The sequence below is a fragment of the Cricetulus griseus genome, chromosome 7, assembly GCF_003668045.3.
Source record: "Cricetulus griseus strain 17A/GY chromosome 7, alternate assembly CriGri-PICRH-1.0, whole genome shotgun sequence".
NCBI lineage: Eukaryota > Metazoa > Chordata > Mammalia > Rodentia > Cricetidae > Cricetulus > Cricetulus griseus.
This window is the reverse complement of record NC_048600.1, coordinates 56,490,189-56,562,277: the sequence shown is the minus strand read 5'-3', so window position 1 is coordinate 56,562,277 and position 72,089 is coordinate 56,490,189.

Below are 72,089 nucleotides of genomic sequence, written 5' to 3'. Positions count from 1 at the left end.
CAGTTGAATTGTTTGTGAAGGGTTAGGAGTTATGGCCTTGTTGGAGGTGGTGCCTCACTGGGGTTAGAGTAGTCAGCTATCACGGTTGAAGATGTCAAGAACTCAAATTGACCCGTACAAATCATAATCCTTCAATACATTGAAATCTGCCACCTGTACAAAGGGAAGCCATCCAATACACAAACACTCCACTTAATCCTCCTTTAAATTGTCAGGATTGTAATGAAGGGCTGCAGAGGTGAGCTCACAGCTCCTGACTTCTTTGCCAATTGACTAGGCAAAAAGCCTAGCCTTCTGCAACAGTGCAGCACCATCTTGTTCATTTCCTTACATGCCAGGCAGCAGTCTCTTGGGCAGTAACATAATTACAAGGTGAAAATAAGGTATAATTGTACATATTGATACAAAGACTTCTCTAGAGTTTATCAAACACAAACTGCACAGTAATATTCATTTTGCCTATAGAACAAAACTATGTTCACAAAGAAATATAATTTTTCAAATTGCAGAATATTAAATATCCAGAAATTTGGTTTTGACTTCTGAGGTAAAATGCTTTATATTTTGGGAAATAAATGTGATATTTTATTCATTTATTCACTTAATGTATTGAGAGAGTTACTCACTCTGTAGCCCAGGCTAGCATTAACCCACAGTGACCCTCCTGCATCAGTTTTTCTGTGTTGGGAATTACATGTGTGAGCCATCAGGCCAGCAGTCTGCCTGTGATATTTCATTTTTAAATCCAAATAGACATATTGTTCACAACAGCAGCTTCAAAACAAGAAAAGATAAATCGGGTTCAATAAATTAATTTTCCATTTCAAATTTGATGCTCATTTCAATTCTTTGTTGTAAAGCACAGGTTATAAAATACATTTAAATGGAAATTGTACACTGGGTGAACAAATTCTTCAGTAGTTGTTCTAACTCCAATCTCACAATTTGCATTCCACAAAAAATCAATCCAACCCCAATTTGCTATGGTTCATCTAGTGACATATAGCCCGTGAACCCTGCACTGCATACAAGATTTTCCTGGCATGATGTTATACATTTCTCCTTAGGGGAAAAAAAAACTCCTATTTCTGTTCAGGTTTTCAGCATCCCTTGGAAGCCAATCAGATGGTAATAACTGTAATTTTATAAGAACTAGCCTGTAAATCAAATTGCAAGCAAAAGTAGGTATTTCACAATCTGGACACAATAGAAAATAAAAATAAGAAGCCCACATTAACTACAGAACAGTTATTTGACCCCAAAGTAAACAAATCAGTAAAGTAAGAATTTTAGAACTGAGAAAATTCAATTCTACTTTAATGGGCTTAAAATAATAATCATAATATATTATAAAGATAAATTGGAAAATTCTGTATGGTTAGAGAATCATATCTGTCAGCTAAGCATGTGTTGCATTCTACTATGCATTGTGGGAGAAAAGCTGTTCACAGCATTGTAGTTAGTAAACAGCATTCCTGGAGCTTTTTCTGCAAAATAACAAGGACATCCTTTTCCTCTACTCCTGTATCTCAATTGTGTTAGAAAGGATGCTTGTAGTCTTGGCCAAATAGCCCACAAAGTAGCAAACCACACCCAGTTGCAACCTGTGTAGGTAGATTACCACATGGGGTGGTTGTGTAGGTTTTAAATATACACATGTGTGTGATGGATAATAATAATAAAATAATAATAATAATAATAATAAATATGTTTTGAATCTCATGTTATTCAAATATACATATAGGAACTGGAGAGATGAACCCATAGTTAAGAGTGTTTCCTTGTCTTCCAGATGACATGAGTTCTCTTCTTGGTAATCACTTTGGATGACTCAAAATAACATGCAGCTCTAGCTCCAGTTTAATCAGAAGTTCCTGCCCCCCAGTGCCTGCTTTCACACACATGCACATGTGTGTAGGTAAATACAAGTGCACACATGCTCACACACACATGCATACACAAATGCACCTTCTGGAGAGGGAGGAGGGATGAGCAAAGAAGCCAAGGCAGTGCTGCAGAAACTCACAGAAACAGTTGACCTGACCTAGTGAGAGCATGGAGACTCTAGTCATAAAGCTTCGGAAACAGCATTGGGCTGAACCACACCCTCTGAATGTGGGTGCCAGCTAGGAGTCCAAGACAGTCTATGGGACCTCGAACAGTGGAGCCAGTCTTTATCCATAGAGCACAAATGGACTTTGGGAGCCCATTCCCTATGGAGGGATAGTATTGCAGCCCAGATACAGCAAAGAGGGCCTAGGCCCTCCCCCAAATGATATGATAGACTTTGAATGTCCCTGGTGGAGGGCCTTACTATCTCTGGGGAGAAGTTTGGGGATGGGTTGGGGGGGTTGTTGGCGAACATGGAAGGATGGATGGGAGGGCAAGGGAATGGTAGGATGGATATGTAAATATGAACAGTAATTAAAGAATTAAAAAAATAATAAAAACAAAGTCTTTAAAAAAGAGGAAGTATGCATTGTAACAATGCAGAAAAGAAAGTGGAAAATACTTCCATCTCTAGACTACTGCCATTTGGAAAGTTCCTTATATATATAGACTATGTCACTTGGGTTCTATATGTGTCCATTATCCTCATGCAGACAAATAGACTAAGTTTTTTTTTCAAGATTTATCTTTATTTTTTTTTTTTTTTTTTTTTTTCAAATTTTTTTATTAAATTATTAATATTTTCACATGTACTCCCTCTCCCTCTCCCTCCCCACCCCCATTCCTTCTCCCCCACCTCCAACCTACCCCCCACCCCATCCACCCGCCACTCCCCAGGCAGGGTAGGGACCCCAACCAGGGCTCCACCAAGTCCACCAAATCTTCCTGTGCTGGGCCTAGGCCCCTCCCCATGTGTTCAGAGACAGAGCGAATCCCTTCAAGTGGGATGGGCTCTCGAAGTCCCTCCCACCCACCAGGGCAGAATGCCAGTCCATCTCCAGAGGCTCCAAGGAGTGCAGGGGCCTCCCCATTGGCATCCATGATCAGGGGGCTGGATTAGTCCTGTACTGTCCTCCCAAAGAGCATCTGGGGTCGATATGCTTTCCCTTTTTCAGGCCAACTGTTTCTGTGGGTTTCTCCAACCAGGTACAGACCCCTTCGTTCTTCATTCCTCCCTCTCTTCAACTGAGTTCCAGATTTCAGCTCAGTGTATTTCTGTGGATGTCTGTCTCTGCTCTCATCAGCCACTGGATGAGGACTCTAGAATAGCATAGAGAGTATTCATCAATCTCATTCTAGGGGAAGGGTTTCTAGGCCAACTTCTCCTCCACTGCCCAGACTGTCAGATCGTGTCATCCTTATAGGTCTCTGGAGATCTTCCTAGTTCCAGATCTCTTCTCGGACCTATAGTGACTCCCTCTGATATGGTATCTCTCATCCTGCTCTCTCTCCTCTATTCTTCCCCCAACTCAATATATCTGCTCCTCCATTTCTTCTCCTCTACTCTTCATCTTGTGCTCTTATTGTGGCAGCACCCACTTCCCTACCCTCATGCTCTCAATTAGCTCGGGAGTTCATGCCATTTCCCATTCCTGGGGTCCATTTATCCCTTAGAGTCATTCATGATTTCTAGTTTCCTTGGGGTAGAGGATTATAGGCTGGTAAACCTTTGCTCTATGTCTAAAAATCATATATGAGTGAGTACATACCATGTTTGTCTTTTTGTGATTGGGTTACCTCACTCAGGATGGTTTCTTCTAGTTCCATCCATTTGCCTGCGAATTTCAAGATTCCATTGCTTTTTTCTGCTGAGTAGTACTCCATTGTATAAATGTACCACATTTTCTCTTTCCATTCTTCAGTTGAGGGGCATCTAGGTTGTTTCCAGGTTCTGGCTATTACAAACAATGCTGCTATGAACATGGTTGAACATATGTCCTTGTTGTATGGACAAGCAGTATTTGGGTATATACCCAAGAGAGGAATGGCTGGATCTTGAGGTAGATTGATTCCCATTTTTCTGAGCAACCGCCATACTGATTTCCAAAGTGGTCTTACAAGTTCACACTCCCACCAGCAATGGAGGAGTGTTCCTTCTTCTCCACAACCTCTCCAGCATAGGTTGTCATTGGTATTTTTGATTTTAGCCATTCTGACAGGTGTGAGGTGGTATCTCAGAGTTGTTTTGAGTTGCATTTCTCTGATGGCCAAGGATTTTGAGCACTTTCTTAAGTGTCTTTCAGCCATTTCAGATTCCTCTGTTGAAAAATCTCTGTTTAGTTCTGCACCCCACTTTTTAATTTCATTGTATGGTGTTTTGGTGGCTAGCTTCTTGAGCTCCTTGTATATTTTGGAAATCAGTCCTCTGTCAGATGTGGGGCTGGTGAAGATTTTTTCCCATTCTGTGGGTGGTCGTTTTGTCTTACTGACTGTGTCCTTTGCCTTACAGAAGCTTCTCAGTTTCAAGAGGTCCCATTTATTAATTGCAGACCTCAGTGTCTGTGCTTCTGGCGTGATGTTCAGGAATCGTTCTCCTGTGCCAATTTGTTCAAGGGTTGTTCCCACTTTCTCTTCTAAAAGATTCAGTGTGGCTGGGTTTATGGAGAGATCTTTGATCCATTTGCACTTAAGTTTCGTGCATGGTGACAAGTATGGATCTATCTGCAATTTTCTGCATGTTCGAATCCAATTGTGCCAGCACCATTTGTTGAAGATGCTATCTTTTTTCCATTGTATGGATTTAGCACCTTTGTCAAAAATAAGGTGTTCGTAGGTGCGTGGGTTAATATCTGGGTCTTCAATTCGATTCCATTGGTCTATCTGTCTATTCTTGTGCCAATACCAAGCTGTTTTCAGAACTATGGCTCTATAGTAGACCTTGAAGTCAGGGATGGTGATGCCTCCAGAGGATCTTTTATTGTAAAGAGTTGTTTTGGCTATCCTAGGTTTTTTATTTTTCCATATAAAGTTGAGTATTGTTCTTTCAATGTCTGTGAAAAACTGTGTTGGGATTTTGATGGGGATTGCATTAAATCTGTAGATTGCTTTTGGTAGAATTGCCATTTTTACTATGTTAATTCTGCCTATCCAAGAGCATGGGAGATCTTTCCACTTTCTGGTATCTTCTTTAATTTCTTTCTTTAAAGTCTCAAAGTTCTTATTGTACAGGTCTTTCACTTTTTTGGTTAGTGTTACCCCCAGATATTTAATGTTGCTTGTGGATATTGTGAAAGGTGATGTTTCCATGATTTCTTTCTCATTGAGTTTATCATCTGTATACAGTAGGGCTACAGATTTATTTAAGTTAATTTTGTATCCTGCTACCTTGCTGAAGGTGTTTATCAGCTGTAGGAGTTTCCTGGTAGAGTTTTTCGGGTCACTTAGTAGACTATCATGTCATCTGCAAATAGTGAAAGTTTGACTTCGTCCTTTCCAATTTGTATCCCTTTGATATCCTGATCTTGTCTTATTGCTCTAGCTAGAACTTCAAGAACAATATTGAAGAGATATGGAGAGAGTGGACATCCTTGTCTTGTTCCTGATTTTAGAGGAAATGCTTTGAGTTTCTCTCCATTTAGTTTGATGTTGGCTATTGGTTTGGTGTATATCGCATTTATCATGTTTAGATATGTTCCTGTTATTCCTGTTCTCTCCAAGATCTTTGTCATGAAGGGATGTTGGATTTTGTCAAAGGCCTTTTCAGCATCTAGTGAGATGATCATGTGGTTTTTCTTTTTCAGTTTGTTTATATGGTGGATTACATTGATGGTTTTTCGTATATTGAACCATCCTTGCATCCCTGGGATGAAGCCCACTTGATCGTGGTGGATGATTTTTCTGATATGTTCTTGGATTCGATTAGCCAATATTTTATTGAGTATTTTAGCATCAATGTTCATGAGAGATATTGGTCTGTAGTTCTCTTTCTTATTCTTATCTTTGTGTGGCTTGGGTATCAAAGTGATTGTAGCCTCATAGAAGGAGTTTGGCAATATCCCATCTGCTTCTATTGTGCGGAACAGTTTGAGGAGTATTGGTATCAGCTCTTGTTTGAATTTCTGGTAGAATTCTGCAGTGAAGCCATCTGGTCCTGGGCTTTTTTTGGTTGGGAGGCTTTTGATGACTGCTTCTATTTCATTAGGGGTTATGGGTCGATTTAAATTGTTTATCTGATCTTGATTTAATTTTGGTAAGTGATATTTATCCAGGAAACTGTCCATTTCCATTAGATTTTCGAATTTTGTGGAGTACAGATTTTCAAAGTATGACCTAAAGATTCTCTGGATTTCCACAGTGTCCGTTGTTATATCCCCCTTTTCGTTTCTGATTTTGTTAATTAGTGTGCTCTCTCTCTGCCTTTTGGTTAGTTTGGCTAGAGGTTTGTCTATCTTGTTGATCTTCTCAAAGAACCAACTCTTTGTTTCATTGATTCTTTGTAATGTTTTCCTAGTTTCTACTTTATTGATTTCAGCTCTCAGGTTGATTATTTCCTGGCGTCTACTCCTCCTTGGTGAGTTTGCTTCTTTTTGCTCTAGTGTTTTCAGTTGTTCTGTCAGTTCTCTAATGTGACTTTTTTCTAGTTTCTTCATGTGGGCACTTAGTGCTATGAACTTCCCTCTTAGGACTGCTTTCAGAGTGTCCCATAAGTTTGGGTATGTTGTGTCTGCATTTTCATTAGAATCTAGGAAGTCTTTAATTTGTTTTTTTATTTCTTCCTCAACCCAGGAATGGTGCAATTGGGTGTTATTCATTTTCCAAAAGTTTGCAGGTTTCCTGCCATTTGTATTGTTGCTGAATTCTAGCTTTAATGCATGGTGGTCTGATAAGATACAGGGGGTTATTTCAATTCTTTTGTAATTGTGGAGGTTTGCTTTGTTGCCTACTATGTGGTCAATTTTGGAGAAGGTGCCATGTGGTGCTGAGAAGAAGGTATATTCTTTTGAGTTTGGATGGAATGCTCTATAGATATCCGTTAACCCCAGTTGGGCCATGACTTCTTTCAGATCCTCTGTTTCTTTGTTAAGTTTTTGTCTGGTGGTCCTGTCTAGTGGTGTAAGGGGGGTGTTGAAGTCTCCTACTATAAGTGTGTGTGGTTTTATGTGTGGTTTGAGCTTTAGTAATGTTTCTTTCACAAATGTGGGTGCCTTCGTATTTGGAGCATAGATGTTCAGGATTGAGATTTCATCTTGATGGACTTTTCCTGTGATGAGTATGAAATGCCCTTCTTCATCTCTTTTGATTGATTTTAGTTTAAAGTCCATTTTGTTAGATATTAGGATTGCTACACCTGCTTGTTTCTTGAGGCCATTTGATTGGAAAATCTTTTCCCATCCTTTTACTCTGAGGTATCGCCTGTCTTTGAAGTTGAGGTGTGTTTCTTGTAAACAGCAGAAAGATGGATTCTGTCTTCGTATCCATTCTGTTAGCCTATATCTTTTTACGGGTAAGTTAAGGCCATTGACATTTAGGGATATTAATGTCCATTGTTCGTTGGTTCTTGTTTGGTTTGGATTTATTGTTGGTGGTGTCATTGTGTGTGGATTTTGCTCTCCTGCTTCTTTTTGTGTTTGGCAATATTAGATTATCTATTGCCTGTGTTTTTGTGCATGTAGTTATGTTCCTTGGGTTGGAGTTTTCCTTCCAGAACCTTCTGTAGTGCTGGATTTGTGGATATGTATTGTTTAAATCTGTTTTTGTCATGGAAAATCTTGTTTTCTCCATCTATAGTGATTGAAAGTTTTGCTGGGTACAGTAGTCTGGGTTGACATCCATGCTCCCTTAGTGCTTGTAGTGTATCTATCCAAGACCTTCTGGCTTTCATAGTTTCCATTGAGAAGTCGGGTGTGATTCTGATTGGTTTGCCTTTATATGTTACTTGGCCTTTTTCCTTTGCAGCTCTTAATATTTTTTCTTTATTCTGTAGATTTGGAGTTTTGATTATTATGTGTCGGGGGGACTTCTTTTTGTGGTCCAGTCTGTTTGGTGTCCTATAAGCTTCTTGTACTTTCATAGGCATATCTTTCTGTAGGTTGGGGAAGTTTTCTTCTATGATTTTGTTGAATATGTTTTCTGTACCTTTGAGCAGTGTTTCTTCACCTTCTTCTACACCTATTATTCTTAGGTTTGGTCTTTTCACGGTGTCCCATATTTCCTGTATATTTTGTGTTAGGGATTTGTTGGTCTTGAGGTTTTCTTTGGTTGATGAATGTATATCCTCTAGCGAGTCTTCAATAGCTGAGATTCTCTCTTCTGTCTCTTGAATTCTATTAGTTATACTCACATCTTTAGATCCTGCTCGTTTATCCAACCTTTCCATTTCCAGCATCGCTTCATTCTGTGTTTTCTTTAATGTGTCTAATTCAGCTTTCATGTTTTGAACTGTTTCAAGAGCTTCCTTCACTTGTTTGGTTGTTTTATCTTGGGTTTCTTTAGCTTCTTTAAGAGATTTGTTTATTTCTTGAATATTTTGGTTTGTCTTTTCCTCCATATCGTGTAATTTTTTGCTTACTTTTTCTTCTATTTCTTTAAGGGATTTTCTTGTTTCCTCTTTGAAGGTCTCTATCATCTTGCTCAGATAATTTTTGAGGTCCATCTCTTCTTCATGCACTGTGTTGGGCTTTTCAGATCTTGCTGGAGTGGAGTCCCTAGATTCTGGTGGTGTCATATTGGTCTTTCTGTTGTTGAGCGGGTTCTTATTCTGTCTTCTTCCCATATCTTTTTCCAGTGAGTGCAGGTAGGATCTCTCTATCTCCTCTTGTTACTCTGTAGTGTGTGTGGGCCAGGAATTCAATGTCAGAAGCTCTGGATGGTTTTGCCTCTCCTCATAGCCTCCTCACTCTGATGGCGTTAGGCCTCTTGGTGGATCGGTCGCCGGGAATGGAATGAAGAGTGGCCTGTACCCAGATTCGGGGAGCTCCACCCTACCTGGGCGTGTCTGTTTCAAGCAGGGACGAGCCTGGAGGGATCTGGGTGGATGGCGCTTAGGACAAGAATTGGGTAAAAGCAGGGGGTGGCTCACCTGGTCTGCGATGAGTTCACGGAAAGGGAAGGAAGAGTGTCCTGAATCAAGCCAGATTCAGGAAGCTCCACCCTGCCTGGGCTTGTCTGTTTCAAGCAGGGACGAGCCTGGAGGGATCTGGGTGGATGGCGCTTAGGACAAGAATTGGGTAAAAGCAGGGGGTGGCTCACCTGGTCTGCGATGAGTCCACGGAAAGGGAAGGAAGAGTGTCCTGAACCAAGCCAGATTCAGGAAGCTCCACCCTACCTGGGCGTGTCTGTTTCAAGCAGGGACGAGCCTGGAGGGATCTGGGTGGATGGCGCTTAGGACAAGAATTGGGTAAAAGCAGGGGGTGGCTCACCTGGTCTGCGATGAGTCCACGGAAAGGGAAGGAAGAGTGTCCTGAACCAAGCCAGATTCAGGAAGCTCCACCCTACCTGGGCGTGTCTGTTTCAAGCAGGGACGAGCCTGGAGGGATCTGGGTGGATGGCGCTTAGGACAAGAATTGGGTAAAAGCAGGGGGTGGCTCACCTGGTCTGCGATGAGTTCACGGAAAGGGAAGGAAGAGTGTCCTGAACCAAGCCAGATTCAGGAAGCTCCACCCTACCTGGGCGTGTCTGTTTCAAGCAGGGACGAGCCTGGAGGGATCTGGGTGGATGGCGCTTAGGACAAGAATTGGGTAAAAGCAGGGGGTGGCTCACCTGGTCTGCGATGAGTCCACGGAAAGGGAAGGAAGAGTGTCCTGAACCAAGCCAGATTCAGGAAGCTCCACCCTACCTGGGCGTGTCTGTTTCAAGCAGGGACGAGCCTGGAGGGATCTGGGTGGATGGCGCTTAGGACAAGAATTGGGTAAAAGCAGGGGGTGGCTCACCTGGTCTGCGATGAGTTCACGGAAAGGGAAGGAAGAGTGTCCTGAACCAAGCCAGATTCAGGAAGCTCCACCCTGCCTGGGCGTGTCTGTTTCAAGCAGGGACGAGCCTGGAGGGATCTGGGTGGATGGCGCTTAGGACAAGAATTGGGTAAAAGCAGGGGGTGGCTCACCTGGTCTGCGATGAGTCCACGGAAAGGGAAGGAAGAGTGTCCTGAACCAAGCCAGATTCAGGAAGCTCCACCCTACCTGGGCGTGTCTGTTTCAAGCAGGGACGAGCCTGGAGGGATCTGGGTGGATGGCGCTTAGGACAAGAATTGGGTAAAAGCAGGGGGTGGCTCACCTGGTCTGCGATGAGTCCACGGAAAGGGAAGGAAGAGTGTCCTGAACCAAGCCAGATTCAGGAAGCTCCACCCTGCCTGGGCGTGTCTGTTTCAAGCAGGGACGAGCCTGGAGGGATCTGGGTGGATGGCGCTTAGGACAAGAATTGGGTAAAAGCAGGGGGTGGCTCACCTGGTCTGCGATGAGTCCACGGAAAGGGAAGGAAGAGTGTCCTGAACCAAGCCAGATTCAGGAAGCTCCACCCTACCTGGGCGTGTCTGTTTCAAGCAGGGACGAGCCTGGAGGGATCTGGGTGGATGGCGCTTAGGACAAGAATTGGGTAAAAGCAGGGGGTGGCTCACCTGGTCTGCGATGAGTTCACGGAAAGGGAAGGAAGAGTGTCCTGAACCAAGCCAGATTCAGGAAGCTCCACCCTGCCTGGGCGTGTCTGTTTCAAGCAGGGACGAGCCTGGAGGGATCTGGGTGGATGGCGCTTAGGACAAGAATTGGGTAAAAGCAGGGGGTGGCTCACCTGGTCTGCGATAAGTCCACGGAAAGGGAAGGAAGAGTGTCTATTATTTTTAATTGTGTATAGGCTTATTTGTCTGTATATGTACATAGTGCATAGTGCATAGTGCAAGTGCAGATGCTTACAGAGCCTAGAGGTGGTAGAGCTCCCTGGACTTGAAGTTATGGGAATCTGTCAACTCCCCATTGTGGGTGCTTACAATAGAACTGAGTCTTCTGTTAGAGTGATACACACTTTTTAACTGTTGAACCAAATCTAAAGCCCCACCCAAGTCTGTTAATTTGCTTTAAATTTAAAACCATTAAAAGTGGATATGCCACAAACCATACTATAATGGAGGAAAGAAACAATCAGGAAAATATTTTTCAGTATGATTTTTCAACTAAAGGCATCTTTAAATGTCAGGAGAGAAAACTGGACTGCTATACTAATACAGACTTGAAGTTTTTTGCTTCTTAATTCACCTTTTCACTCCTTGAAGGAAATCGTAGAAATGTTCTGAAGAATTGATCCTTGTATATACATACATACATACATACATATATACATACATACATACACATGCGCACACACACACACACACACACACACACACACACACACACACACACACACACATATATATATATATATCTGCTACATGGCAATTCACATATCCTGTCTCCTTACTAAACCTCTAGATATAGAGGAATACTCCCTGAGTCAAGACACACGGGGGTGGGCCTAGGCCCTATCCCAAAAGATACAAAAGACTCTCATGACACCCTATTGAAGGTCTCACCATCCAGGGGGAGCAGAAAAGATATGTGACAGATAAGGTTTTAGTTGGGGGTGGGTAGGGGAAGACGGGTGGGAGAAGGGAAATGGGATTGTCATGTAAAACAGTCCTGTTTCTAATTCAAATAAAAAAGTTGTAAAAAAAAAAATACCAGTGTCCTGCAATTCCTTCAAATTTAATATCAGGGGATGCTCTCTTTGCTGGAAACTGTCAACACTTCTCCATGTCTTCAAGAAGAGCCACAGAGAAAGGAAGATGGTGAAATCAGACTCAAGAAACTTCCCCAAAAGAAGGGTGATATTTGTGCCTGGAAAATAACAGAATTGTGCCCTTACTTTCCTAACCACAAAAAATACCCCGTTGGTCTTTCACACTGTATCTGAGATTTGGTCTGTTTGGGAGGCAAGAATAAATATGCTTGATGAGATAAAATAAGATGTTTGAAATTCAAGTTGTAACAGGCTAGGATTTTGCTTGCAGCTTGTCCTGGTAAGTCTTCATTTCATTTAACAAGAACATAAAATATAATGTAAGAAAAGATCACAGGAAACAATGAATTCAATTTGACTATACATGAATAACAATAACAGAGACATCATTGCTATGTCTACTTAGAACCTCAGTTCAGAATTAAATTTCACAATTCTGAGAAAAAGAAAAAAATGAATATGTATTTTCTTTTTAGGAGGGGCACTTTTGTTTTATAAATCTCTTTTTCATTTACATTATTTAATTACTACTCATATTTACATATACATCCCCTCATTCCCTCGCCCTCCCATCCTCCCATGTTCCTCACCAATCCCCCCCAAATCACCCTGCAACTCCTTTCCAGGGATAGTGAAGCCCCCCACTAGGGAACTTCATAGTCTGTCATATCGTTTTGGGGGCGGCCAAGGGCCTTCTTGCTGTATCTGGGCTAGAATATTATCCCTCCATAGGGAATGGGCTGCCAAAGTCCATTGTGCTCTAGGGTTAAAGACTGGCTAGGGTTAACCACTGTTAGAGGTCCCATAGACTGTCTTGGCCTCCTAGCTGGCACCCACATTCAAAGAGTTTGGTTTGGTCCTATGCTGTTTCCCCAGCTTTATGACAAGTGTCTCCATGCTATCAGTAGGTCAGGTCCACTGTTTCTGCAGGTCTCTCCAGCCCGGTCTTGGCATCTTTGCTCATCCCTCTCCCTCTCCACAACTGAATTCCAGTCATATGGTTCAGTGCTTAGCTGTGGTTGTCTGTTTCTGCTTCAAACAGCAACTGGATGTAGGCTCTCCTTCCTCTCCTTGCCCCCAGGGCTCCCACTTTGGTCAGGGGTTCTAGTCCCCATCCCCTACTTTCAGGGATTATGCAATCTTCTCTTAGGATCCTCCTTGTTTCCTAGCTCCTCTGGCAGTGTGGATAGTAGACTAGTAATCAATTGTTCTACGTCTAAAAATAAAAAATGAGTGAGTACATACTATGTTTATCTTTTTGTGATTGTGTTACCTCACTCAGGATGGTTTCTTCTACTTCCATCCATTTGCCTGCAAATTTCAAGATTCCATTGTTTTTTTCTGCTGAGTAGTACTCCATTGTGTAAATGTATCACATTTTCTCTATCCATTCTTCAGTTGAAGGGCATCTAGGTTGTTTCCAGTTTCTGGCAACTACAAATAAGGCTGCTATGAACATAGTTGAACATATGTCCTTATTGTATGAGTATGCATTCTTTGGGTATATGCCCAAGAGAGAAATTGCTGGATCTTGAGGTAGACTGATTCTCATTTTCCTGAGAAACCACTATACTGATTTCCAAAGTGGTTGTTCAAGTTTGCACTCCCACCAGCAATGGAGGAGAGATTCATGTTCTCCACATCCTCTCCAGCATAGAGTGTCATTGGTGTTGTTGATTTTAGCTATTCTGATAGGAGTAAGATGGTATCTCAGAGTGGTTTTGAGTTGCATTTCCCTGATGGTTAAGGATGTTGAGCACATTCTCAAGTGTATTTCAGCCATTTCAGATTCCTCTGTTGAGAATTATCTATTTAGTTCTGCACCCCACTTTTTAATTTCATTGCTTGGTGTTTTGGTGGGTAGCTTCTTGAGTTCATTGTATATTTTGGTGATCAGCCCTGTCAGATGTGGGCTTGGTGAATATCTTTTCCCATTCTGTGGGCTGGCATTTTGTCTTGCTGACTGTGTCCTTTGCCTTACAGAAGCATCTCAGTTTCAGAAAGTCCTATTTATTGTTGATCTCAATGTTTGTGCTACTGGTGTTATGTTCAGAAAGCACTCTCCTGTGCCAATTTGTTCAAGGGTACCACCTACCTTCTCTTCTAGGAATTTCAGTGTGGCTGAATTTATGTTGAGGTCTTTGATCCATTTGTACTTAAGATTTGTACATGGCAATAGATAGGGATATACCTGCAATATTCTACATGTCCGAATCCAGTTATGCCAACACCATTTGTTGAAGATGCTTTGTCAAAAATCAGGTATTCATAGGTGTGTGGGTTAATATCAGGCTTTTCAATTCAATTCCATTGGTCAATAAAATACCAAGTTGCTTTCAGGACTATGGCTCTATAATAGAGCTTCAAGTCAGGAAAGGTGATGGTTCCTGAAGTTCCTTTATTTACAGAGATGGTTTGCCTATCCTGGGTTCTTTGTTTTCCCATATGAAGTTGAGTAGTATTCTTTCCATGTCTGTGAGGAACTGTGTTAAGAATTTGATGGGAATTGCATTGAATCTGTAGATTGCTTTAGGCAAGATTACTATTTTTACTATATTGACTCTACGTATCTAAGAGCATGGTAGATCTTTCCATTTTCTGGTATATTCTTTCATTTCTTTCTTAAAGACTCAAAGTTCTTACTTTACAGGTCTTTCTCATTTTTCATTAATGTTAGTTACCCCAAGATATTTTATATTGTAAGTTGCCATTGTAAAGGGTGATGTTTCTCTGAGTTCTTTCTCTGCACATTTCTCTTCTGTATATAGTACATCTATTGATTTTTTAAGTTAATCTTGTATCCTGCCACTTTGCTGAAGGTGTTTATCAACGGCAGGAGTTCCCTGGTGGAGTTTTTTGTGTCACTTATGTAAACTATCATATCATCTACAAATAGTAAAAGTTTGACTTCTTCCTTTCCTATTTGTATCCCCTTAACCTCCTTTTGTTGTCTTATTACTCTAGCTAGGACTTCAAGTACAATATTGAAGACATATGAAGAGTGACAGCCTTGTCTTGTTCCTGATTTTAGAGGAATCACCTTGTGTTCCTCTCCACTTATTTTCATGTTGGCCGTTAGTTTACTGTATATTGCTTTTGTCATGTTTAGATATGTCCCTGTTATTCTTGATCTCTCCAAGACCTTGACCATGATGGGATGTTGGATTTTGTCAAAGGCTTTTTCAGCATCTAGCTAGATGACCATGTGGTTTTTCTTTTTCAGTTTGTTTATATGGTGGATTACATTGATGGATTTTCATATGTTGAGCAATCCCTGCATTCCCAGGATAAAGCCAACTTGATCATGGTAGATGATTTATCTAATGTGCTTTTGGATTGTATTTGCCAGTATTTTGTTGAATATTTTTGAATAAATGTTCAGGAAGGATCTTGGTCTGTAATTCTCTGTTTTCATTGTATCTTTGTGTGGCTTGGGTATCAAAGTGATTGTAGCCTCGTAAAAAGAGTTTTGCAATATCCATTCTGCTTATATTGTGTGGAAAAATTTGAGGAGTACTGGTGTTATCTCTTGTTTGAAATTCTGGTAGAATTCTGCAGTGAAGTCATCAGGCTCTGGGCTTTTTTTGGTTGGGAGGCTTTTGATGACTGTTCTATTTCATTAGTGGTTATAGGTCAATTTAAACTGCTTATCTGTTCTTGCTTAATTTTGGTAAGTGATATCCATCTAGAAAATTGTCCATTTCCTTCAGATTTTTGAATTTTGTGGAGTACAGGTTTTCAAAGTATGACCTGATAATTCTCTGGATTTCCTCAGTGTCTGTTTTTATATCCCCCTTTTCGTTACCGATTTTGTTAATTAGCATGCTCTCTCTCTGCCTTTTGGATAAAGGTTTGTCTATCTTGTTGATCTTCTCAAAGAACCAACTCTTTGTTTCATTGATTCTTTTTAATGTTTTCCTAGTTTCTACTTTATTGATTTCAGCCCTCAGTTTGATTATTTCCTGGCGTCTACTCCTCCCTGGTGAGTTTGCTTCTTTTTGCTCTAAAGCTTTCTGTTGTTCTATCAATTCTTTAGTGTGACTATTCTCCAGTTTCTTCATGTGGGCATTTAGTGCCCTGAACTTTACTCGTAGCACTGCTTTCAGAGTGTCCCATAAGTTTGGGTATGTTGTGTCTACATACTCATTAAATTCTAGGAAGTCTTTAATTTCTTTTTTATTTCTTCCTCAACCCAGGAATGGTGCAATTGGGTGTTATTCAATTTCCATGAGTTTGTAGGTTTTCTACAGTTAGTATTGCTGTTGAATCCTAACTTTAAAGCATGATGATCTGATAAGATACAGGGGGTTATTTCAATTCTTTTGTGTCTGTGGAGGTTTGCTTTGTTGCCAAATATGTGGTCAATTTTAGAGAAGGTTCCATGGGGGGCTGAGAAGAGGGTATATTCTTTTGTGTTTGGATGGATTGTTCTGTAGACATCTGTTAAAACCAGTTGGGTCATAACTTCTCTTAGATCCTTTGTTTCTTTGTTAAGTTTCTGCCTGGGGGTCCTGTCTAGTGGTGAAAACAGGGTACTGAAGTCCAGTACTCTAAGTGTGTGTGGTTTTATGTGTGGTTTGAGCTTTAGTAATGTTTCTTTTACAAATGTGGGTGCCTTCGTATTTGGGGCATAGATGTTCAGGAATGAGACTTCATCTTGATGGACTTTTCCTGTGATGAGTTTGAAATGCACTTTTTCATATCTTTTGGTTGATTTTAATTTGAAGTCTAATTTGTTAGACATTAGTTTTGCTACACCAGCTTGTTTCTTGGGCCCATTTGATTGGAAAATCTTTTCCCAACCCTTTACTCTGAGGTACCTCCTGAAGTTGAGATGTGTTTCTTGTATACAACAGAAGGATGGATTCTGTCTTCATATCTATTCTGTTAGCCTGTATCTTTTTATAAGCTGGTTAAGACCATTGACATTGAGAGATATTAATGTCCATTGATTGTTAGTTCTTGTTTGTTTTGGATTTATTGTTGGTGGTGTCATTGTGTGTGGGTTCCCCCCTCCTGTTTCTTTTCATGTTTGGTAAAATTGGATTATATATTGCCTATGCTTTTGTGAGTGTAGTTATCTTTGTTGGATTGGAGTTTTCCTTCCAGAACTTTCTGTAGTGCTGGATTTGTGGATATGTATTGTTTAAGTCTGGTTTTGTTATGGAATATCTTGTTTTCTCCATCTATAGTGACTGAAAGTTTTTCTGGGTACAGTAGTTTGGGTTGGCATCCATGCTCCCTTAGTGTTTGTAGGATATCTATCCAGGACCTTCTGGCTTTCAAAGTTTCCATTGAGAAGTCGGGAGTGATTCTGAGAGGTCTGCCTTTATATGTTACTTGGCCTTTTCCTTTTGCTGCTCTTAATATTTTATCTTTATTCTGCAGATTTGGTGTTTTGATTATTATGTGTCGAGGGGACTTCTTTTTGATGTAAAACAAAAGCATTCAGATTTAAGAAGTTCCATGATCCATTCATAGTATAAGACCATATAACGTTCCATCTGTATGTATGCTATTACATCTGCTTGCACTCACCTTCCCTCATCCATGCTAAGATTCTGTCTGGCTTGAGCTTGCACAGGTCTTGTGAATGGCATCACAATTGTGCGTTCCTATGTGCTGCTGCCATCTTATGACTGAAGAACATTGTCATTGAAGTTATTCTTCACCCTCTTCTAGGATGATCCTTGAATCATTTATGGGACATATATGTACATAACTTGGAGAGTTGAACATTCCACAGTCTCTTATTCTCTGGATGTTGACCAGTTAACTGTCTATACGTAAACTGTCATCTATTTCAAGGAGGAACTTCTTTCCTGATTTGCTGGCTTGGGGATATAGTAGTAAGTCATTAGCAGTCATTTTAATGCTATGTGCCTTTAGTAGAATAATAGAATTAGGTGCTTCACTAGAGCAACAAGCTCTTAGACTCCCTAAAGAGAAAAAAAATAGAAAGAAAAGAACCACACCATACCAAGTCATATACAACATATTAACATCAAAAAGATAAAGCCTTGAAAAAACCTATGAAGGAATGAATTTAGACATTTCATCTAATTTCTCTTAAGACATGCAAACAAATGAAAAAATGTCAAACATGAAAAATTTGCAAACTATTATCCTGAGTACTAGAACTGCCCTGATTTCCTAATTGTGTATTTCCAGCCACTTCCCCTGAAGCCAGCATTTGTACTGTCTCTGTTTCACAATACAGGCATGATGAAAGATATGTATTTTAACTTGGCATTGTAGATTTAATTTGAATTCCATTACTTATTTGTGATGCTGCACAGGTATCACTGCCATGTGGACATCTTCTTTAGAAGTTGCTGTTGAAATCATTTGCTTATATTTTTAATTGGCATCTTTATATTCTTATTCTTTTTTATAAAACTTGGTCCTACACCTGGGTATCAAGTCCTTTGTTACATGTGTGAGTTGAAATATGTTTATAGAATCTTTGCATAACTCAAGGATGAAGACACTTCCTTTTGTTGCTTTGTAAGAATTTTATACATTAACATTTTTCTATTTGTTTCCTCTTGTTGCTCTCTAAGCATTTGGGAGTTTTATTTTGATGTATGACAGTGATTTCAGGGAAGTTATTATATTTGCTTCTAATGTCCTTTCGTTCTCATGTCCTTTATTTTGTGTATGTATATGATTATCTTTCCAGGCATCTTACGGATCAATTGTATTTTATCATGATTTTTCTAGTCCCCTTTCCCTTTGATTTTCTTTTTTTTTTTTTTTTGTTCACTGAGGTGATTATTGTAGCTGGCTAGCTAAGTTTGTAGAGCATGGGACTGTTAATCCAAGGGTCATGGATTCATGCCCCACATTGGGTATTAGATGTAGTTGGAAGTTTTTCTCTGTGTTGCCTGGTCCTGCTGGACCAGTTTCTTTCCAGCCAGATCCCCACAGCCACTTATGAAATAATCACTCAGAGGCTAATATATCAATTATAATTTTTTGACCAATAGCTGAGACATGTTACTGGATAACTCTCTTTACAAATTAGCCAGTTTCTATCATTCTATGTATTGCCACAAGGCCTGGCTTACTGGTGGTGCTTCAACATGTTACTCCTTTGGTGACTACATGGCATCTCCTCGATGCCTCCTTCTTTCTATCCATAACTCTCTTTGGATTTCCCTCCTAGCTATATTTTGCCTGGCCACTGGTCAAAATATATTTATTCATCATCCAATAAAAGCAATATGCATTCTCAGGTACAGAAGGACATCCAATATCAGATTATCTTAATTTGGGTTACTATTGTTGTGTTGAAACATCATGACCGCCAGCAACTTGGGGAGGAAATGGTTTATTTTGCTTACGATTCCATATCACAGTTCATCATCAAAAGAAGTCAGTTTAAGAATTCAAATAGAGCAGGAATCTTGAGGCAAGAATTGATACAGAGGCTATAAGGGAGTCTGCTTACTGGCGTGTTCCTTATGGTTTACTCTGCCAGCTCTCTTATAAAACCCAGGGCCACTTGTATGGGGATATATCCACCACAAAGTGTTGGGCCCTCCCACATAAACCATTAATTAAGAAAATTGCATACAGACTTGCTTAGAGCCCAATCTTGTTGAGGCATATTCTCAGTTGGAGTTTCCTCCTTTCAAATGACTCTAACTTGTGTCAAACACATAAAATTAGCCAACACAATGATATGTCTTGTGTGTCCAATATACTAGTGAGTACACCAAAGGCATTTTCTTTTTCAAGGCGTTATTTTTATCTCTATTATTCCCTTTGATTCTTTCAGTATTTCATCTTTTATCCTACATTCCATTTGTTATTGGATACTGTTTGCTTTTTCACTGCAGTTCATGGGATGTAAATCAGGTTATTTTAAAATTCTAGATGGATACTTCCAACACACTTTCCATTTGCACAGATAACTCTGATGACTTGTTAAATTTCTTCAAAGTATGTTTCTTTGCTTCTTGGTAGGCCTGTAAATTCTTTGCTGAAAGGTGAACATGTTCTAAATAGTGAGAGGAACAGGACAAAAGTTCAGGATGTGAGAAAGAACTAAAGTTGTAGGATGGAGAAAGAACTGTTTTTAATGTCCCTGGATTATAAATGTCTCCACTGTCTGTCAATGTTCACATCCCCATTCATGACATGTGGCAGCTACAGAGGAATGGAGCTATCTTCCCTGAGGGCAGTTATCCTCTACTTCTATTTTAACAGGTACAGCTTTGGCTAATTGGCTTCTCCCTGAGAATAAATCAAGTTAAGTGTGGACTTCCCTACCATACTTCTAACTCATTCTTTGCCAGGACATGAGGGGGTTTTCTGATAATCACTGTGAGAACATGGCAGTGAGTAAAATTCACTAAGTGTGTGGTGTCCCTGTGACTGTCTTTACTGAGCTTCTAGCAGCTTAGGGACAATTAATGTTTCCTGTTGCCAGCTACCTCAGAAAAGTCTATTCCAGGATTTATCTTTGATTCATTTGTGATGTCTTATATTTGTCTATATTTCCAATTTGAGGCAGTTGTGTCTAGACCTCACTTTCCTGACAGATCTAAGAAGAGCTATTGTTTTTCTCCTTCAGGTTTTTGCTTGTTAAGATAGTGTGCATTTCCAAAATCCTAATGTATTAAAATGAAATTATAAGTTCAGTCATTCTTGTAAGGTTAGGCTTGTATGAAACGTATGACCCATTATCACTCCTAATACAAAAATACAGTTCTCCTTTCAAAGGCTGTAAAGGAAAATTAATTCTAGAGTCAAACTTGGGATAATATAACCTGAGCACACAGGTACAGAACACTCTAAGAAACATGTTTCAACATGGTAACAGTCTAATAAAGTTTTTGTAGGAATAGAAAAAAAGGATGTTGCATCTCAAAGCCTTTTCAAAAATTTGGAGAAGCATTGGATATGCAGCTAACAGCAAAACAGGGAAGTCTCTGCCTGTGTCTCATTTGTTTTCTGATATTTGTAGCTTTAGGGTCTGTTTGCATATTCCCAAGAGGATTTACCTAATAGTTTAAAAGCATGTAGGATTAAAAATAGAAAGAGCAATGAATAATAATTAAGAAGCTACAGAAGCTATCTGAATACTCTCTCTCTCTCTCTCTCTCTCTCTCTCTCTCAAATATACTAGAATATATATCAGCAATAAAAGAGAAAGTAATGAACTGATGCAGTATGATGCCCAAGTACCAAAGAATCAATACCTAAGTGGAAGAAGATAGTACTAAAATCTACATGATAGATAAATTTAGAGATAGATATAGAGATATATTACTCAGCAGTAAAAAAAAAATTGATGATGACCTCATGAAATTTTCAGGCAAATAGAACTAGAAAAAAAAAAAACTACTGACTGAGGTAACCCTCAGAAAGACAAACATGGTATGTCCATGGTATATCCATCACTCATAAATGGATTAGATGTAAAGCAAAGGATAAATAGACTAAAATCCACAACTCCAGAGAAGCAGGCTAAGTAACAAGGAAGACCCTAAGAGGGACACATAAATCACCCTGGGAGGGGAAAATAGATGAGATCTGCAGGGTAAACTAGAGGGGGCATTGTAAGGGGAGGGAATGAGATGGCCTATGTGGCGAGGGATACAGTGGGAAGAGCAATGAAAGAAGTATGTTAATAGAGAGGGCCACTATGGGCATAGAGAGAAATGTGGTGCTAAGATAACTCCCAAGAATCAACAAGAGGACCCCAACTAAGATTCCTAGCAATAGTAGAGAGGATGCCTCAATTGGCCTACCCCTGTAATCAGATTGATGAATTGCCCAACTATCACCTTAGAGCCCTCATCCTGTAATTGATGGAACCAGACACAGAGATCCACAAACAAGAACCAGGCCGAGATCCAGTAATCCAGATGAAGACAGGGAAGAAGAATACATGAGCAAGGAGGGTCAAGATCATGATGGAGAAATCTACAGAGGCAGCCAGACCAAGCTCATGGAAACTCATGAACTCTAGACCTACAACTGTGGAGAATCCAGGGGAATGAACTTGGCCCTCCAAATGAAGGAAACAGTTGTGAAGCTTGTATTATCAGAGGGACCTCTGGCAGTAGGACCATGATACAATCCTGGCACATGAGCTAACTTGTTGGAGCCCATTCCCTATGGTGGAATGCCATGCTCAGTCTTAATGCATGGGAGAGGGGCTGGGCCCTCCCCCAACCTATGTTGACTCCTCATGGGAACCCTTACCTGTGAGAAGGAGTGGAATGGGGTTGGGTTAGGGGAGAGGTAAGGGAGGAGGTGACAGGGGGTGGGAGGGAGAGCTGTGTTTGGAATGTAAAATGAAATAAAAAAATGAAAAAAGAATAAAACTACTTCACAACAATCAATTCCTTTCATATATATATATATATATATATATATATATATATATATATTATGAAGAAATTTTATTAGGAAAAAATCACACCTGCAAGGTCACTCACTGCTTTTTTCTGCCTGAGTCAGAAATCAGTCACTTTACTTTTTTTCCCAGCTTAATAAAGGATCTCTCTGTGAAAACTGGTGTTTGGGTGTGGTTTTGCCTAAATCCAGGGTCTGGGAGGGAGCATCCTACTGTGTATGGGTCCCTTGGGAAAGAGAGTCTTGGAAGAAATAAAAACAATAAAGGACAAATTCCTTTTGCTTTTGAGTACTGTTTAATGAATCTAATTAGTAAGCCTCAATAGTCTTACAGAAGCTTTGGGGATTTTTGCATTCATATTGAAAAATAAAATGAATGTTCTGGTAGCTCCTGAAACAGAATGTTAAGATAAGAAATGTAACAAAAAAAAGCAGTCACCTTGAATCAGGCTGAAGAGCTGAAAGGGAGTGCTGTGGAGACTGTAAAGAAGTCTGCCTTTTCTCTGCAAGATCCTGTTCATTGCAAACCAGTTCTCTCTCTCTCTCTCTCTCTCTCTCTCTCTCTCTCTCTCTCTCTCTCTCTCTCCTCTCTCTCTCTCTCTCACACACACACTTGGAAGAAAAATAAGGTCAGCCAGTGCAAGAACTAGTGGGTCTTAAAACTGCAGGATTGGAGGATAAATCACACGATACAAAGCAATATGTAAAATTACATTTTACATTCAGTAAGTTGGCAATTAAGTTGGATGCCATTTAACCAGTAAAACTATAAAAAAAAAATGATCACCCAGCAAAGACTCCCAAGGTGTAGCCTTCCATCTCCTGCTACTGTTGCAGTGAGGTTTAGGGTTCATACTTCTCCAGGGCATCAATTCAGAATATGTCAAGACAGGTGCCACCATGCCCAGTGAATCATGAAGGTCACACTTCTGTTCTTTGCCAGAGCCTCTGGGCCCATGTCAGCATCGTTAAGAAGTGCTTTCTTTCAACCAAGGGCTGTTTCTTACTCTTTGACCCATTTCCCACTATCATTGTCCTCAGGCTTTAGTCAGTCACTGTTGCTTAGCTGTGCTGGTAGCTTCTTGTTCAGTGACAATACAGAAACACAGCCCCGAGATGACTCTTATGTGTGCACATAGGCAGTAATGTAGTAAGATGGTGTGCTGGGGCTAAAGCTTTAAATCCGGTGAACCTTCGAATAAGACAATCATACAGGGCATAGCAGAATAACAGCAGCATCTTTGGAGTACTGTATACATTTTGAAAGCTTCAACACCCAAGGTACAACTTGGACCAAAAGAATTCTTCATCAACGAATTTACTTGACTGCCCAACTCACTATATGTCACCTTCCAATGCAAATCTACAAAACTAGAGAGAGAAAACTTTCCCAAATCAAAAGTACTGGTGTATGATGGTAAAAGTATAGAGTCTGGCTAAAGTAGATAAACAGATTATCCACTGGCTTTTCTCTCATAGAATTCTGTCAAAATATAAACCTTATACAGGAAGCAACATGCAGGAGTACAGGTCAGAATGGCAGGGGAATGGATGATGTTGCTGAGAGATGATTATTTCAGCAACACTGAAAATAATTGAGGTGAAAAAGAAAATAATGTAATTGGAGTTAGAATGCACACACACACACACACACACACACACACACACACACACACACACATTCACTAACACTGAAACATTGTGACTGCATGCACTGCTTAAATGCCTAAAAGGTACAGTTTATTCCATGAAGAACCTTGGAGTGTTCTATCCTGATGTGAGAACTGTTGAAAGAATAAAAGTTGTCCTTGTAGAATTCATTTAAAACTATTGAATCTAGACTCCCACATCAGGCACATAATAAATGTTTTGTGAGGTTTGGATGGTTCATTTAGTCTCATTTAGTTCATTTAGTGATATTTTACAGGTTTGAAATGGTTTTGTGGCAGTCTGTTTCCATTCATGAGGGTTTATGTATGTATTCTCACCTTTCTAGCTTTCCTGGAATGTGCATAGCACCATTATCTATGGCCATGCTCATCTTAATGAAGCAAGCCAGGGGAAAAAAAGAGGGGGGAGGATAAAACCCACCTATCAACAAAATGGCATGTGAAAAATGATATGCAGAAATGTTTAAACATGTTTATTGGTATGTTTTTCTAAAAGGATACTTAGTCACATAAATAACTGTGTAGTTAGATAACTTCTTACAAACATTAATGAATGAAATAGAAAATTCTAGGATAGAATGTAAATTATAAACATCATAATGCTGGTTGACATTTGTAATTTTAAGAGACCTGGTTTCAACTAACAGTTAAATTAAGATAACCATTTCAAAAATTCACAGTTCTGATTTCTGAGCATATATTCACAGGAAACAAAACCAAACAACCAAACAAAAATGACCTTTGAGGTTATGGAATCATTTTTATATGATATTAGCCTGTAAGTGTTAACCATGCCATGCCCCTCAGAAACTTGTAGTGTTGGAGAAGAAATCAAAAACATCATTCCTTCCCTACAGGAAGAAAGAACCTGACATCAAGTCAGTTGGTCTATTTGCATGGCACCTAAGTTCTCAGGATATTTGTTATAAGCTCACATGCCTAAAGGCAAGACAGGAAACCTAAATGACTCAGTAATTCAGGTGGGAACTGTATTGATGCTAGGATTACATGGGTGTGAGGACAGCAGAGCCATGGGCTCATCTTTCTTCCCTAAATGCTGCAGCTTCTGGAGGCAAACATACTGCAGATGAGGGGAAGTTTAAAGCCTGATTTATAATTGCCTTTCCAACATTTGTGTTTTATAAATGCCAGTTAAGCTCTAGCAGAGCTTCTGATTTGAAAGGAAAGAAATTTAGCATAATGCATTATCTTCTCATTAAAAAAGTGCATATGATGTGCCTGGGTATCTTGAGACAGACATGGGTGAGAGCTCTGAAAGCCCTGGCAGGTATTAGCATCCTGAAGGAGAGCAAGTGCACCCCAAGCAGAACTGCCATGGCTGGAGTGCTGGTGTACAAAGTGAACAAGAGCCGGAGCAAGGAGCATGGACTTCGGGGGTTGTCTCATGAGTAAGCACTTTGGGGGCCCAGTTGCTAACTGTGGTTTCCCCATTGCTTCCATCAATGACATGAAGAAGTCTCCAGAGATTATCAGTGAGCAGATGTCTTTCACTCTCTGTTGCTATTCCTTGATGTTCATGAGATCTGCCTACAAGGTACTACCTCAGAATTGTCTTCTGTTTGCATGCCATAAAACAAATGAAGTAACCCAACTCATTCAAGGAAAATGGCTTATCAGCTGTGAGATGAAGAGCTAGCATCTATGTACCCATGTGAGAGCCAGTTCTGGAAAGGGCAATGCCTCAGCCACTATCCCAAGACATATACATCAACAAATAAATGACCTTACTGAGGAGAAATCATGGAATACTATGTTTACCAACCATGACAACTTTATAGAATAGCCTAAAGACTCTAAATCAACTATGAAGCCTATGAGTGCTAACATGAATTTATCTTCAACAGTAGTTCAAACTCTGCAACTAATTTCTAATTTAATATTTATTTATTTATTTATTTATTCTTCCTTCACATATTACATACCGACTATAGTTTTCCATTCCTTCTTCTCTCCTATTCTCTCTCCATCACGTCATCTCTTCCCCAGATCCATGCCTCTGTTTCACTTCAGAAAAAAAAAAAATCAGGCCTCCCTGGGATTTCAACCAGACATGACATAACAGGTTACAGTAAGATGAGGCACAACCCTTCTTATCAAACTTTTGCTGTATTAGGCAAACCCGTAGGAAAAATAGGGTTCCAAAAGCAGGCAAAAGAGTCTGAGAGTCAGCCTCTACTCCTACAGTTATGAATTCCACAAGAACACCAACCTATAAAACCATAACATATACGTAGAGGCCCTAAGTCAGGCCCATGCAGGCTTACTGATTGTCACTTCAACCTCTTTGAGCCACTGTGAGCACTGATTAGTTGAGTCTGTGTCCTATGTTCTTGTGTTGTTGCTCTCTCTGGCTCCTTAAATCCTTCCTCCTCCTCTTCCACAGGATTCCCTGAAGTCCATCTAATGGTTGGCTGTGGGTCTCAGCATCTGCTCCTATCAGTTGCTAGATGAAGCCTATCTGATGATGACTATGCTAGGCTCTATAGCAGAACACCATTAGGAATGATATTCCTAATCACAAGTATAGTAGAATACTTTTAAGAATCATTTAATTGACTTTTTTGTTCTATCACAGATCTTTGGGCCATACAGCTTCTGGTTCCTGGCCCTCCAGGAAGTATCAGGCACTGGGTCCCTCTGATGCCATGGGTCTCAAGTTGGACTAGTCATTGGCTGGCCACTCCTACAAGTTCTTCAATGTATTTTTCAGGCAGAACAAATTGTAGGTTGAAGGTTTTGGAGCTGGTTTGGTGTCCCAGTCCCTGAACAGAAGGCCTTTCCTGTTTACAGGAGATGGCCAGGTCAGACTCCATTTCCCCCATTACTAAGAGTCTAAGCTAGCATCATTCTCATAGATACCAGAGAGTTTCAGTCCTCTGATCATTTCTTACCCTTTCCTCTTTTTTGGGTGTCTAAGATTCTTTTTGTTCTATAACTTTTAGGTGTGCTGTTAAGTTCCTAGTATGAGATCTCTCTAATTATTTTATGAAGGCACTTAGTCCTATGAAATTTCTTCAGCACTATTTTCATTGTGTTCCATGAGTTTGGGTACATTGTGCATTCATTTTCATCGAATTCTATGAAGTCTTTTATTTGTCTCTATATTTATCCCTTGACTAAGAAGTCATTCAATAGTTTAGATTCCATGAGTTTAAGGCTTTCTCTTGGTATGTTGTTTTTGAAATGTGTTGGCCTGATATGATACATGGAGTTATTTCAATTTTCTTGTATTGGTTGAGACTTACTTTGTGATTCAGTATGTGGTCAACTTTGTAGAAAGTTCTATGAGGTGCTGAGAAGAAAGTATATTCTATTGTGTTTTGGTGAGGCATTCTATAGATGTCTGTTATGTCCATTTGATTCCTAATGTCTGTTAGTTCCATTATTTCTCTGTTTAGTGTTTGCTCTGAATGACCTGTCAATTTCTGAGAATAGAATATTGATGTCTCCCACTATTATTGTGTGGAGTTTGATTGTGATTTAAGCTTTATTAATGTTACTTTTACAAATGTAGGAGCCCTTGTGTTTGGGAAATGGATGTTCATAATTGAAATATCATCTTGGTGGCTTTTTAGTTTGATGTGTATGAAATGTCCTTCCCCTTCTCTTTTGGTCAATTTTGGTTTGAAATCTATTTTGTTAGATATTAGAATAGCTACACCAGCTTTCTTTTTGGTTCTATTTGATTGAAAAATCTTTTTCTAATCTTATCCTATGAGGTAATGTCTATTTTTAATATTTGGTTGTCTTTCTTTTATGTAGCAGATGATGGATTTTGTTCTTACATTGATTCTGACAGCCTGCATTTTTTTAACTGGATAATTTAGTCCATTGATGTTGAGAAATACTAATTACCAATGATTGTTGATTCCTGTTATTTTTGTTGTTGGTGGTGGTGGTAGTATTGGTGTGTGTGTGTCTGTCTGTCTGTATGTCTGTCTGTTTCTCTACTTTTGACTTTGCTGGTGTGAGATAATCTATTCTTGTGTTTTTGTGGGAGAAGTTAAATTCCTTGGGTTAGAATTTTTCATCTAGTACCTTCTGTTGGGCTGGATTTGTGGATAAATATTATTCAAATTTGACTTTGTTGTAGAATGACTTGATTTCTTTATCAATAGTGATTGAAAATCTTGCTGGCTCTAGTAGTCTGGGTTGGCACTCATAATCTCTTAGAGTATGTAGGATATCTATCCAGTCCCTACCCAGTCCAGGCCTTTGTAACTTTTAGAGTCTCCATTTGGAAGTTGGGTTTAATTCTAATAGGTCTGCCTTTTTATGTTACTTGGCCTTTTTTCCCTTGAAGCTTTTAATATCTTTCTTTGTTCTCTGTGTTTAGTGTTTTATTGTTATGATATTTGTCATGGAATCTTGCCTTGTCAGTGAACTTGTAGTAGTGGCCAGACTCTTTGGCAATGGTTTCAGGTGATGCTGGATTTGGACATTCCCTGCCACCTGGCTCTTGGGGGAGGCCATTATCATGTTGTTATGATTATTATTATAACTTTCATTTCTGGTCCAATATATTTGGTGTTCTATAAGCTTCTTGGACCTTTGTAGCCATGTCCTTCATAGGAAAATTTTCTCTATGATTTCATTAAATGTACTTTTACTGTTTTGAGCTGGGTTTCTTTTCCTTTTATTAATATTGTTCTTTTAATTTTTCTTTATTTGTTTTCATAGTATTCTAAATTTCCTGGATGTTTTGCATTAGAACTTTTTTAGATTTAATATTATCTTTGACAGATTTATCTCTCTATTTCTTCTGTTGTGTCTTCAATACTTGAGATTCTCTCTTTTGTCTCTTATATTCTGTTGGTGACGCTTGTATCTGTAGTTACTCTTCACTTACCTATATTTTCTATTTCCATAAGTCCCTCAGTTTGTGTTTTCTTTATTTTTTTCTACTCCCACTTTCAGGTCTTGAACAGTTTTAGTCATTTCTTTCAAATGTTAGTTTTTTTCTTGTCTTTCTTTAAGGGATTTATTCATTTCCTCTTAAGGCCCTGTATGATCTTTATAAAGTTGGTTCTAAGGTCATTTTCTGGTGCTTCAGCTGTGCTGGAATATTCAGGGGTTGCTGTAGTAAGATAATTTGCTCTGTTGGTGACATATTGCCCTGGCTATTGTTGATTACATTCTTATACTGGAGTCTAGGCATCTGGGTTTTGGGTGATTACAGGTCTAGGTACGTATTTCTAAGTTTGTCTTTGTTGAATGGCTGTTTTACTCCTTGGCTTCTGTTTCCTCTTTGGTTTTCTCATCTTTGTAGTCTGGATTACTGGCATCTGACATGACCTCTTGTTGAGGAGGCATTCTATCCCTGAGTTGGGGGGCTGAGAGTGGGTGATAAGGAGGAGAGTGGGGATTGAGAAGAATGTCAGGGGCTGGTCACTGGTGAGTGGAGGAGATCCCTAGGTGGGCTTCCTATTTGTAGCTCTGGACCAGCAGGAAATCTTGGCCAGAATTTCCTGCTAGAGTTCTGGCAGCTGGAGTGGCCTCTGGTCCAGCAGTGAGTCTCTGCCTGACTTCACCTATCAGTTCTTCTGGATGACATGGTCTGTTTTTCTGGCTGGTTTAGCCTACAACTGTTTCTCAGACTGAGGTGGTCTGCACACAAGCAGGAGATATCTGCCCAAAGTCAGGGTGTGAAGGGGTAGCAGTGGGTTGGGTCTTTGGGATCTGAACTGAGGGCATGGTCAGGTTCTGAGGGTGGGTTGGCCTTTTACCAGCTCTTCTTCAAATTATGCAACTAATTTAATAATTTTGAATGATGGTTTATTTCCAGGACTCTGTAGCAAGGTATATATTGCTTACTGATACTTGTGTAATAAAAATCAAAGGGAACAAAAGTTTATAATGAAAAGCACTATAATGACTTTTAAAAGTGACTATAGTTATCCAACATTTGAAAACTACACATGATTTTCATTAGTGAAAGGTATCTGTTTCCCATATTGTATAGATTCTGATCTGTAACTTAATGGTCGTAAATAATTAGAATACTTGCCAAAATGCCAGTATATATAAATTCATAAGATCTAATATTACTCCAATGGACTGAGTCATGCTTTACTTTCAGCATTCATGGGTTGGATCACTAATTCTCAGTGCCTTAGGATATGACTCTAGTTGGAGCTTAGATATGGAGAGAGGTACTTACTATAGAGTGAACCCATTTGAGTGGGATCAGCTCAGTATCAGTATTGTTCTTATAAAATAAAGATATATCTCCCAAAAGTAAGTACACACAGATACTTAGGGATGGAGATGTGCCTCACTCATTGGATTTTGCCTCCTAAAACCCAAGTCTGATGGCTCACAGTTGCCTTTAACTCCAGATCAAGGGGATCCAATATCCTCTTCTGGCTACTTCAAGCACATATATACATGTGACATACACAGGCACCTAAACACACAATGTGGGTGTCAGTGAGGAGGCCTCAGAAATATATGGGGCCTCTTGTAGTCAATCAATACTTATTCCTAGAGTAGGAATGGACTTTGGGATCCCATTTCATATAGAGGGATACTCCCTCAGCCTAGACACATGGGGGAGGCCCTATCCCAAAGGATATGACAGACTCTGAAGACACCGCCATGGACGGCCTCACTCTCCATGGGGAGCAGAAATGGTATTGGATAGGTGGGGAGTTATTGGGGGAGAGGAAAGGAGGGGGGAAGGGAACTGGGATTGACATGTAAAACAATCTTGTTTCTAATTAAATGAAAAAATCTAACATCCCTTCACAATAAAGGTCCTGGAGAGATTAGGAATAACAGGAACATACCTAAACATTATAAAAGAAATATACAGCAATAAAATCTTTAAAAATAAAATAAAATCATCAAAGGGTCACATAAATAGCACCAAGTGAAGACACATGGAGAAGCTGACTGTGGACACAGGAAGAAGAGCATGACATGGAGTCATCATTCTGCCAACACATGCAACCTTATAAAGTCTCCAAAATTATAGAAACAAATATCACCACAAAACACTGCACAAAACATTGTTTTTGAAGTAAATTGATGATAAAATATAACTAAGTACTAAGTCAAGAACTAATTACCCTACATCTTATTTTAATCATTAATATGGAGGTCTTCCCTCAGGCTCTCACATAATACAAAATTTGTTTGAAGGTATCTCTTATAATTTAGTAATGTTCCAGATGATAAATTTTGTTAGCAGTAAAAAAAGGACCTGTTTAAAAATGTTGTATTGAAACGTGAAAAGAAAATATAATAAATCATTGCATTGCTAGAATGCCAGTAACCATCCTTGTAGTTTATTATGCAGCCTTTATCAAAAGTTAAAAGGTTATTTGATAAGGCCAGAGAATTATCAATAAAGTCTATGGGTTTTCTACATTCTACTGTGCAATTTTCTAAGTTTATATTGAAGAAGATTTGTTCCCCAAACCCTCAGAGCTTTAGAAGCATTAGAAGCACATTTCTGACTGCAAAAAATGCTAGTTCTGACCTTGGGAAGACTTTGGCAGCAGGACCAGAATCCAACAAAATAATGAAAGAAGGAAATTGCTCTCAGCATAACTTACATAAGCTTTGCTGGAAAGAGCTTTCACACCAATTTCTCCTCCTATTCTCAGTTTGGGTCATTGTTCAAGTTGAGGTCCTACCCAGAAAGTGCTGTATGCTCTACTCTCCAATAGTCCTAAATACTTGATCATGGAGTCTTCTCAGGAGCAGCCTGACTATGACAAAGTTATTTAGCTTATTGAATACTCAGTGCCTTCATTTATAAAACTGCACTAACCTCATCAGTCTGTTGTCGGAGATAAAAAGATCACCTTTAAAAGTCACTTAGTACTTTCAAGGAGTTCAGGCTCAGGCTCTCTATGAGATGGAATTAACTACAATACTCTGCATTAATATAGCTGTGAATAGAATGCATAGAACGGCCATTTATTTGAGGGTTAGGGAAGAAACTGCAGCACCAATGAAATAGGAGGAGAGAGAGATCCAAGTAAAATCCTCCATTTCCAGTTCAATCAGTGTTAGAAAAGATTCTTGTATCACTCATGAGAATGTAGAAACATATTCTTTTACCTCTTTCTATTCCAGTTTCCCCACAATCCATACTTCAAGTGATTATATACTGTGGGTAATAACCACAGATCTCAGGAGAGCACACAAAGCCTGGACTTTGGGAAGGGTTCTGCTCTGAGTTTTGTGGCAGAGACTTTGTCTGTTTATGATTTTATTCTTTCTCCTCTGCTGTTTGGTCAGAGATGTGGCATCACTTGGCAAATTACTTCAAAAAATCAACATAAGAATCTTTGTTTTCTGTCTAGACAACGAAAGCCAGCATAGTGTGTTCAAGGAGAAAGAAATGGCCAAGGAAGCTAAAAAAATAGGAGTTTAGAAACACTCCCATTATATGCTTCTATAACATTCTATACTTATGCCGAACTGTATGTATATGGACTACTTCCTATTCGGAATATTATTGAATTATATATATATCCATGTCTCAAACTGGCAGTATAGCAATCCATGAGCAGAACATAGCGAGATAGAGTTGGAATGACTTTGAAACTGCAGTTTAGACATTGTGATGGGATATAAGTATCTTTCCTCCCCCAACAAAATATGTTGATTTTTCCTTTGTCTTGTGTATTAGTTTGAAAGAAAATGGCCCCCTAAGGGAGTAGTACTATTAGTAGATGTGACTTTGTTAGAGTAGGTGTGGCTCTGTTGGAGGAATTGTGTTACTGTGGTGGTGGGCTTTGAGGTCTCCTATGATCAGGCTGTGCTTGGAATGACTCAGTTGCCGGGTGTTGGTGGTGCATGCCTTTAATCCCAGCACTTGGGAGGGAGAGCAGGCAGATCTCTATGAGGAGTTTGAGGCCAGTCTGGTCTACAGAGTGAGTTCCAGGACAGCCTCCAAAGCAATACAGAGAAACCCTGTCTCAAAAACCAAAACAAACAAAAAAATGACTCAGTTCACTTGACTGTAGGTCAAGATGTAGAACTCTGAGCTCCTTCTCCAACACCACATCTGCCTGCATGTGGCCATGCCCCACCATGATGATAATGAACTAAAACTCTGAAATTGTAAATCACCCTCAATTAGAAGTTTTTCTTTATAAGTGCTGCTGTGATCATGTTGTCTCTTCATAGCAAAAGAAACCTTATGTAAGATATCTTGTAAGTAATGATTGAGAGTAGGATGGGTACATGCATTTCAAAACAGCAACTTTTTATACATCATTCACTTAGTCTCTGAGCAACAGAGAAAACACATCCATCATTGTCCCCCACTGCATCCCCAGATCCAGGAATCTATTCAGTAATAACAAGAGGCTAAATATTTGAATAATCAAAAATCTAGGCTAGTAGGAGAAAAAGCATCATGGCAAGCTAAACCTGAAATAAACAGTAAAGAAAAATTTCCTCCAAAAGTGGGAGATATAAACCTACCCATGAAAAGAAACGCAAAGATCTCAGTAAGGGATAAAACCCAATAAACCAATGCCCAGTGCCTTCATCATCACATTACATACAAATCAGGATAAAGCAATTATTGAAGAGATCTGGAGAACAGAACAGACCTCAAAGAGATGAAGAGAAGTTTGAGTCATGCATTTCTCATGAACACAGGGGTTGAGGGAGGGAGAGTGGCAGTGCAGGGTTAAATTATTAACAAAAAAGGTGAAGCTAGAATCCTAGTTAAAGGCATCTTCAACAACTGATAGTAAAGTAAAAACTTTTTAGGCCAAAGAAACCCAAGGTAATGTGTTTCCAATGAAAGTACTAACTACATCACCAGAAGAGAGTATTCATATATAAAGAAAATGGTACCCCAAAAGAAAAAGGAAACACCCCAGGAGATAAAAGGCAAAAAGACATAAAATAGAAAATCTTCCCTAAACATACATTATTATTATTATTCTGGTAATTATATAATGCATTCAATAGCAGAAACAAAATGAACAATATTGATATGTCATTTGTGTGGTCATTGTTCTTTTTTCTATCATTAGCTTCCTAAAACCCTACTATAATATCCTGAATATTAGAAGTATTTTAGGCATTCATTGCCATCAATTAGGGAACATATTATAGATCCCTAGATAGTGTCAGAATTACGGCTAGCAATATCAGAAAAAATCATTTTGTTATAAAAGATTAACCTTGAGCTGGCCTTACCACAGGTAAGGGAATACTGTTAAATGCTGAGTTTAGTCATATAATTAGTGATTTAATCAAGTATGCATACAGAATAAAATTTCAATAATATTGTATGCTGAAGCACAGTGGAGCTTTGGAACTGATGATGGTTTGTCTTGATTGCATGGGGGAAAACTGCCAAAATTCCCTTTTAGGACTTCCTAATGTGTCTTTTATTTATTTGCCCTGATTTATGACCTTTATAGCTAAGTTGTAAGTAGAAAACAATTTTGAATTTTGTGAGATACTCTTAGAGGTTGATGGCAACCTAAATATGTGGCCAGGTGGTGAGAAGTATGTGGGCCTGTATAATCCTGAAATAGAGTAGTTTCTGAAGTGGCACAGAGGTGGGGGCTATGCTTTCCCACCTGTGGAATTTGAGGCTAACCAATCTGCCTTTTTTTAAAAAAAAACTGTCTGTGGATGTTATAGATACAAATATTATGAAATTAGGAAGGAAAATATCTCCACTACTTCTAGTAGAACATCTGAAATATTTGATCCCCAGTATACTGTCAAGTTAACATGGGTATTTTAATCCCTACAGTAGACAAGTGGAATGTACGAAAAGAGACACATTGGAAAGAAAACAGGAATATCAAGTATAATACTAAAACAAATCTTAAATAACTAAAGAGAAGGAAAAGGAGGATGCCTGGTAGCTCCTTACCAAGCCAAACCTGAGTTGAGAAGTTAGATCCACACAGACAGCTGCACTTGGAAGTTTTATGAATGTCTCTATCATATAAGCACCCAAAATATTCTTTTATTTATTTGACCTATTTTATATCCCCTCCATCTCCTCTTCCCAGCCCCCCACCTGCTCTCTGTTTTTACTCTCCAATCCATACCCCCTCCACTTCTGTTTAGGAAAGGGCAGGTCTCCCATGAGGATCAACAAAACATGGCATGTCAAGTTGCAGCTAGACTAAGCACCTACCCATGTATTAAGGCTTGGCAAGGTAACCCAGTATGAGAAGTAGACCCCAAAAGCCTGTAAAAGAGTAAGAGACAACCCCTCTTCCCACTGTTAGAAGTCCCATAAGAAGACCAAACTACATAATTGTAGCATATATGCGGAGTGCATAGGTCAATCCCAAGCAGGTTCCCTGATTGTTGTTTCAGTCTCTGTGAGACCCTTTGATCCCATATTTGTTGATTCATTTTCTTGTGGTATCCTTGATGCCTCTGCTGTCTACAATCCCTTCTCTCCCCCTTATGCAGGATTCCCTGAATCCCACATAATATTTGGCTTTATGTCTGCATCTATTTCTATCAGTTGCTGGATGAAGCCCCTCTGATGTTCATTGTGCTAGAAACCAACCTGGTCACAGGAGATGGCCAGTTCAGGCTTAATATCCACCAAATGCTGAGTCTTTCTTAACTTGGGTTATCAGTGTAGACTCTTGGGAGATTCCCTTGTTCCAGGTTTTTACCCGACCTCAAAATGGCCCCCATTTCCAGTAGACTCTTCAGTATTCTCCCCTTTAGTGAAAGAATAAATACAATGTGTCGCACCCATAAAATTGAATCTACTTGGTGGTAAAAACAAGGAAGCTCTATAGAAACACCGAGTCAGAGAACAAAGTTACTGTGCATTTTAAAGCATGACCAGTTGTATGATATGTCCACCATATTAACATCATTCACATTAGTCATCCATCCCAAGGTTAGTTATCTTTATCCAGCCCCTTCTACCTCTCAATTCCTAGCTGAGTGATCCCTCCACTACCTCCAGTGAGTTGTACAGTATATTGCCTTTCAATTTGTCTTTCATCTAAAAATGCACAGTAACTTTGGAGTGAATCTATTTTTTTCATAGTTTACTTTAAATTCACTACAGATACCTGTTAAGGTTCATGAATAGTAACAAATTCACTGCTCTTGGGAGGGATCTCAATAACCTGAGAGTCTGTATACAAGTAGGAATAGAAAACATGAAAATTCTTTTAATTTTTGCTAATTTAGAGACTATTTCTGCTTATCTTTAGGTATGTAGATGCTATATTCTGTTGAAGCTAATGTGAAAAGCCAGGCTTCATAGCTCATGCACATAACCCCAGCACTCTACACTCTCTAGTCTAGTTGGTTGTGGCAGGGAGATTTCTGTAATGCTCAGTCTAGCTTAGGCTACATATGTAGTTTCAATGCAGCATGGGTTACCAAATAAGATCCTGTCTCTATGACGTAAGGCAAAAAGAAACAAATGAAACAATATGTTATGATTAGATGGTTAGTTCACCAGGAAGACCCTCCTGCCATGCATCTTTCACTGTGTAATCATATGACACCCAGAACATTGCAATGTATGAAAGACAACCTGACTAAAAAAGGAAACAGGTAAATAGATAAGCATAGAAGAAAAATTCAGCACTCTCAACTTGAACTATTAGGCATAAAATCTTGTTGAATATAGAGGGATGAAATAAGCAGCTGGGTAGAGCTGGAGACACTGTAACCAAAAAAGCAAACCTGATTTTTTCTTTTAAAGTGAGCATGAAACTTTCAACTTGGTCAGGTTTCAGTAAACTGTGACTTAGAGGCAGAATCCCACCTGGAGTTAGTTTTCTTTTTTTCCTAAGCAGACAACCAAGATAAACTGTTTTTACATCAGCCAAAAACCTGTTTGTATGTCTATCTGTCTGTCTATCTATCTATCTACCTATCTATCTACCTACCTATCTATCTATCTATCTATCTATCTATCTATCTATCTATCTATCTATCTATCATCTATCCGTCTGTCTACTATATAGATAGAATATGGCCCACATATCCTAAAATACTTCATATCTTTTACATGTAAAAATAATAGGTACTGATCTCTGATGAAAATAGACCTCAGATCTCTGCTTAAATCTTTTATATAACACAGCATTATGAGTGGCTGAGTTGGGGATGGAGAGATAGTTTTGTGGTTAAGAGTCATGCTGTTGTTGCAGAGGTCACACTTCATTTTCATTATGTATATTGGTCAGCTCAAAACCTCCTGTAACATCAGCTCCAGGAAATCCAGTACCCTCTTCCAGTCTTTATGGCTCATTACAATCATGTGTGTGCATGTGCATACATACACACGCGCACGCGTGCACACACACTCACACACACACAATGATTAAAAAGTAAAAATGTAAGTGTCTGGATTATAAAATGGATTTATCATCCTTAGCCATCAGGGAAATGTAAATCAAAACAACTCTAAGATACCATCTTACACCTGTCAGAATGGCTAAAATCAAAAACACCAATGCCAGTTTATGCTGGAGAGGATGTGGAGAAAGGGAAACACTCATTTACTGCTGGTAGGAATGCCAAATGATACAGCCGCTTTGGAAATCAGTATGGCAGTTCCTCAGGAAAATGGGAATCAGTCTACCACAAGATCCAGCAACTCCACTCTTAGGGATATATCCAAAAGATGCACATTCATACAACAAGGACATCTACAAAAAATAAAATAAAAAATAAAATGGATTTATTTATTAAATTAGATTACTTGAGTAAAGGTGGAATAATCCCACCATGGTCATCTGCAGACCCAAGAACAAGAGAGCATACTCCCAGTCCACATAGATAGACTGAAAGAAATAATGAAGCCCTGATCTGAAGCTGAAGCCTCAGAAGATCACAGAGAACTAAAGAAGTGATTCTACATTAACAGCAGAAGGAACAGGTTTCTATGGGCAATGACATCAGCAACAGATATGATATATTCCCCTGAAGACTGGAGCTTGTATGTCCTTGTTGGTTGCCTTCTTTCCCCATTTGCAGCCCAGGCATATTGAAAGGTGATATCCACATTCAAGACAGCAATCTTTAGCCCTCAGCTGCAGCAATTCTCATAGACACAGCCAAGACTGCTTCACCTATGTCCTAGTATCTCCCAGTGTAACCAGCATCATCCATCAGTGACACAGAATAGTGTATGAGAAACACAAAGCAACTCACAGTACATCGGGAGAGATCCCCCTCAGGGAGGTGAATATAGGATGGCACAATTATTGGTATCATTTTGGCAATGAGTTGTCAAACTTTCCTAATCTTGTTCTTCATAAACACTTTACTCTCAAATATTTTCTCATGGGAGAAAATAAACATTAACCTTACCCAAAAGATGAGTGAGCATTAGAAAATATTCTCAACATCAGAGACCCAATAGATTAGACACTACAATGACTAAAATGAACTATATTGACTACACAAAATCCTATGTACTGCACTGAGAAAAGGACATTCTCATGAAATTTAAGTGTAAATGTGAATTGATGAATTCAGGTTGGAGAATAATGGCAAGTTTGTTACAGAGTTTAAAATATGTTTATGATGTGCCCTGAGAGTCTCACTTCTTATTATATATGATAAACAAAACAATGTGCTACCCAATTCCCTGTGTTAAATTACAGTCTATTATATCGTTTCATTTACTCTCTATGAACACTAAATATTGTAATGATTTAAAATAAACTAGTCATTTTCATGGGGCAGGTTTTTAAGTAAAATGGATAATAATACAAATGCCATTTTGAAGGAAATGAGACAATTCTGCATTCTCACCTTGGTAATGTTTGCATTATTCGTACATATGTTTCAATGTGTAAAGTTGTATCCTAAAATACTTAGTTTCACTATAGCAATTTCTAAGAAAAGTAGTTTTTTATAAAATTATTTGTGATTTCTAAAATAAGAGCAGGCAAGTGAAATTGAGTAGTTGCTATAAACATTCATTTTGTTACAGTCACTGTAGAACATTTGATTGCTCAAAACCAGAAAATGAAAAGATCTCCCATGCTCTTGGATAGGTAGATTTAACATAGTAAAAATGGCAATCTTGCCAAAAGCAATCTACAGATTCAGGGCAATCCCCATCAAAATCCCAACACAGTTTTTCACAGACATTGAAAGAACAATACTCAAATTTATATGGAAAAATAAAAAACCCGGGATAGCCAAAACAACTCTTTACAATAAAGAATCTTCTGGAGGCATCACCATCCCTGAGTTCAAGCTCTACTATAGAGCCATAGTTCTGAAAACAGCTTGGTATTGGCACAAAAATAGACAGATAGACCAATGGAATCGAATTGAAATCCCTGATATTAACCCACGCACCGAAGAATACCTTATTTTTGACAAAGGTGCTAAATCTATGCAATGGAAAAAAGATAGTATCTTCAACAAATGATGCTGGTACAATTGGATTCAGACATGCAGAAAATTGCAGATAGATCCATACCTGTCACCATGCACAAAACTTAAGTGCAAATGGATCAAAGATCTCACCATAAATCCAGCCACACTGAATCTTCTAGAAGAGAAAGTTGGAATTACCCTTGAAGAAATTGGCACAGGAGACTGCTTCCTAAACATTGCGCCAGTAGCACAGATATTGATGTCTGCAATTAATAAATGGGACCTCCTGAAACTGAGAAGCTTCTGCAAGACAAAGGAAACATTCAGTAGGACAAAACGACCACCCACAGAATGGGAAAAGATCTTCACCAATCCCACATCTGATAGAGGACTGATTTCCAAAATATATAAGGAGCTCAAGAAGCTAGCCACCAAAACACCAAGCAATGAAATTAAAAAGTGGGGTGCAGAACTAAATAGAGAATTCTCAACAGAGGAATCTGAAATGGCTGAAAGACACTTAAGAAAGTGCTCAAAATCCTTGGCCATCAGAGAAATGCAACTCAAAACAACTCTGAGATACCACCTCACACCTGTCAGAATGGCTAAAATCAAAAATACCAATGACAATCTATGCTGGAGAGGATGTGGAGAAAAAGGAACACTCCTCCATTGCTGGTGGGAGTGCGAACTTGTAAGACCACTCTGGAAATCAGTATGGCGGTTGCTCAGAAAAATGGGAATCAGTCTACCTCAAGATCCAGCCATTCCTCTCTTGGGTATATACCCAAATAGTGCATGTTCATACAACAAGGACATATGTTCAACCATGTCCATAGCAGTATTGTTTGTAATAGCCAGAACCTGAAAACAACCTAGATGCCCCTCAACTGAAGAATGGAAAGAGAAAATGTGGTACATTTATACAATGGGGTACTACTCAGCAGAAAAAAGCAATGGAATCTTGAAATTCACAGGCAAATGGATGGAACTAGAATAAACCATCCTGAGTGAGGTAACCCAGTCACAAAAAGACAAACATGGTATGTACTCACTCATATATGAATTTTAGACGTAGAGTAAAGGACTACCAGCCTATAATCCTCTTCACCAAAGGAACTAGGAAGCATGAAGGACTCTAAGGGATAAATGGTCCCCAGGAATGGGAAGTGGCATGAACTCCTGAACTAACTGAGAGCATGAGGGTAGGGAAGAGGGAGCTGTTACAATAAGAGCAATAGATAAGAGGAGAGGAGAGGAAATGGAGGAGCAGAAATATTGAGTTGGGGGAAGAATAGAGGAGAGAGAGCAGGATGAGAGATACCATATCAGAGGGAGCCACTATAGGTCCGAGAAGAGATCTGGAACCAGGGAGATCTCCAGAGACCTACAAGGATGACACGATCTGACAATCCAGGCAATGGTGGAGAGGATAACCTAAAAGCCCTTCCCCTAAAATGAGATTGATGACTTCTCTTTATTCCATCCTAGAGCCCTCATCCAGTGGCTGATGGAAGCAGAGACAGACATCCACAGATATACACTGAGCTTAAATCTGGACATGAGGGAGCAGGAAGTTTGAGTTGGGGAAGAATAGAAGAAAGCAAGATAAGAGATGCCATAATGAGGGAGACATTATAGGTTTAAAGAGAAATCAGGCACTAGGGAATTGTCTGGAGAGGTACAAAGATGACACCAATTAACAATCTAAGCAACAGAGGAGAGGCCACCTTAAATGTCCTCCCCTGATAATGAGATTGATGACTAACTTATATGCCATCCTATAGCCTTCATCCAAAAGCTGGTGGAAATAGAAGAAGACACCCACAGCTAAACACAGAACTGAACTGGAAACCAGATGCAGAGAAGGAGGAATGATGAGCAAAGGGGTCCAGACCAGGCTGGTGAAACCCACAGAAACAGCTGACATGAACAAGGGAGAGCTCATGGTCCCCAAACTGATAGCTGGGAAACAAGCATGGGACTGATTCAGACCCCATGAATGTGGGTGTCAGTGAGGAGACCTCAGAAAAATATGGGGCCCCTTGTAGTAGAACAGTACTTATCCCTAGCATACTAATGGACTTTGGGATCCTATCCCACATAGAGGGATATTCTCTGAGCCTAGACACACAGGGGTGGGCCTAGGCCCTATCCCAAAGGATATGACAGACTCTGAAGACCCACTATGGAAGGCCTCACCCTCCCTGGGGAGCAGAAAGGGTATGGGATAGGCAGGATGTTAGTTGAGGGGGGGGGGGGCAGGAGAGGAGAGAAGGGAGAGGGAACTGGGATTGACGTGTAAAACAACTTTGTAATTTAAATAAAAAATTTAAAAAACTTCTCACCCAGAATTTCATACATGTACACAGTATGTTTTGATCCAATCCTCCCCATTTCTGTCCTATGTCTTGGCACTGTTTCTCCCCACCTGCATGTACTCCTTTTAAAAACATACTGAATCCACTTAGTACTGAGTGCTACCTATGTGTGATTGTGTAGGCTCGAAGAGGCAGAAGTCCTGAAGAAATCTGGTTCTCCTTTTTCCAGCAACCATCTATTGCCAATAGCTCTTGAGTTAGGGGGTGGAATTTCATGATTCTGATTGATCCTGGGATTATTGTCTGTCTGGATCATGTGTATGCTCTTGTGCATGCAGGTACATCTCCTGTAAATTAATGTGTGCTTACCCTGGTATGTCCACCAAATGTCTATGCTCATGATGCTATCAGCATATTTGTATCTGGGAAGTTGTGGTTTACCTTAAGAATCCACTTTATGTTTTAGGATTTTTATTGTTGTTTTTGTTTTTTCATTGCAGAATTCTAGCAAACTCCTAGCTCCTTGCAAAGCTGACTTGATGATTTGATAACACCTAGAGTTTTAGTTTATTTTAGGGTCAAAAAGCAGGGAGGGGGGTATCACATTAACATAGGTATGAAGCTCATTAAGTTCAACCTGTCTTGGTCGGAAACTGAAAATAGTATTCCTCACTTTTATTTGTCAGCTAAAAAGAGAAATCTCATGATTAAAAAGTTTGAAAATTAGTTAGATTTTTGCAGAAGGTGTTAAGTTCTTTTCCCAAAGGAAGTCATTTTCAGATTTCTGTTTTTAGAATTGCTTCTCCCCACATCTTCCTTGCAAGTATATGTTCAGTCCTCACTTCTACTTTTCTTTACCACATTACTTCTTATTTAATTATTTATTATTGTGAATTGTGTATCCAATATGTGGAGAGTGTGTGACTATACTGTATCACTGCTGTTGTGCAAATGATGAAAATTAATGCTGATTAAAGAGCCTTCTACATTTCTATAGCTATACATAGATACTCAAATGTCATATAAATTCTTTTGACTGTCCCCTTTCTTTTGCAGTATCAAGGGATTGCTTATATGCATTAGATAATCCAGAAATTACAGCTGTTAGTGGAACTGTGAAATGACTCTCTTTTCCAAATGGTATGCCGTACCTTACATTAGTCATTGTTTTGCCCAATTCTACCCCTAAAATGGTGCTGTGATTAATGGTATACCTTTCTGTTAAGTAAAAGCAGCATATAATGAACCAGGTTAAGGGATAAAAATTAGCAAATTTACCATACATTACTTATACAGCAAAATTCTTTCAATATGATGGTTGTATATGACAATCAAATACAATATTGGAAACTAAGAAGTAAAGGCCTCACAAGAGACTTTTTTTTTAAATTAAGTGGCCTATTTATGAAAAATACTGTTTTCTTTAATCAGAGTTTAGACAGTTGTTAACAAGAAGATCTATTGAAGCTCAGCTCCTGATTCCTATGGAAGATTTTTCTTTTCTTTGGGTATATGGACACTTTCTCTATTTTGACAACCAAGCACCATGTGTGTGTGTGTGTGTGTGTGGTTGTTATTGTTGTTGTTGTTGTGTGTTTGTTTTCTCTAATTAGTCTCCAATTACTTAGAGTTCCATGATATAATGAAACAGACCAAACATCAGGTTATAATGATGGACTGTTTTACTATGGCTGAAACATGACCACTCAGGAATATTATTATTTTTTATTTTATTTTATTTTATTAGTTCAAATTAAGAACAAGCTTGCCTCAGATATCAATCCATTCTCCCTCTCCCTCCCCTCCACCCCAATATCCTACCTGCCCTGAGCCATTCCCCCTCTACTAACCAGGCAGTGTAAGGCCCTCAAAAGGGGAGCCCAAAAGTGTACCACATCATCCTGGTAGACATATATATATATATATATATATATATATATATATATATATATATAATATATGGCAGTATGTTATGCATCAATAGCAGCAACAGCTTTTCCAGGTTCTGCAGTCATTTGAACAAAATTGTAGAGACATCCAGCACTCTCCATTAAAAAAAAAAAGTAAAAAACAAAATCCCAGAAAAACAGCACAGTTCTGTTACTCTTGTGGTACCTGGCACCATTTTTTTTTAATTAGCTTCTCAATCATCATCTGGAAGGAAACCACTCTGAGCAACATCATTAAAAACATCTCTGATAAAGCATGGTCACTACTATGTATCATAAAGCAGGTCCACATACGAGTGAGTACATATCATGTTTGTCTTTTTGCGATTGGGTTACCTCACTCAGAATGGTTTCTTTGAGTTCCATCCATTTTCCTACAAATTTCAAGATTCCATTGTTTTTTTTCTGCTGAGTAGTCCTCCATTGTGTAAATGTACCACATTTTCTCTATCCATTCTTCAGTTGAGGGGAACCTAAGCTGCTTCCAGTTTCTGGCTATTACAAATAATGCTGCTATGAACATGGTTGAACATATATCCTTGTTATATGAATGTGCTTCTTTTGGGTATATGCCTAGGAGTGGAATTGCTGGATCTTGTGGTAGACTCATTCCCATTTTCTTGAGGAGTCGCCATAATGATTTCCAAAGTGGCTGAACAAGTTGGCACTCCCACCAGCAGTGAAGTGTTCCTCTTTCTCTGCATCCTCTCCAGCAGAAACTTTCATTGGCATTTTTGATTTTAGCCATTCTGACAGGAGTAAGATGGTATCTCAGAGTTGTTTTGATTTGCATTTCCCTGATGGCTAAGGATGTTGAACACTTTCTTATGTGTCTTTCAGCTATTTTAGATTCCTCTATTGAGAATTGTCTATTTAGTTCTGTACCCCATTTTTTAATTGGATTGTTTGGTGTTTTGGAGACTAGCTTCTTGAGTTCTTTGTATATTTTGGAGATCAGCCCTCTGTCAGATGTGGGGTTGGTGAATATCTTTTCCCAGTCTGTGGGCTGTCATTTTGTCTTGCTGACTATGTCCTTTGCCTTACAGAAGCTTCTCAGTTTCAGGAGGTCCCATTTATTAATTGTTGATCTCAGTGTCTGTGCTACTGGTGTTATGTTCAGGAAGTGGTCTCCTGTACCAATTAATTCAAGGTTATTTCACACTTTATTTTCTAGTAAAGTACTGGAAGGTAAACTGCAACCCAGGGAAGTTAACTACAACCAGAAAAACATTGGCAATAGATAATCCCAATTTACCAACAGTCAAAAGAAAAAAGGGATAGAATCCCACACATAATCTTGCCACCATCACAAAATCAAAACCAAACAAGAATGAACAATAATCAATGGTCATTAATATCCATCAACATTAATGGTCTTAACTCCCCTATAAACAACACAGATTAGCAGAATTGATAAGAAGACAGAATTCTTCCTTCTGCTGCATACAAGGAATATTCTTATCACAGTACAGGTGACAGAAGCCACCAATGAGCATAGACTTGCTAGGGACCTTGGGGCCTTTAGACACTTTTCAACACAGAAAAACAATCTCTACAACACCATATCAACAAATCTGCTTAGAGTGCAAAGTTTTTGTGGCAACTTAAATTATTTTAAAGCTCACTGAACAACATTATGTCTTCATTTAACAAAATTCTCTACTCTTCTCTACATAAAAATACAATTTCCATTGTGTAAGTCACAGAATTTTCAGTTAGTAATCACCTAAAATCTTTAAAAAGAAAGAAAGAAAGACCTTATTTTTTATTGAAATATCCCTGTTCTTTCTCTGTATTTTGCTTCAGTTACACTATTTCTTAGGAGGCTCTGAGTCTTGGTCATAATGCCCCAGAAACTGCTTGGTCAATAGCCAGTCCAGTGGGCTATCTGTTCATTTGCTGTTTATTCATTCTATGGCTTTATTCAGAGTATTAGGAGTCATTTCAAACTGTCGATATATTCTGAGCTTGGTTTTTGTCTAAAGTGCTCATGTTTTGTTTTTATGGATTTCTGGTAAGCCAAGTTTCTTGCATCTAGTATTCAATGTATCCCTTTGTTTAACATTCGCTTCTGTGTACCTTCAAGTAAGGGAGGGAGAGAGTCAATACTTTTCTTCAAGAAACTTGGAGTTTTCTGAATACTGAAACCCTTGCCTATGGAATTAATTGCATCTGGTTACTTTGCATAAGGAAAAAAATATCCACATCCCCCTTACTGAATGATAAGAATGCTAGCATGGTGCACCTCAAAATGAAACAGACTTTCCAAAATGACTTCAGGTTTTTATTTGCTGTTATTATCTAGTACAACTTTAGCTAGAGAAATCTAAATAAATGTATATTTGACAGTAATGTTCATTTCTGGCAGTCTACTTTTACAGAAAATTTAAAAACAAGTGAAAAGGTAACCTTGGTGTGAATAACAAAAGACATGTATATACTATTCATAAAGCAAGATTTGAAGACTCTGTTCTAGCTCAGATTCTATGAATAATTCTCAACACAATTACTAATAGTTTTTAATTCTACTGAAAAGGGTGTTGAGAAGAATAGGCCAAATATTACAGAATCATCTTCAATACAGCATTAAGTGCATTTCAACGGATAGCACTTTCAAAATTGAAGAAGCAAATGAAAATGTTTCTCTGTTCTGTTTAACAAAATGTAGTTTAAATTCTTCAGTGTCTGCTATATTTTTCTCTATTCATTTTAACTTCTTACACACTGAAATTTTATTTGTCTTTGTTTATGATAGGTTCTTACTGTGTAGTCCTTGCTTTTATCAAACTTACTTTGTAGCCCACGTTGACCTTAAACTAATACAGCTCCACTTGCCTCCCTGCCCCTCCAAGAGCTGAACTCAAAGGCACGCACTATATGCCTGGTTATAAAATATAATATTCTTATCAAACAAATATATGCAAATATTCTAGGTATGATTTTCTATGCTAAAAAAACATAGGAAAATGAAATGATTTACTTGGCACACAGTAATCTACAGAAGAAGTAATGTTGTAGAAAATCAGTGCATTCATTAGTTGATGTTAAGTTGATGCTATTTGTCTTAAAGATCAAAAGGCTATCCCTTCATAACTGCCATTCATGACTTCAACCACAGATGAGTTTCTCATTATATAAATGTTTAAATCTCAAGTATGTTACTGTTACGTTATTTTCATTTGATCTTTGAATCTGTTGACTTTGATTTACATTGGAGATATTTTTAAATGTTTCAGTGGCTCCATACAAAGCTGATCTTAAATAAGCCAATCCCATTGTAGACACCTAGTTCAGGAAGCAAATCTCAACTGAGATGATAGCAGTCTACTTCATAAAGAAGACAGTAATCTATCTCTCCCCCTTCCTCTACTAGCCCAGCCTGGACTTCCTGCCTGACCAATCAGTGTTTTATCCATCAACCAATAAGAGAAACATATATATAGAAAGATATCTGCCATCAAAGTTATGTTGTGAATTATCAAGTTAGGCGATTTTCTATAAACCAGGGTACAGCTCTTCCCCCAAAGCAAATCTTCCTACCCCATGATGGTGAATTAAATGACCTTCAAAATTAGAAAGTGAATATCTGCCATTTAATTCACTCCATTCATTTGTCAAAACTGTGTGAGATGATTAACACATTACTCAATATTTAACTTTGACTGTAGAAATGGATATAACTCAGTTGAGGGGCTGCTTGTAGAGCATGGACATGGTTCTGAGTTCAATCACCAGAACCACATGAATTCTTCATAGTGACAAGGCCTCTTAAAAAACACTTAGTGGTGGAGACAAGAGGACTGTAAGTTCTAAAACATGCTAAGCTACATTGTGAAACAATTTTGGGCTATAGGAGACTTTGTCTGAAATAGAGAGTATTAATTATGATTTTCTTCCTGTTTAAAATTGCTGTGTAAATCTCTACCCTGAGTTGCTTGGTGACTTCATTTCATTTCTCTTTGCCCACTATTTACTTCAAAGAAACTGTAAATGATGAAGGGATTGCATCATTGAGCTATCATCGAATTACAGCTTCCCCTCCCCAAAGATTTCTGGAAAGTAATTTAGCATCATTTCACTCAGAGAAAATTCACAGTGATTAAAAAATAACATATATAAATAAAATGTTACATATTTAAGATTAAACAAAAGCAATGGTACAGCTTATTCGTGTGTCATTTGAAAATTAGAAATGTATGTAAGCATTGTTTACAAAATTAAAAATAATCATAATACATTTAGATTCTTCCAAACTGTCCTTGAGAGACAAGCATAAGATAGTAGATAAGATCTATGACTAAATAATTATGTTCCTTTCTACAGATACTGAATGGAGATACCTTGACATAAAATAATGGCTTGGCTTTTTTTTTTTTTTTTTCAGATATCTCAATGAAGGGCTCAGTGATACTATCATGGATGTTTAACCCTAGTCCTGTACTCATTAAAACCTTGTAGTGTACAAGGACTTGTAATGGACTTTTGGAGCCCACTCCATGTAGAAGGATGCTCTTTCAGCCTAGACACACGGGGCGGGGGGGGGGGTCTAAGGTCTAGGACCTGCTCCAAATGATAAGACAGGGGATGAAATAGGGGATTAGTGGGGGGCAGGGGAGGAGGGGAGGGAGAGAGAAATGGGATTGACATGTAAAACAAGCTTGTTTCTAATGTAAATAATGAATGTAAAAAAACTTGTATATTTTGGATTTGAGTTGATTCAAGGAAATTTATTATTATATTTTAATTTATGTTTACTCAAAACAGATCACCATGATTTAAAGTTAGGATTTAACAACAATGCAAATTACAGAAATCCTACAAGCTCATGGAAATTGGACAATGTGCAATTGAACCATCCCTGGGTCAAGGAAGAAATAAAAAAAAAAGAAGTTAAAAACTTCCTACCTAGTGTTAGACCCCCGGAAAACTCAAGTATCTGGGGTCCCAGGCCACGTTCGAGGTCACCCCAATCACCAGGCAGATTCGAGAGCTTGCTGAAAACTGCATGAGGCTTTATTGTAATTTAATGAGCTAACCCCATGTTAGCTCGGGTCTTTCACCCACCCGCCATGGCAGATGACTAGAAAAGACGGCTCCTAGGGGCTCCCGAGAGATCTTATAGGACAGCGTAAGGCTCAGGATTGGTGTGCCTCCAGGCTTGGAGGGCTTGCCCTGTGTTGATTGGTCAACTGGTTGTTATGGCCCATAGGCCCTCCCAGGGTGGTTGCTATGTGCTCTATGTCATTGCTGTGTGCTTGTCGTAAAGCACACCCAGGGTCGTAAAGCATGGCGCCACCAGCTAACTTCTGATTGGTTCCTTGTCACGAGACAGGCATCTGACTTTCTAGTGTCTAGAACAAGGTCATAGAAGCATGTGTTCGGCTGTTATGGCTGCCAAAAGGGGAGCAGGTCCCTTCAGTACATTTGCACAATGGAGTACTACTCAGTAGAAAAAAATAAGGGAATCTTGAAATGTGCAGGCAAATGGATGGAACTAAAATAAACTATCCTGAGTGAAGTAACCCAGTCACAAAAAGACAAACATGGTATACACTCACTCATATATGGATATGACATATAAAACAAAGGATTACCAGCCTATAATCCACAACTCCAGAGAAGCTAGGAAACAAGGAGGACCCTAAGAGAGACATACAGGGTCCCCTAGAGAATTGGAAATGGATAAGATCGCCTGAGAAAATTGGGAATATGTGGGAAGGGGAGAGGGAGTTAGGAGATAGAGAAGGGGAGAAAAGGAGGGGGGAGAAGGATATTCTGGGCTGATGTCTTCAGGACTGTGAATGGAGCCAGCCTGTACAGTCCGGGGTCTGATTCTGAGTGGAGGTGTGTGAACTAGGGAAGTTTAGTTACCCAACGATGCTAATGATGAGACAGGAAACACCATACCATCTCAGGAGGGCTCCCAGAGGAGCCAAGGCTTATTGAGAAGTCCATTTAAGTAGCACTCTAAGGGCAGGGGCAGCATCAGGAAGCATCTATTATGATGTATATAGTGATTCTATTGATTCAAGCATTACCTAAACAACTCTTGGTCACATAGGCAGAGTCCTTAGCCCAGGCATAGGCCTACTCAAAGCTTAAGCCACAGAGATGCAAATTAGGAGGTATATTACCCTGAGGCCATGGTAAACAATAGTAGACCTACTGGCAATTAACAATACAATGGTGAGCCAAACTTTCTGATGCTCCATGTTTACTGAAACTGGAGGCTGGGCCCCAAAATATTCTATAAAAGAATTATTTGGTCCCCCCAGGAGGAAATGAGGGAGCAGGAAGATTGAGTCAAGGAAAGAATAGAGGAGATTAGGAACAGAGTTACCTTAATAGAGGGAGCCATTATATGTTTAAAGAGATATCTATCACTAGAGACATGTCCAGAGATCTATAAGGATGGCCGAAACTAAGAATCTAAGCAATAGTGGAGTGGCTACCTTAAATGCCTGTCCCCTATAATGAAATTGATGAATACTTTATATGCCATCCTAGACCCTTCATCCAGTAGCTGATGGAAGCAGACACCCACAGCTAAGCACTGAGTGGAACTCCTGTAATCCAGTTGTAGAGAGGGGGGAGTGATGAGCAAAGGGCTCAAGACCAGGCTGAGGAAATCCATAGAAACAGCAGACCTGAACATGGGAGAGCTAATAGTCCCCAGAGAGCTGGAAACCAGCATAGGACTGAAACAGGTCTCCTGAAAGTAGCTGTAAGTTAAGAGGCCTGGGCATTCTATGGAGCCTCTGGTAGTGGACCAGTATTCATCTGTGTTGTATGAATGGACTTTGGGAGTCCATTCCCCATAGAGTGATACTCCCTCAGACTAGACACACTGGAGAGGGCCTAGGCCCTGCCCCAAATGATGTGACAGACTTTGATGATCCCCCATGGAAGGCCTCCCCTCCCTGGGGAGCAGAAGAAGAATGGGATGGAGGGTTGGTGGTAGGCATGGGAGGATGGGAGGGAGAGGAACTGGGATTGATAAGTAAATAAGATTGTTTCTAATTTAAATAAAAAATCTAGATTAAAAAGAAAAAAGTAAAAGAAAAGCCAGGGGGTGGTGGGAAACATATCTTAGTCAGCCTGTATCTTTGCTTTTTCATTTCTACATTCCACGCAGTAATTCGTTCTCTGTTAAGAAGTCTTCAAGACTTAATATCAGAGATGGACATATCTCTAGAAGTTTAATTATTTTGAAGGACTGTTTCAGCTTTACTGGGTTGTTTGTTTTTCTTTATGAATTTGAGTACTGATCTTTCAATGTCTTTAAAAAATTCTGTTGGGATTTTAATGGGGATTATGTTGCATCTGTAGATTGCTTTTGGTAAGATGGTCATTTTTACAAAGTTCTTTGTACCAATTCATGATCATGAGTGATTTTTCATCTTCTGATATCTTCTCCAATTTCTTTCTTCAAGGATCAAAGTTTTTGTCATACAAGTCTTTCACTTCCTTGGATAGAGGTACTCCCAAGATATTTTCTAAGTTGTGACTACTGTAAAGGGTGTTGTTCCACTGATTTCTTTTGTTAGCTCCTTTGTTATTTAGTAAAAAATACCATATGGTATTGGCATAACAACAGACAGATTTATCAATGGAATCAATCATATCAAAGATACAGATATAGAACCACACACCTATGGACACCTGATTTTTGATAAAGAAGATGAAATTATGCATTGGAAAAAGAAAGAATGTTCAACAAATGTTACTGGACTAACTGGGTATCCTCATGTACAAAAATGCAAATATATCCACATCTATCATAAAATTGCACACAACTCAAGTCCATGTGGATCAAACACCTCAACAGAAAACAATATAAACTAAACCTGATAGAAGAGAAAGTGGGAAATAGTTGTTAATACATTGGTACAGGAGACAGCTTCCTGAATAGAACACTACTAGCACAGGCACTAATAAATGGGACCAGATGAAACTGAAAAGCTTCTGGAAGGCAAAGGCTACCATCAACAGGAAAAAACCACAGCTTGTAGATTGGGAAAATATTTTTACTAACTCTACATCTGACAGAGGGCTAAATCCCAAAATATATAAAGAGCTCAAGAAACTAGACATCAACAAACCAAATAATCAAACTTAAAAATGGGATAGAGATCTAAACAGAGAATCCTAGATATTATATATTTACACAATGGAGTATTAACCAGTTATTAAAAATGATGATATGAGGAAATTTGTAGGCAAATTGATTGAACTAAAAAAAAGAAATCATCCTGAGATAGGTAACCCAGACCCAGAAAGACAAACATGACATCTATTTACTTAATATCTCAGTATAAGTGGATATTAGCTGTGAAGTAAATGAAAATCATGTTACAATCTTCAGACCCTGAGAGGTGAAGAAAGTAGAAGGGCTCAAGAGGGGACACATGAATCTCCATGGTAAATTTAAATAGAATACCTATTGCAGGTGGACTGGGGGCAAGAGGGGGTGAGCACAGAAGGAATCGGGTGGGAAGAAGATGGAAGGAGAGAGTCCTGAAATAAAAATCAAACTGACCTGATCTCATAGGGGCTCACATAGACTGAATAGAAAATCTGGAAGCCTGCACAGGTCTGACCAAGACCTTTAGCATATATGTAATTGTTGTATAGCTTTCTCTTCTTGTGGTATTCCTAACAGTGGGAGCAGGGGCTGTCTCCAACTCTTGCTGCTTTTGGGCCCCCTTTCTCCCACTGGGCTGCCTTGTCCAGCCTTAATACTAGAGCATATGCCTAGTTTTATAGCAACTTGATATGCCATGTTTGGTTGATATCCCTGGGAGGTCTGGTCTTTTCTGAAGGGAAATTTAGGAGGAATAGATTGGGGGAGGGTGGGAGAGAGACTCGGAGGACAGCATAGAGGGGTAACTTCTGTTAGGATGGATGAGAGAGCAAGAGAAAATATATGAGAGAGAGAGAAAAAAAAAGGGAAAATAAGCTCTTAGGCTGTTTTTCTTTTCTGTTTTGTTTTTGTTTTGATTCTTTATACCATAATGTGTAGCTTTATGAAATAAACTACATCATGTTCAGTTAAATTTGCCTTTCACAAAAGCAGAATAATATTTTTTTTCATTATGAATATTTGCCAGGAATTCAAATTCAACTGGATGCCCTATATGCTTGCTTGCTAAAGCCCCTTTGTGCCCAGACTTGTCATCCCATTGTTTTAGTAGTTCTCTCATAGTGACCTATATGAAACAAAGACTTAATTAATTATTCAATGATTGTTTTCAGCAGTGTGGCATTTATGCATTCATAGTAATCGATTTGGAGTTTAATTAAATATACAAAACTTTTTAAACTGGTAGCATGTTGACTTAGTACCATCTCTTCTATAAATTATTTTCAACTCTGTCTCATGTGACTTTGTTCTTCTATACTGTTCCCATTTAAAAATGAAAAAGAGACCAAACACAATATTCGAATCATTAAGATGCCTATTTTATTATACTGGTGATTGCATGAATGTGTCATTCTTGACATTAAAATAGGTATCTTGGGAAAATGGAATTTTATCTTTCGGCTACTTAGGATGGACCACTCTCTAGTTAACTGCACTCCATGATAAAAAGAAGCTATGAAGAAATGGTGGTTGAGCATTGGATCTCCCCAAAATTTGAAATGTCAAAAGGTGACTATGTTCCAAATACTTTAACAATCTCCAAGCTGCATGTTAGTTGAAGGCTGAAAATAGCCTGGATAACAGATGTGAAAATACAAGCTTCTTCAGCTTATGGTACCTTTGGGAAAATAGGTATGTTACTTTTTTTCTAGGCCATAGAAATCATTAAAATAGATTCTATCATTATAACAATTTCCTCTAGCATGCTAGAAAAACTATTGCACCTGTCATCTTACCTTTCTCTCCCTTTGTTGAAATCTCAATAATAAGGTAAGATAATGAGAATGGCTGTTTACAAATTTGAAGTACCTTAGGAATAAGTTAAATTAACTGTGTTGAGTTTGTTTTCCTACACATTTGTCTGCACTAATTCTAAAGGCAAACAAAAAATATAAGCCTTCATTTGGCTATAGAAAACTTAAAGTTATGAAAAATCACATTAGTTTTAATTAACACAATATATATTTTATTATAAATATCACATTTTAATATTTCAAACATGGTGTATTGTGTGATCACTGATGATCTATGTCATAATAAATCGAAGTGCAACAAAATACTGTTGTTTTTCACTATCTTCTATTAGGTTGTTTTCTGATTAAAACAAATGAACAAAACAAACTGATTTCATCTATGAACCCAAACTTCTACATTATGTAGAATTGTGGTAGACTCATCAATTGTCTTGAACTTCTGACAGGACATTTCTTCATTTTACATTTCCTGGAAGGTATTCCAGGAAGAGGAAAGGGGAAGTGAAATGACTATGCTCTGCAGCAGTCCTGCTTCCCAGAACCTACCAACTTTCTAGATCTTGTCCTGCAGGGGAACTGATATTCTTAGCTTTTAGTTCTTCTGAGGAGCTCTTTCAGGTTTCTTGTGAAATCTACATACTTAGTTGAGAAGAAGTCCTGGTTGGTTGAAGCTAAAAAGCTTAAGTTAAAATGCTAGATGTACATTTATATAAAAATCCTAGGACAAAGAGAATACAGACGTCATGAAGACTCAGTTGCATAGCTGCAATAAGTTCTCCAAAACTTGGGTTAACACTTAAGAAGTGAATTTTTTCATAATTCTGGAACATTGAAGTCTGTAGTTAAGAGGCTGACAGAGCTGAATTTTTGTTTCTCTGGTTTTTTGAGGTTTCTGCTTCAAACTTGAAGGTAGTTTGTCAGTATTTATTTTCTTTCTACATCTCAGCATGGACATTGTTTTCTGACCATGTGTCTATCTATATACAACCTTTCTCATGGAAGATTGCAAGACATATTGGCTTACATTTTATTTAATATCATCCTTGTGAAATAATTACCTTGATAAAGACCCTATCATCAAAGGCAGTCATATTCTGAGACAAGAGAGTCTTGAGATTTCAAAATACAAATTTTAGGGAAAGAATTAGGGAATAATAGAAACTAATGAAGATGGGTGGAGCTGTCTTCAGGAACCTTGTAACTGAGAAAATGAGGAAATGTGAGTCAGGTGAATTTGAAATAGTACTAAGCAATAATGTTTTGTGGTAGGTATAATATGAACACACAGGTTAGAACCACACAGAAATGTAGTAATATTTGTGCTTGCTGATTAGTATAATAATTCATTGCTTGGAGAAAGGTTTGAAAATGTGGCTTAACTTGTATATCCCCCTTTAATTTGCATAAATTAATCATACACTCCTAGATCAGAACTAATAGTTTCAAAAAGAGCTGCGAATCTCCCTGTCCTTGTAAGCACACATACCTTTCATTCTCCTTGGAATCTGAAAATCCAAAAGTTAGTTTATTGCATAGGGAGCTACCAACCTTGTTGGTTTTTCTGTAATTGCACTGAAACATTTTAAAATATGACCCCCTATGCAATAACTTTATATCATCACTTGGTGTCATAAAATGTGATCAGAAGTTTAATGAGCCTTTAATGAACTTTCAGAAATGCAAAGGAATTTCAATGCCAAATATGAGATGTGTCTTTAAGTTATTTGGAGCTAAAAGAATGGGAAGGGGCAAATAGAAGAGGTAAAAAGCATTAGTGGAAATTTGATGGTAAGAAGGGGCTGAAGCCTTGGATCATAGAACTTAAAAGGTATAGGCAATTTATCGTGGATATGTGTGTGCCATTGTAAGGCTCATTGACAGATACTGAAATGAATAGGGAATGTCAGCAACCTCTACATAGCTAAAGAGTTTAAAACAGCTGTGTTCTATGTCTCCAACCCAGAAACTTACTCCTCATACATCTAAGGTTTTTCTTGAAAAACAAGAGTGGACTGTACACTGTTTATGTAGAGTCATTCATCTAAGGATGTTGACAATTATGACTTATCAGTTTGTTTGTTTTTCATTGAGCATACAATAGAGTTTTGACAATTTTTTCACCACATTATATACAATCACTAAATTAGTATTGGATTACTTCAGCCTTTCACTTCTATTTCATATTATCGTATGGTTTTATCTTATGGTCTATTTGGGTTTCAATAGTTGTAAGTTCTATTATTTGTCCTAAGTACAAAGTACAACCATGGATAATAAAATTAAGTCCCTTAATCTTTTTTTATGGTTTTTTTGAGACAGGGTTTCTCTGTGGCTTTGGAGGCTGTCCTGGAACTAGTTCTTATAGACCAGACTGGTCTAAAACTCAGAGATCTGCCTGCCTCTGCCTCCTGAATGCTGGGATTAAAGGCATATGCTATCAACACCCTGCAAGTCCCTTAATCTTAAGAGGCTTATACATACAGTACCTTCAATACCTAATTGTGATCCAAACCATTCATTACCTTGTGTCTTATTTCATTGGATGCCAACCATTGTTCTCAAAGTATGACTGAACCTTCTAAATTATTCCTTGAAAAAGTAAGAGTAAACTGTGTTTGAATCAAGTGACAGATATTAAAATAATAAAATCTTTTGTAACCAGTCTGTGTGTGGCCAAAACAGTGAATCTTAATTAGAAATGGATATGAAGAGCTCTTTGCCACAACTTAATCATATTTTTGTCAAGAAATAACTAAAGGACATCAAAGAATAGTAATCAACATTAATGCGAAACTTGACACAATCAATTTCTTTCTTGCAGTTACTCTCCCAGGAAGAGTTTGGCTTCAACTCTGTATTGATGGATAGGCCCTTTGAATTTGGGGAAATTACACTCTGATTATTTGAACTATTTAAACTAGAAATGTCTCTCTTGGGATTGGCTATACAATCATTATTTCCCCTTAGTGATACTACTTTGATCTTGATTAATCATCACAGATCTGTAGAGACGTAGTCTAAAGAAGAGGTTCTGTGTGACAAAGAGCTTGGCAAGTTATTGCAATTTGTAATCTTTGCAACTGCTGGAATTTTATCTTATAGAGCACCACAGAAAGTACTGAAAAGAAGTAATAGTTTGATCACAGGAGTGTCTGTTTTCCTAATATCACTACAGAGGATATATAAAGGACACTTGCTTCTTTATGATTTGTTTGTCACTACCTCACCCCTTCTTCTGTCAAATAATAATAATAATAATAATAATAATAATAATAGAATAATTATTTTAAAGTTTAGAATAATTCATTATCAATCTTCTTGATCTAAACATGAGTATATTACTCAGCCCTAGATAATCAACATGTTTTCCCTTCTGACCACACAGGGATGGGAAAATGACTCAATTCATCTAGTGCAGTAAAATTCAATATTTGAATATTTCTGGAACAGCTAAGAAAGTAAGACTTTAGTTGCTGAACAATGAGATGATAATATAGAAGCCTGATAGACCTGAATGCTCTATATGAAAATAGGCTGATCACATGGCTCCAAAATTGAGGAAAGTCATGGTTCCTTGAGAAAAATATGATTAGATGGTGCTGTTTGAGATGTTTCCTGACATACCCATTCTCTCTTGCCTTATATTCTTAAACTAATTGTGGCGTTGTATTCAACCTTAATAAGACATTTATACCACCTTATTCAAGTTTCAGGGAAAATTTCAGAGAAGAGACAGCCATTGCAAACAAGATCTTACAGTAGTGTCTGTGTTGGGCCTGCATAAAACTGCACTTTTGAATAGCACATCATGAATTGAGAGGAGGCTCATTGTTTTAATCATTCAAAGTCATCTGGGAAGAGAGTATTAATTGGGAAGTATATACATCTGGTTTGTCTGTGGGCATGTCTGCAGGAAATATCTTGATTGTTAATTAACCTAGGAAGACCCAGCCTATTTTGGTTAGCACCATTCCCTACAGAGGTATTCCAAAAAATAAAAGAGAATAGAAAATGGGTTGAAATCAAGCAAACAAAGATGTGTTTATTCTCTTTTTGATCTTGAGTGTGGATGTGATGTCAAAGGGTCAAAAGCCCCAAAAGGCATGAATATCAGAAAGGAACTTACAGAGAAGTGTATAGGGCTAAAGGGTGTGGGAAAGAAATTTGAGGAAGAGGATGAGAGTAACAAGAATGCACTGAATGTCTGAAATTGCCAATAAACAAATTTAGTTAGTGACAATGTATTGCAACTATAATATAAAAGCAATTTTAATCCATTTTACTTAGGCAGGCAAATTTTGATAGCATTTTTGTCTCTGAGAGTTATTAGAATCCCTCAAATTTTTCTCCTAATAAAACATGAATTTGAGTTAAGGTCCCATGAGCCAAGAATGAGTAGGAAGGTCAGTGTGGACTAAAATATGAATTAACAATCAAATCAGGACAATTACTTGAAAACAAATGTTATTTCACTAGCCAAGGTTCAAGAAAGTACATGGATATGGAAGAGATCTCAATACATCTACACAATTCTATAAATTCAAAACTCATTTAGCCAGGTGTTCCCATGATAAATCCATTGGTGTGCCTCAGTACTTCCAGAGAAATCTACTGGCTGGTCAAACATTCAGGATGCAGCCTCTGGTTCTCATATCAGTCTCTCTGATGCATGATGGATTGGATGCCTTGTTGTAAGATATTGATAAGAATTACTTCCAAGGGAGCTCTAGGGTAAATCTTAAAGGTAAGCAAATCAGAATTCTATGTGAAACCAGGAAGATCTCTCTAATCCTCCACTGTTCAGAATATCAGCGTGAGTTTGTTAGCAGGGAATGAGTGATTATCACGCACATTCAAAATATTAACTGTTAGTTTTACTTTCTTCTGAGTGAATTTGTGTAAAATGTTATTCCTTAAGCTCTTTTTTTTAAAAAGTAAAGTTTTACTTTTTCTCTGGGAACTTATTATGGCATGGCCAAAGGCACTCTACCATAGCTCTCAATCTTCCATGAGTGCTGCTTGAGTCATAATTAAAAGTTAGCAGCAAAATGCCAAATAAATTGGGCAAACTGTTATCCACTAGGCTCAGGTTCCAAGAGAAAAGTATTTTTGGTTTATAATATGTAGGTCATTAAAAAAAGGAAAAGAAAGAAGCTTTTGGCTGTAACTCATTTATATTTTATGGAACAAATGCCTCAGCACTTATATTTTACCCAGCTTTTAATTAAATCATGCATAGAGTTTTACATAGCTATTAATAAGTTAAAGTTTTTCTATGAAGTAATTTTATACTTCTATAACTTTTCTAACATTTATGGTACTAATGCTAAAACTTCAACTGTGAATGTTTGCAAAGATAACTTTTAAGTAATGGACATAACCTTGACTAGCTTAATTTTAAACTTAAGGTTGACTCCAAGTTGGATGGCAATAACCTCCACTTTCTACACCTAATTGCACTAATCTAAACTCTTCTACCTGATTTGCAAGACTCCATACATGTAGCCTCAGATTTAGTAAATATGAATTCAGTTTACAAAAAAATCAGCTTAAGGAATAAGAAAAGGAAGAATGTGGAATAAGAAGGAAAAGGAAAGAATTTAAGAAACTAGGCGAATGGCATCAGGTACAACTTGATCCAGGACTTCCAGCAGCGCTGTTTCATCTTGCTAATGTGCCTCATTCTCCAACTCTGAAGGTGGTAAATCACAGGTTATATGTGATTAGAAAAAATGTTAGTCATAGATAAAGACTTCTCTATAGGATACAATCAAAATTAACTAGAAGGGAAGGCAGTCAGTAGGCAACTCAGTAGGCAAAGAGTGTGAGGACTTGAGTTTAGGTCTCTAGAGCCCATGCAAAGCTGACAGAACTTCTATGGTGAAATGGGAGGCAGAGTCAAGTTCGGCACTAGGAAGCTTGAGTCACATAACCGTGAACAACAGACTGTTTCAAGCAAGGTGGAAGATATGCACAGATATCTGATATTTTCCTCTGGCTTTCACAATTGTTCTGTGATAACAAAGCATGTGCATATGTGCACTCCACACACACACACACACACACACACACACACACACACACACACACACAGTAAAAATAGTATTGTGTCTATTGGGAGAAATCATGAAGACCTGTACTGTAACAAATACACTGTGGCCTTTCCATAGCTTATACTGATTCTGTTCATGTTACTATTGTACTGATAAGTATCCCTGTCCAGCTGATGACATTTCTCCCATTAATAATTCATGTGCTTGAATTTATTTCATCTTACCACTCTGCAGTCTGTAAGAACTTAGAATCTAACAATCAATAACTCAAACAAGCATGTCTCAGATATATCAAATTTATTTTAAACAATATTTTCTTTAATTCCAGAATTAAAACACAATTCAATGCTTCAAATATCTAGAGATGCAGCTATAATACCTGATCTAGATGCAATAGAACAGAAATATGGGAAGGAGGAGAAAAATGTGGCATCTGGCTTCCCAGCTATTTTTCCAGCTGCATCTACAAAGTAAATGTGGAATAAGCAAGAGGGTGTGATAGACACCTGCTTATTTTTTTGCTGGTGCAGTGTGTTAGATTTAGCTCAGACAAGCTGATTTGGAGATGACAAGTGGCAATGTTTACTGTCAACAGAAGCAGCCACACTACAAGAGCTCATACAGCCAATTTTTTTTTAAATGAAAACAAAGCAGAGCATCGAAAATATGCAGAACCTAAACCCGTTGTCCCATTTGATTTGGATTTTATTTTCTGTGTCTGTCATCTTACACTATTTTGTTGTTTTGAAATGATGTGGACACACAACCATAGGCTCAGGTAGCACAACTGCTCCAATATACCTATGTAGTTTCTCTGGGGTCACCCTTATTATTAGTCCTTATAATATTTTACTATCACTAGTTAAATGTAAATAGGAATGAGAAGCCCTGGCAGGCGTGGCACAGTGAGTTAACTAGAAACAGCAAAACTTCAGTGTCTAGTTTAAATCATCAAAATAAAAGGATTTGGATATTTCACCAAGGAGAAAATGTAAGTGTATGCGGAGATAGCTTGTTCAAAGTGATGTGAAATCTGAACAATGTGTACCTGTATCAAATACTGCATGTTTTTTTCTTTTAAATAAGCTTAAAATAAAGCTATGTCAGTTAATGCAATTAAATTTTGTACCACAAATAAGTAATATTTGTAGTATGTATAATAATAAGATGTTTGAATTTACTACTTTCTATTCTGTCAAACCGATAGTAAGTTATTACTTTCCAATGACTTTATTTGCTTTAATACATCAGAACACTGTCTAACATCTTCAATAAACAAGAGGTTAGGTGTTCAGACAGTAGTTTAAAGAATGAAAATACAAATGTATGCAGCAGTTATGACAATATTATTTTCAGTGTTTAAACAATGCCAAATCAGATAAAATCACTTGAGCGGACAACACTCTAATTCTTCACTTATGAATAAGAAGAATATGAACTTTGCCTAAGCAACAGACAAGCTAAGAAAAGATACAGGCTCACATGAAACTCTAATATTTCCCTTATAATAATGTCTTTCTGATGTTTTCACCAAATCAGTTTTATTTTTTTGGTTAAGAATTCATAGCGAGACTAGGCACCTCCTAGTCTCATTGCAACTTGATATACCATATCTGTTTGATATTAATTCCTGCTGTTTTCTTAAGAGAAATGGAGGTTAAGGAGGGAATGGAGAGGGAGAATGAATAAATATATAAATACATAAGTAAAACAAAATGAACTCACAGTGAGTTATCACCAATCTATTTACAAAAGTTAAGAATTTTCCATGAGAAAAGAAAGAAAATCTCAAAGTTGAATGAGAAGAGATGTGAAGATAGCAGGATGGTCATGGGAAGGTAGTAAATATGTTCAAAATATATAGTATTAAATATCTAAAAATTAATAAAAATACTGTTAAATATAAATACATGTTCAGAGCTCTTCTGGTGTTTACCATCAATTATTAAAAATAAATTTCCATTGATACAGAATATCTTCTTCCCTTTAATTACACAAATTTATTCATGATAAATTGCACATGTATTTATTCATTCAATGAAATATTTTTTGTCAAAACTCTTATGATCTAGTTGAGACATTGTTAGTTAAGTTAGCTAAGGTAGATAGGTCTCATTTTGTTCATAAGGAACAGTAAATGTCTTGCTGTTAGAACTAAAATTATGTGTAACATTTAATGATATCCAACAGAAGTGCATAGTAAAGGAAGAATAAGATAAATAGATAATATATGGCATTTGTTCAGACTATACAATATTACAAGGAGTAAATCTAAAGTTATAGAAGTAGTGTGAATTAAAAACTACATAGAATGCATAATACTTGGATGTAGGGTAAAGAATTGGGAAAGTCTCAGGAGACCAATAAATACAAAAGGAAGCAGAGAGAACGGGGAGACTGAGAGAAGACTCATTTGAGTATTATGGTTGTATATATGAGGGTTTAAGGAGTTAGGAAAGGGATGTAGCCTGGTAAGATCCTCACCTAATTTATCTTGGGTCACATCATAAATGACTATCAAGGTAGGAGTCAATGGTAGAGAAATGCTGTCTTCTTGGTGATGTGTGGATAATACTACTGATATTACACAAGCTCACAACAAACCTCCTGATTCACTGGCTCTTAGAATCAAATGTTTGTACTAAATAAGTTTTTAAGTTTCTCAGCTTTCAATATATGGTATAAACTTTAAGTTTATAGGAAAATTTTCATCTACTTGTTATTGGCTAGTTGATATAAAATTACTTATGTGTAATCATTAAAGTTATTTCAAGTTTTTTGTTTTTAATACATGTGCATTCACATTTTATATAAATTTAAAATTTTAGAGCCCCCTACAATAGACTTTTATTCTTAAGCAGTGTGAATTGCATATAAAATTGAATAGGATAGGGGCTGGAGAGATGTCTCAGTGCTTAAGAGTGCTTGCTGTTCTTTCAGAAAACCAAGTTTGGTTCTCTGTACCCACACTGCGCAAGTCATACTGCTTGCAATTCTAGCTCCTGAGTTATAATACACTCCTCTTGGCTCTGTAGGTACCCATACAAAACATATACACATAAATATGCATACATACACAAAAATGAAAATAAATCTTTAAAAAATTTGTCTTGGATAGTGATGACACCCAATAATCAAATAGGAAGAATAGACAATATCATGTTCTTCTTATCATGCCCTAGTGATATACTGCAAATTATAAACCAGTTCTTTGAATTGAACAAACCCTTTGATAAGCCAAGGACCCACATTGTTTTTCTACTTTCTATAGGTGCTGGTAATGAACACAGTGCAATATAATCAAATAGATCAGCTGACAAATTGTTGTATTTCCATTAGCAATCCCTGGGGATCCTATGTATTGGTAAAGAATGAAGATATGTAAGTCTACTGCATCTCAGTGAGTTCCAGCCAAAGTGTGGAGCTATTTTGAGGAAAAATAGTGCCCAAGTACTCCATAAAGGCAGGGGGTAAGGTGTTTAGCAGGGCAATGTGGACCTAACAATGGCCATGTTTCAAAGGAAAACAACTGTAACTCAACACTGTTCACTTACCAATTGTTTCTCCTGCCCACCATGCTAGAATTTTTAATATGATTAACCAATCACAGGTCATGGTAAGTAACCACAGCTGCTATGAATTCATATTTGCAAGAGTCATGTTATGTATACAGGGAATAATTCACAACATTCTTTCCCATCTTCTGACTCTTATATTCTTTCTGCGATGTCCCATGAGCCTTGGGAGGAATTTGATATAGATGTGCTATCTATGGCTGATTACTCATTATCACTTATTTTCAGCACCATGACAAGTTATATGTCTGTATTAACCAGTGCTCACTGCAATAAGAACCTCTGATCAAGGATGACAGCAGTAAAGACCTAAAGGCCTTCTAAAATTTTAGAAAGCAGCTTGACTACATGACTATTTACAAAAGCAATGTTATTAGGTTCTCCATAGAAAAAGGGAACTAGTATACACTCTCTAAAAAGGTGCTCAACATCCTTTGGCATCATAGGATGATGACCATTATCATCAAAGCACATTAAGATTCATCAAAGTACATCAAAGTAAGTAAGTTCTATCATGTTAAAGTACATTCAGATTCAGTCTCTTTCCATCAGTATGATTACTATAAAGAAAACAAATGTAAATATGAGGAACAGGAAACATTTATGTACTGCTGCTGGGGAGTGTAAACTAGCACAAATAGTCCTGACATCAGTCTCAATTATTCTCAAAAAATGTTGGAAATTGACTTACCATGTGACCCACCTATAACACTCTTGGGCATTTAACAAAAACAAAAACAAACAAACCAAACTACTTATATTTCTAAACAGATATTTATACACATGTTCATTGCTGCTCTATTCACAATGGCTGTAGGGCACACAAGCCAGTCAAAGATGCTGCTGAGGGTAAGTCATATAGGCCTGAGTTGTTCACAAAAACAAAAGATGATTGGTTGCCAAGATCGAACCAGAGGAGGTCACTGCATGAACAACTCATGTTCACTAGGTGAAGCATAAGGTCCATAGGCATGTGATAGGCTGACCTTTAAAACCATTGGTTGGCTGTTTTCCCACTCTATGGTGTTTTGCTTTAAAAGCTTGCTGAGGGACACTAAATGAGTTCCTGCTTGACCAGACTTTCTTCTGGGTCTGATTGTCTTCAGGATTCTGGGAGGCTATGGAATGGATAAGCATTTACCCTTCCTGGGACCCAGCTTGGCCTTCTGTGGTTGGGCTAAGACCTTGGTATGGCTAGGGAACAGAACTGGTGTAGACATCTGTCAACCGAAAAATGGATAATGAAAATGTGGTAACTTTACAAAACAGAATTTTTCTCAACCGTAAAGAAAACTGCAGCCATAAAATTTGCATGTTAAATGGATGAAATTAGGGAGAATAATGGGCTGAGTGAGATCAACCAGGCCCCAATAGCAAAATGTATCCTTTACTCTCTCACATGAGCATCCTAGCATCCTATATTTTGTTTTGTGCATTCAACAAAAAATGCATTTGAAATCTAGGTAACCAGAAATGAACCATTGGTAGAAGTGATGCATTTAAGGAGGGGAGATCATAGAATATAAGTGAACTGAAAGTAGACAGGGAGAATAACGGTAGCAAAAGAGCTCAATCAAAAAGTGGAGTGATAGGGATAGGAAATGAAAAAGCCAGAGGGAGGCTAATTGAAATGAAAGGTGAATAAAGAAGTTTCTTGGGAACCTGTGATATCACAATCCAAATTTTAAAAAATATAATAAAATGAGACAGTAGAACATACATAGTATGAAACAAGAAGGAAGGATACTTGAAGTTAAATGTTTAAACACATCCTGTATGATGTGGGGGAAAAGAGAGGTAGGTGGTGGCTAACCCAAACAAAGTCTATATGAATAAACGTTACAAAATCCACTAACTAAAATACATCTTTATAAAGGAGTTTACAGGTTTGAGAATAGAAGCACCCAAGGTAATAAAAGTTTTGCCATCATTCCTGGCTGCCTACCTTAACTAGACACAGTAAGACACCATTCCTGAAGACACTGTACACTTTTGTTGCAGAATACAGAGAAACCAATCTTGAAGTTACCAGGAAGCTCATTGCTGGTTAGCATTCATAGTGCTAAAAAAGTTATTCATGCTGCTGAAGGAGAAAAGACATTAATGGACTTACCTAGGGCTATACACAGCATGCTACAATATCAACCTAATGGGTAAGACGTGCCGATTGATGCCATAGTGACAAAATTGCTTAGTGAAAAACAAACCGTCTTTTGTTGGATTTGAGGCCTTCTTTTAAACAACAGTTAAAAGCCATAGGTAGGGAAAGCATAGCTTTCCTAATTTGTTGACTGTGAAATATGATAAAAAACCTCATTGGAAACAGAAATCTTGTTTATTGTGCTACATCCACAACTCTTTGTTGTGCTATATTTATGAGAGCCTATCACATTCTAGGACTTGACTTAGATTTGAGGAAGAAGAACTTGAACATTCTCTATGCAAGCTTTCAATCAAATGGATAAGACAGGCTTGTGGATGTTGCATTCAGGAAGATGTAATTCATTCTACAATTGAAGGTTTCTAAGAACATAAATGATGGACATTTAATTTAGCCTGGACTGAGTATATAAGCAGCTACACAATACAAATCTGAACTTTTAAGAATTAACAGGAGCTATGAAAATAAAAATTAGGGAATGATTAGGAAGATACAATTCTGCACAAAAATAATATTAGTGAGTCATGGAGAAATGCCAACATTTCACATGGCACTCTATTAGTAATTTACTCTTTAATAATAATTTCATTTTGATGAAGATTATTTATATTGATTGGGAAAGCTTAACGTGTATCTGCATATCCCAAGTAGAAAAAATGTCCTTTTACTTTGTCTTACTGTGCTGCCTCAAAGAAAAGATAAGATGATCCAGTAATCTTAAAAAAGAATATGCCAAATACTCTATTTGAAGTATTTTTATGATGTAAACCTGGAGGATAACTTAAGCCTCAAAAATCCCCTGCTGCTCTACCTTAATGTCAATACTGTGTTTGAAGGACAAAGTTTAGTTTGACAAAACATGGGCTGAAATAATAGCATTTTTCTTCATTTCTCTTATGAAAATGTAGAAAACGCATGCCCCAGTAAGAAGCTGAGTAATAATACAATCATCCATTTATCCATATATGTGCCTTTCATTTTAAACACTAACCACCTGAAAATTTTGTTCTTCATTTATATTCAAAGTGCTACAATGCAAATGTTCCCTAACATTTTGGAGTCAGCTATCATCCAATTTGCCTGATATTTATGTGCTTAATGTTTATATTCAACCATGTAGGAGACCAGTGAAAGAGACAGGAGATAACCAGCCATTATGACTTTTTGTCTAATGGAAGAGATATGGGAAACAAGGAGGTGACTGACCATAAATTTGTCATCAAAAGACTCAGACAGCTCCTCGGCACTTCGCTAAATTGTCCTGCAAATTCAGAGTCCCTGTCTGCAAATGTCGCTCCTCCAATATCTGCCCACACTACTACCTACTTCTCTCCCATTTTCCCACTTAGATTTAGAAGATTAATTTTCCTTCCATTTCCATTGTCAAAAGCAGGCGGCTTATTCTTGTTCCTGATATGAGAAATGAGACCATCACTCTGATAAAAAGAAAAGTGAAGAGTCGAGCAAAAGTAAAACATGTTTAATTTTTCATTCCATGTAAATGGGTATCAGCCTAGAGAAAAAGCCAAAATGGCTGGTGCCCACATTTGGATTAAAACAGTGGTTTCTCAAGTTGAGAAATGAAAAAAAAAATGTATTTCCCTTTCACTATAGGCTGATCCTCCCTGGAACTATAATCTTCATGCTCATCTATCATAAGCCCCCTCATCAAATTACCCATCCCCTGGGTTCAGAATGCAAAGCCATACCTAAGAAATATTCTTGGAGTTGAGATTATCCTTTTCTGATTGTGGGCTCAGCCACACAGCAGGCTGCCTTCACCTTTTCAACCCCAGGATGGACTGGGAGCTAAGTGCTAGCTAGGGAAGAAGGGAGCTTAGTGTTTCCTGCTCATCTGTGATTCTCAGATGAGTTCTAAGCTCACCCCATAATTAAAAAAGAACCATAATGATAAATTTCTTATACTAGAGATTTTTGCTGTTTTCTTACCAGTAGTCCTTTAATTTTTTGTTTTTAAATTTAGTCCAGGGCCTTTTCAAACATTGCCTTTAGTGAGCTTCTTCTCTAATGTTATTCCAAATAGGCTCCATCTACATTCCATTATTCTTTAATGGTGTTTGGTGTTAAATCGCATGCTGAGAAAATTCACTCTCTACCTCCCTCCCTTCTTCAGTTTTACTGGAGTTGGTTTGTGAATGCAAACTAACGTTAAAGGATACAACATATACTTTCCATCTATAAATTAATGTAAGATCAGCTGAACAACTTACCATTTCTGTTCAAAACATCTCCCCTCTGACTTTTTAATAAAATGATTAGCAAATGCATTAATTGTGAATACGAATTCCAAACCTCAGCCTTGTCATTTGCTGTGTGCCACATTCTCTTGACTGAATATTACCTGCATTTCAAAGTTAGACACCCATGCATAGAAACAATTATAAAAGATTTTCTATTCCTTCCCATCAATCAATATATCTTGTTTTTGAAGTAATAATTTTTCTATTTAAGGTTAATTGCCATTAGAGAGCCTCATCCCTAAAACAAATGGTTAAATTCAAAGTCCAAGAACTTTGTCATCCTTCTCTGTTTCCATTCTAAAGGAAAAAATATACACTAATCAGTATTAATGTGGGTTTCCAGTTTCACTGTCAGGAAATATATGATCTATATAGCCCATTGACTTCATTTTCATTTGTCTGCTTTTGTTCTTATAATTTAAATTCAACATCCAAGATAAATATGACTATTCAAGCCCAATAGATCCTAACAATCTTTTCTTCAGTCTTTAAGGTGATTTGTTTCCTAATTACCATTTAAAATGATGTATACATTGCTAGTTTATAATCATAACAAATATTGCTGCTATATTCAGTTGCATAAAGACAGATGCACAGAGAGAGCCAAATTGTATCTGCAAATTATTGCAGTAAATTGGATGTTTATTCACAGAAACATCTAATTGATGATCACTTGCTGGCAAGATGGAACAAGTTTCAAAGTGACTGCAAAGGGGATTTAGCCTTCTGATAAAATAGAAATGTCTGTATTGCATAATAAAGTCATTCATGTTTTCCCAAGGATCTATGACCCCTGTCAAAATACTTTTAACTTTCAAGGAGAGATTTAATTAATTTACTGTGATACTTAATGCAATCCCTGAGTCACTGGGATTTCATGAGGAAAAAAAAAAGAGAATTTAGTTTCTAATCAGGACTCAATAGAGCTCACAGAGACTGAAGCCACAAACATAGACCCTGAATAGGTTTGAGCTAGGTTCATCTGCATATAGTGTAGCTTGCTGTTCTTGTGGGATTCCCAAGAGTAGGAGTCTTGGGCTGTCTCTGACTATGAGCTTGGGATCCTTTCCTTCTACTGGGTTGCCCTGTCCAGCCTTGGCATCAGGGTTTGTCTCTAGTCATATTGTAACCTGTTAAGCCATATTCAGTTGATATATCTGGGAAGCCTGCTCTTTTTTGTTTGTTTGTTTGTTTAACTGAAATGAAGAAAAAGTTGATTGTGGGAGAGGGGAGGCAGAGGAAGGGACTGGGGAGATGGAGGTAGGGAAAATTACAGTTGGAATGTGATGAGAAAAGAATAAAAAGAAAGAGGGAAGGTGAGAAGAAGGAAGGAAAGAAAGAAGGGTAGGAAGGAAGGGAAGGAGGGAGAGATAGGAAAAATGAAGAAAGAAAGAAAGAAAGAAAGAAAGAAAGAAAGAAAGAAAGAAAGAAAGAAAGAAAGAAAGAAGGAAGGAAATTTAAGTTAACCATAAAAAAAGAAAGAAGAAAAAGAAAATTTGAGACTGTTGATCATGCCTATTTGTCATTTGGGTACTTTTTAAACTTTTTAACATTGGGTTGCTTTAAACTTTTCTTTCCATAGAACATCAGCTAAATGTTGTCATAGATGGAAATAGAAACTGGGTCGGCTCTTTGGGAAGAAAATTTAGAAATAAGAAAGGTACCTTTTAGGCTTTAGGTACCTTGAGGCATTCAAAGCTGTTTCTAAACACCTGAAGCAGACAGGAGTTTATTGATAGAGTACTTCAGAGCTGATAGAAGTAGCCAGGCATCTAATGGACCAGATTGAGGAAGTAACATGAAAGCCTACGGAGAAAGCTCAGGGAGCCAGAACTAATGAACATGACTTAGGGGTTCTGTAATTAAAAAAAAAAAATTAACCATTTCACCTTTCCATCAACTTGTTCATTGGCACATTTCAAAGCAATAGCAGCAGTTTTACTTATCATGTATGACATACCCCTTGTTTTTCCAAGCAGAGTACAGGACCCTAAAACAGGGAATGTTTCCATTAGCCAAACAATAATCAATCAAATACATCAATAAACAAAGCTGTTATTTACTCAAATGATCAATACTATTTAAAAAAATAAAAACATGCTCTCAATCTTTGGCTCATCTCTCTAGCCCAATGCTTACCATTATTTATATATTTTGTGTGTAATATATATATATATATATATATATATATATATATATATATATGTGTGTGTGTGTGTGTGTGTGTGTGTGTGTGTGTGTGTGTGTGTGTGTGTGTTTATATGTGCTTGAATGTATGCATGTATGTGGTACAGAAGCTATAGGTTCAATGTCTTCTTCAGTTACTATCTTATTTTTTTGAGTATTTTTCCTTAAACTTGAGGTATCAGTTGAACCAGACTGGCAGGTAGAAAGGATCGGAGATCCTGTTAGTGCCTCATCAGTGCAGAGATCAGAAGCTTTAAACAACTAGGTGGGACTTTTTATGTTGGTCTTGAGGATCTGAACTCAGGTCTTCCAGCTTGAATAGCAAGCATTTTATTGACTGAACCCTCTTCCCAGGACATTAAGCATCCAAGGAGGACACTGAAGTTTTTATTGTATGAATTAGCATTGCACAATTTAAAACACTTGAATTGTTTATTTCTGGAATCTTCTACTTAATATTTTCAGACTTCAATTGACCACAGATACCTGTAAACCATATGGACTAGAACTGTGTATGTGGGAACTGCTGAATAAAACCTGAATGTGATATTCAAGCAGCTGAAATGTTGGAGACAATGCTCTAAAAATTATAAACAGGAGTTAGAGGAGGCTCTGGTTCATTTAAGATCTAACTGGACCAATGGGAAAACCCATGTTTTGTTGTTCAAACAGTACTAAGTCATTTTATTTCATCTTCTGTGAAGCCACAAGTGAGTCAAGGCAGTGGTTACTACCCCATGGCTCATGCATACTCCCGTGGGTCTCTGAGAATGTACAAGTCTTTAATGACTCAAGGCCTGTGTCATTTCTTCAAGTGGAGTCAGTAGTGTTCATCTCTATTTCAGAAGTTCATGAAATATTTGAAACACTAAAAAGGAGAATATTAAATTTTTGACTATCTATTTGTCCATGTCTCTTACTTTGTTATTCTCTTCCTTCTTTCTTACCTTTGAGTCTCATTTTTGGACACTGTTATATGTATGATCTGGCATTTTGAGAAAACATTATAATTCACACATAGCAAGATGTATATTCCATTTTGTTACAAGAATATCTTTAGTTTCCTGTTAAAAGTTTGAAATACATTTATGGGGTGACATTGTGAATACCACAGAAGGCATTTCAAGGGAAAATTGTAGAATTCAATCCTTTTCTTTCAATATGTAGGTCCTAGGAAATGAACTCAGGCAATAAGGCGTGGTGGCAAGCACTTCTATCTACTGAGCCATCTCATAGGTTCTATATTTAATACATTTATTTTCTAAAATATGAAAGAATACTTCTACATAATAAAAGCAATTATAATGGCAAATAGGCTATTTCTTTAACAATCCACAGGTGTTTCTCTCCTGTCTTCTAATATCTCTAATTTATATAATATAGGCAAGGAACTTCAGACTGCACAGTTCTCATCTTATCAATACTGAGGAGCAGGTTGTTTCTAAAACACTAAAATATTTTCCAAACAAAATTGGGATGATATCATGCAATCAATTTCTCATCTGCATAGTCATTCTTTGAATCAGTATTGCTTTTTTTAGGCAACATACAAAATGATGCCACACCACACATAGTATAAAGCACAGCATATCAGGTCTTGGTTTCTCTCAGACTGCCTTGTTTCATGCTTACCTAAACCTGTAGAACTATGTCATATAAATAATACACATAAGCTTTACCTTTAACTTATAGCCTCTCTGTTTCTTGTCTTTGAGTTCAAGTTTCTGAAAGCATTGGGGTCTGTATACAAGCATTTGTGGATTTTTTTAAAGGAAAATACAAACAGTGAGTTTTCTTTGTTATAGAATTTATGATACTATTGTTCTCTAACTCTCCTTCTACAACTATTCTGAGCAGGGCTTGTTGTTGTGTGTTTTTGCAAGGAAGGAAATTCATCTTTCCTTTTAGGTGCCATCATTTAAATCCAACAAAACAAAACATGTCTCCCTTTGTGTTCTGGTTCAAAAGCCCACATTTCATAAAACAATAATGAAGTATTATTAAGAGTCCAACAGGTTAGTGTGATGTCACATGACACATGCTGTGTCCATACTCCTGATCCCAACACACTGCACAGTGTCCCCAAAGCATCCAAATATGAAGATCTCCGTGGGAAAGCCAACACAGGGACATGCTCTTTACCACCACTCGACCACTTATCCAATATCAGAACATCATTTATGTATTCTTTTTGCATTTTATGTTTCACAAGTCAATGCCAACAAAATATGAAAAGGGAAGGTAAGCTATGCCAGTGATATCCTCAAAGTTTGTCTTGTTTACATCTATTCCGAAGCATTGGACTCATGAGAGATAAAATTTCATGTCAAGGCTGGTACTGTGCATCCTATCTATAGCTGGGCTGGTGCCAAGTATACTAGTGTGGAACCCCAGTGCTTAGAATTTTCAGGTCTGAAGGTGACTCCTTTGTATTTGATCTGTCCTGTGGCAATGGGGGATTATATATATTTTTCTCTTATTGGTTAATGAATAAAACACTGGCCAATAAAGCAGGAAGATAGGTGGGACTAGAACGAGGAGAATTCTAGGAAAGGTAGAACAGAGAGAGCCCACCAAAGACAGTCACCATGTAGTTGACAAAAGAGTAGAAGGTCCAGACATTCTCTAGTAAGCCAGGACTATATGG